The sequence below is a fragment of the Lynx canadensis genome, chromosome D1, assembly GCF_007474595.2.
Source record: "Lynx canadensis isolate LIC74 chromosome D1, mLynCan4.pri.v2, whole genome shotgun sequence".
NCBI classification, from domain to species: domain Eukaryota; kingdom Metazoa; phylum Chordata; class Mammalia; order Carnivora; family Felidae; genus Lynx; species Lynx canadensis.
The window spans coordinates 105201411-105268904 of record NC_044312.2 but is presented as its reverse complement, the minus strand read 5'-3'; the positions used below and the strand labels follow the sequence as shown (position 1 = coordinate 105268904).

At 57.5% G+C, this 67494-nt stretch overlaps 4 protein-coding genes across 9 annotated transcripts in view; 1 reads left to right on the top strand and 3 right to left on the bottom strand.

Moving 5' to 3' along the window:
- The window catches only part of PTGDR2 (prostaglandin D2 receptor 2), a 5137-nt gene extending 1422 nt beyond the window's left edge, over positions 1 to 3715 (top strand). For all 3 annotated transcript variants that reach the window (XM_030331973.1, XM_030331972.1, XM_030331971.1), the window contains one exon: positions 1077 to 3715. In XM_030331973.1, coding sequence (XP_030187833.1) covers positions 1085 to 2287 — 1203 coding nt within the window. In that variant the 5' untranslated portion in view covers positions 1077 to 1084 and the 3' untranslated portion in view covers positions 2288 to 3715. The remainder of the gene's footprint in view (positions 1 to 1076) is intronic.
- On the bottom strand, positions 3584 to 10093 carry CCDC86 (coiled-coil domain containing 86). Its single transcript, XM_030331974.2, has 4 exons — positions 9261 to 10093; positions 6328 to 6457; positions 4594 to 4668; positions 3584 to 4399 (listed from the first exon to the last, which is right to left on the bottom strand). Exons 1-4 carry the CDS (start codon positions 10019 to 10021, stop codon positions 4280 to 4282), a joined length of 1086 nt encoding a protein of 361 aa, XP_030187834.1. The 5' UTR covers positions 10022 to 10093; the 3' UTR covers positions 3584 to 4279.
- Positions 10094 to 39686: 29593 nt separating this feature from the next.
- MS4A10 (membrane spanning 4-domains A10) lies at positions 39687 to 52076 on the bottom strand. 3 transcript variants are annotated; one of them, XM_030333359.1, is made up of 8 exons: positions 52026 to 52076; positions 48390 to 48608; positions 47796 to 47915; positions 47225 to 47281; positions 45462 to 45593; positions 44204 to 44314; positions 42281 to 42408; positions 39687 to 39726 (listed from the first exon to the last, which is right to left on the bottom strand). In XM_030333359.1, exons 1-7 carry the CDS (start codon positions 52059 to 52061, stop codon positions 42298 to 42300), a joined length of 786 nt encoding a protein of 261 aa, XP_030189219.1. In that variant the 5' UTR covers positions 52062 to 52076; the 3' UTR covers positions 39687 to 39726; positions 42281 to 42297. The 3 variants fall into 3 exon arrangements, with proteins under 3 accessions (XP_030189219.1, XP_030189218.1, XP_030189217.1); XM_030333358.1 differs by lacking the exon at positions 39687 to 39726 and adding an exon at positions 39900 to 41454; XM_030333357.1 differs by lacking the exon at positions 39687 to 39726 and having other exon boundaries at positions 39900 to 42408.
- Positions 52077 to 56817: 4741 nt separating this feature from the next.
- MS4A15 (membrane spanning 4-domains A15) lies at positions 56818 to 64502 on the bottom strand. Of its 2 annotated transcripts, XM_030332588.1 has the most exons (6): positions 64272 to 64502; positions 61653 to 61775; positions 60610 to 60666; positions 58622 to 58714; positions 58141 to 58254; positions 56818 to 57231 (listed from the first exon to the last, which is right to left on the bottom strand). In XM_030332588.1, exons 1-6 carry the CDS (start codon positions 64500 to 64502, stop codon positions 57115 to 57117), a joined length of 735 nt encoding a protein of 244 aa, XP_030188448.1. In that variant the 3' UTR covers positions 56818 to 57114. The 2 variants fall into 2 exon arrangements, with proteins under 2 accessions (XP_030188448.1, XP_030188450.1); XM_030332590.1 differs by lacking the exon at positions 61653 to 61775.
- Between the last annotated feature and the right edge of the window lie 2992 nt (positions 64503 to 67494).

Genomic DNA, 67494 nt, shown 5'->3' with positions numbered 1-67494 from the left:
GAGCGCTTATGTAAAGGACCTACTGGAATCTCTGGCGCATAGTGGGGCCTCAGGAGAATCTGAATTCCCAATCCCTGCCAGCCATCCTATGCCTCCTGCCGGCAGCCTCCCCCACCACCCCCCTGCCCCCCTGCCCTTGTGGATCTCAACCAGCCTCACATCAGGAAGTCTTGGGGTTTTGATGAAGCTGTGGGTGTGCACATCTGGGGTGTCTGCACATCTGCCAGAGGCTGGCTTCCCCAGCGCTTACCTGAGTAGTTTCTCAATCACTACCTGCTGAATGAATGCGTGAGTCAGTAAAGGAATGGGTTTCCTGGGGCAGGAGGGCGGCCCAGCGCCCTTGGGCAGATGGCAGTCTTTCAGCCCCATTGGGCCTCCAGAGCCCCAGTCTGGTAGTTCTCATGCCTAGCTCTCTCCCTCCTCTTATCTTATTTCCTCTCCAACTATGAGAGGAGGGGCTGGCTCCACCGGTCAAAGTCAACATACCCCACACGCCACGGTTGTGGGAGCAAAGGGCTGCACAGAGAAGCTGCAGAGAGGCAAGCTCTGGGGGTGCTGTGGACAGGGAGGGCGCATGTCTTAAAGGCACAGCCTCTTCCTTCCACTCCCATCCCCCAGGCCGGCTGACTCACCCCAGTCCTTCAGGTGGGGCCTTGTTTGTGCCCCAGTGGCCCCGGGGGATTGGGAGTCCTGCATGGCCTGGCCTCGCATGTGACCTTAGGGGACCTGCTAACAACAGTCACAATACTGACGCAGTGCTTCCTGTGTGCCAGGCTCCGCTCTAAATGTTTATGTATATTAGCTCATTGAACACTCCCAACAGCCCTAGGAGCTAGGTCTTGTTATGACAGATGCCCGTGTCCCAGAGGAGAAAGCAGGCCCAGGAAGGTTAAATGGCTCGCCCAAGGGCGTGCAGCTGGGATGTTATTCCCCCACCTGACTGCCTTGGCTCAATGTCACTGGTGCCCGGTGGCCTCATCTATACCATTCACGGGTCAGGTTCCTATCCCCTGGGGAGGGGGGTCCCCTGCTGCCCTCGCTCTGCCTACCTCAGCACCCCCTCCTCTCCACCGCAGAGCCGGCCATGTCTGCCAACGTCACGCTGAAGCCGCTCTGCCCCATCCTGGAGCAGATGAGCCGCATCCAAAGCCACAGCAACTCCAGCATCCGCTACATGGACCACGTGTCGGTGCTGCTGCACGGGCTGGCCTCGCTGCTGGGCCTGGCGGAGAACGGACTCATCCTCTTCGTGGTGGGCTGCCGCATGCGCCAGACCGTGGTCACCACCTGGGTGCTGCACCTGGCGCTGTCCGACCTGCTGGCCACCGCCTCCCTGCCCTTCTTCACTTACTTCCTGGCCGTGGGCCACTCGTGGGAGCTGGGCACCACCTTCTGCAAGCTGCACTCCTCCGTCTTCTTCCTCAACATGTTCGCCAGCGGCTTCCTGCTCAGCGCCATCAGCCTGGACCGCTGCCTGCAGGTGGTGCGGCCCGTGTGGGCGCAGAACCACCGCACGGTGGCCGCGGCCCACAGGGTCTGCCTGGTGCTCTGGGCCCTGGCCGTCCTCAACACGGTGCCCTACTTCGTGTTCCGGGACACCATCCCGCGGCTGGACGGCCGCATCATGTGCTACTACAACGTGCTGCTCCTGAACCCGGGGCCCGACCGCGACGCCACGTGCAACTCGCGCCAGGCGGCCCTGGCCGTCAGCAAGTTCCTGCTGGCCTTCGTCGTGCCGCTGGCCATCATCGCCTCCAGCCACGCGGTCGTGAGCGTGCAGCTGCGCCACCGCGGCCGCCGGCGGCCCAGCCGCTTCGTGCGCCTGGTGGCGGCCGTGGTGGCGGCCTTCGCGCTCTGCTGGGGGCCCTACCACGTGTTCAGCCTGCTGGAGGCGCGCGCGCACGCCGACGCGACGCTGCGGCCGCTCGTGTGGCGCGGCCTGCCCTTCGTCACCAGCCTGGCCTTCATCAACAGCGTGGTCAACCCGCTGCTCTACGTGCTCACGTGCCCCGACGTGCTGCGCAAGCTGCGGCGCTCGCTGCGGAGCGTGCTGGAGAGCGTGCTGCTGGACGACAGCGAGCTGGGCGGCTTGGGGAGCAGCCGCCGCCGCCGCGCCTCCGGCCCCCGCCCCGCCCCCCGCCCCGCCCCCGGCCGCCCGGCCGCCGGGCCCCCGCGCCTGCTCGCCTGGCTGTGCGGCGGCCGCGTGGCGTCCGCGGAGAGGGCCCGGGCCCGGTCCCAGGACGAGAGCGGCCCCCTGAACCGGGCGCTGAGCACCACCTCGGGGTAAGAGGGCGGCCGGGGCTCGCCGGCCCGGGAGGCAAAGGAGGGCGGCGATGCTGAGCGAGAGCGAGAGCGTCCCGAGGGCGACGTCAGGCAGCGACCCAGGGATCTGCATTTTGCAGCGCCCGGCCTCCTCTGCCTCCTGGGTCTTTCTCAGAATCCTAGGCAGGCGGCAGGCGGGGCGGGACGCCCAGATTCTGCATTTCTAGCAAGCTCCCCGGAGACGAAGTCGGCGCAGGGGCAACACACAGTGAAAACCACAAGATTTCTCCGACTGGGCAATGGACTCCGGAGGCACGCAGGACACACTCCCCCTGAAGCTCAACTTTGTCAGATGGTGGGAGGGGGAGGGAGGGGAGTGTTTTCACATGAAACCAGTGATGGGTTTTGGGGTAGAAGACAGAGGGGAAAGGTTTGGGAAGCATTGGCCTGGTCTAACCTCTTCATTTAGTCCCTCAGTCACCGTGTACTGAGCTAGACGCTTTATCTCACAATCTGGACGGTAGGTTCCATGATCAGACTGAGGCACGTGGAGGTTCATCCACGTGCCCCAAGTGCAGGGTCTGCACGCTGACCATGAACCATCACACGTTCCACTGCCCCAGGTAGAAAAGCAAGGCCTTTTCTATAAGGCTTTTCTTATAAAGTAGCAAAAGCGAGGGCTGTCGTGGTCAACCGGGGCTAACCCAAATGCAATGGGCATCTTTGCTGAAGGTCTTCTCATTGTTTAGTATTTCAACGTGTACGGCAGCCTCGGAGACCCCAGCACGGGACATTTCCTTGCGAATCTGACACCTGTATAAACCTGGTATATTCCATGGGATGCCCTGTGGGCAATGCTGGTAATCCCCAAATCTTTGCAACCCACCTCCCGACTAGCAGCCACTGGGCAGCTGTGCCTTCCAATGTGCAGATATAAGGGGTAGCTCGTCCCTCCCTTGTAGCACATCCACTGTGCCGCGTGCTTCCTCTGCCACCATGGACTGGAGGACAAAGATCGCTGCGCTTAGGTCTGTCCCGAGGCCAGGCACAGAGTTTCTGCCAGTAACTGGTGGACGAAACGTCTGTGGGAGAGCAGAGAAACCCTCCTGGGCTCTCGGTCCAGTGCTGCCTGTGCCGCTCCTGGCTGGGGTCCTGGAGACTGGGCTGGCCAGCTTACTGTTTGCCACGGTGCTGGGCCTTGCCCACAGTAAGTGCTCAGCAAACGGATAGTAGATGCACAGCTGGCTGAACAGACACCCCTCTTAACACCTCGCCATGCGCCCTGCCAGCCTCCCCTCACTTGTCGCCGCCTGACGCACAATGCCGTTTCCTTGTTTATTAGATTTTCTCCGTCAGAATGAAAGCTCCTTGTGGGCAGGGGCCTTTATATTCCCCAATACCTAGAATTGAGCCTGTATACAGCAGTGTTTCAATAAATATCTTTGATGCAGACTGCGTGGCGTGAATCCAATCTCTGGGGCTTCTGCAGCGTCCGGTACAGGTGAGAGGGAGCTGGGGGAACCTGGCTCCCTGCAACCTCCCCGCCTTAATCCTTCAGTGTGGAAAAGGAAGGGGAGCTGGGTTCAGTCTGCCGGGCGACAGGGTCAGTGGGCTGCAGAGGGACCCAGAGCAGCCATTGGGATGGTGTGAGGGGAACCGGTTCCTGACTGCAGCCTCCTGGCCTGGGTTGGACCCATGACCTTGAGACAGAAACACACATTTGGGGAATCACCCTCCAGATGTTAGCTCCCCGAGGAACCAGAGAATTTACTCTTCTTGGTTGCAAGGCACTTGAAGAAGGAGGGGGAAGGAGGCGGGGGGTGCTGAACCTCTTCCCTCCTCTAGTCTCTGCCGGGCCCCAGACTCCTCAAAGGCTCAGAGCCCCTCTGGGGTGGGGTGGGGTGGAGTGGGGCTAGAGTTGCAGGGCCGAGACCCGCAGAGGCACGTGACCAGCGGCCGGAGAAGTGCGGTGTCTGACACAGTGGTGGGCCACAGACGGCCTCTAAGTGTCCCGGCCTCAGACCTTGGCCGCTGGTCCCTGGGGGGGCTGCTTCTGCAGCAGCGCCAGCGTGTCCCGCTTCTCGATGGAGCGAAGCTGCTTCTTCTTTGCCCGCTTGAGTTTGGCAGGGTTTCGGATCTGGGGGTGGGGTGAGGAGAAGGCGTCAGTGCGGTTGTAGTCTCTGCCCTGCGCCCCGGGAAGGGAGGCCTCCCCACAGGAGCCTGGGTCATACGCAGCAGGAGTGGAGGCCGCGAGGCAGGGCTGCCGAGGTCTCTCGAACACAGCGCCCAGCCTGGCCGTGCTTCAGGTCCCCCGAGCCAGACAACACTCACCACTTGGACGACCTCTGCCCTCCGCTCATTCTCCAGGCGGCGTTTCAGGTTCTCGGCCCGGCGCTGTTTCTTCTCCTGGAACACACAGAGGACGGGGATTTGGGTCTAGGAGCTGAGGCAGCCCCGGTCTCTTAGGCCCCAGAGTGAGAGCTGGCTGAGTTCCCAGGGAGGAGGAAAGGCCCTCTCACCCCGGCCTGACTGTCGCTGGTGGTGTGGCGGGGGGAGGGCCAGCGAAGAGGTATGCCCGTGGGACGAGAGGCCCACGACGGCGGGAAGTTCCTGACTGCAGCGGACAAGGCAGGTGCCTGGTTATGCGGCTTAGATAGGAGGATGGTCGGGGGAGGGAAGACACAGGTGGTTCCCTACCTGGAAACTCGGGCACGTGCACCACGGCCCCTGGCACCAGCCCCTCATCAAATGCCAGGGAAGAGGGGTGGCCTGGCCCTCTCCCTCACTCCCACCTCCTCAGGGTCTCCCCTAAGGTTCGTCCAGGCGTGGGGCTGGGAAGGGTGGAGGCTATGGAGAAGAGGCTCCTGAGCTATCTGGCCCCGGCTCAAATCTCGACTCTGCTACTTCCAGATGAGTGACCTTGGCCAACTTGTTTAACCTCTCTGTGCCTCAACGCCCCATCTTCAAAGTGAGGAGGGTTACATAGGATTGTCCTGAGGAATAAATGAATGAGTACATGCACCGGCCCTGGAATGGTACCCGGCCTCCTGGGAGCACTTCAAAGATGAATCTAGTTGGAGTCTGTATTGGGAATGGGGAGTCCAGTGTCTTCTGGCTGTGGTGACTGCTGTCCCTGGTGGGGCCCGAGGGGATGTCGGCCCCGAGGCCGCTGTATGGTCAGGAGCCTCGCCTGGCCTCTCAGCGGAACAGGGGTGGCCTGGGCCCCCGGGGAGAAAGGAGAAGTGAGACTTGGGCTCCCATCAGGGGACCGGCTGGGCAGGGGCGTTCCTGAGGGGCGGTGACAAGAAGGCCTGTGTTGCCCAAGAGGGAGTCAGGGCCACACAGGAAGTGAGACAAGGACTTGGCACACGGCAGCCGCTTCGGTATCTGCAGGGCCTCGGCCACGGGCCAAGCTGGGGCGGCTCGAAGCAGGCGACGGATGACGGAATGACTGGCTCAGCCCTTTCCCTCAGTGAGCGGACTCGGGGTGAGGTGCTTCACTCCTCCGGTGACCCTGGGTTCACTAGGCAAGTGACATTCCTCCAGTAATGCCGGTCCTGGTGTGATGGTCCCTGACCCATATTCTCTGTGTGCCACCCTGGGGCTTCCCGGAGATCGGGAACCTCTGAGAGGGCATTTCTGGCCTGGGGAAGAACGTCCGGGAGACAGCCGGAGGAACGTGTGGGGTATCCGCTTTGCTGATGCATGGTGGCTGCTTCTTGGAGAACGATGGCAATGATTCCGGGGATGAAGCTTTTCCACCTGAGCAAGGACCCTAAGCCCATCTCACCAAATGCTTCTATCATCAGTGAGGGCCACTGGGGGCGGGGCCTTGTCCCGGGCTCCTCCCCATCATCGAGTGTCATATGGAGCCCTGGGCAAAGCTGGACGTTCCACTGGGCTTCCCTACCTGGGGTCCCAGACCCCACTTCTGCTTCTAGCCTGGTGCCCTGCCTCCCTCTGGGCACAGGTGGGAGTCCCCCTCTCCCCCACCCAGGCCTATCACAGCAGTCACCGGATCAGGCCCCTGAGCTCCAGCCTCAGCCCGGCTGGCTGGCCCCTCACCTGCCGGCGTCTCTCCTTCTCCTCCTCCAGGTGCCGAGCAAAGTCCTTGGCCAGCTTCCTCTCTTGCCGGTCCTTCATCTTCCGCTGCCAGGATGTGCGCAGGGGCTTGTCCTGAACCATCTGGGAGAACCTGTGTGGGAGATGACGGGCACTCTTGTAGTCCGTGGGGGGCGCCAATGCCCACTCTCTTCTCGGCTCTGGACCTTCTACCCCAGAACCCAGGGAGAATGACATCCCTACCTGCCTGCTTGCCAGGCAGTCAGCCCTCCGGGTCTGCAGAAACTTGGGGCAGGAATGGGCCCCACTCATGCCGGCTGCCATTTCTTAAGCCCTAGTTATGGGTTTCTGGGACAGGTACTTTTGTCCTCTCCATTCAACAGAGGAGCAAACCAAGGCTCAAAGAGGTTGAATCATCGCCCAAGGTCACCTTGTACCTGAACGGCAGTCAAGACTGAAGGCTGTCTGTGACCATAGTCCAGACCACACAGCCTTTCTGTAAAGTTCTGCTGCTTCCACCAAGCAAAGTCAGCTTGGGCACTAATGCTTCTGGAGATAGGGCTCCCTCCCTCCGGGGCTGGCCTGTTCTGTTTCAGAACAGCGCGGGTGGTGAGGGGCCTCTGTAACGAACTCTTCAGAATCTCTCTCCCCAGTAGGGGGAATGTAAAAGGGGCAGTAGCATTAGAAGGTATCGGGGACGTCCTGGTGTTCCTGAGTGTGAGAGTGACATTACAGTCACAGGACAAACGGGATGGTCTCTGTTAGAATGCATACTGCAAGGATGTACACGTGGAATGATCCATCTAGGATGTGCTGGAAAATACTGCAGGAAGAAAAAGAAAGTTGAGCAGGTGATGAGACCATGGGGGTTCACTTAGCTATGCTCTCCCCTTTTCCATAGGTCTTTCTCCTTGAACTATCTAAAGTCTTCCTGGGTGTCCCGTGGGCCTTTTCTCCTTAGCAGATCCTCTCCTAGTGGCCTTTTTGCCTCCCCTACCCGTTTCTTGACTTCTGAAAGAGCTCTTTTTCATCCAAGAAGTGGATGAACTTCTTGGATGAAAAAGAGCTCTTTTTCATCCACTTTCATCCACTTCTTGGTCCTTTATATGGGACCCCAAGTGGTCACAGGAGGTCAGCGGGCCCGCCCCAGCCTCTGAAGGCTGTGGTGCACACAGGGCAGAGCCCATTCCCCACCGTGGGGAAAGGTCAATCAATTCTGCTCTCCCGGGTCATCTCCCCGCCTTCTTGCTCCGCAGGAGTCTGGTACGCACAGCCTGGACCTTGACCCCAGGCCTGTCCGCCTTCGGCCGAGTTCTGACCCGAGAACACCCCCCGCCCCTCCACACACACACACACACACACACACACACACACACACACACACGCTGCTCCTTCGCCCTCTCCCCAAGGACCCGGTGCTGAAGACCTGGCTTCCTAAGGCCAAAAGGACGGGGCTGAGCACAGACTTCCTCCCTACCCCAGTTGCGAGAAACCCAAAGGGACAAGGAAGTGGGGACTTGGACACACACAGAGCCCCAGGACACAATGCTGCATGTTTCTAGAGCAGCACAGCCGGCAGAACTGTCTGTAATGCTGCAAATGCTCTGTATTTACGTTGTCCTGTAAGGTGGCCTCCAGTCGCTGTCAGCTAAGCACGTGAAATGTGGTTGGTGTGACGGAGGAATTGGAATTTGGGGGTTCTTACATTTTAATCCACTTAAATTTAAATCGCCACACGTGCCCGGCGGCTTAGCTACTGGGGCGGTGCGGTTCCAGAGCACTGGCTTTACCTGGAGGTTGAAGGCAGGCAGGCAGGCCGGCCTGGGTTTCAGGGCCTGAATCCACTGCCTACTACTTGAGTGACCTTGGGCGAGGTAGCCTGGGTTTCGGCGACTTCCCACGTTATATGGAGACGAGAATGGCTCCTGTTCCGAAGGGTGTGGGATGATCAACGGAGACAAGGCTGGAGAAGCATTTAGCGCATGGTATGTACCCAATAAACGCCACCCTTCAGAGAAGGAAGACGGCACACCCAAGGAGTCCTGTGCAGGTGCCATTTGACATCAGTCTGGAAGGTGGGGCTGCGGCCAGGCCTTCCCAGCTGACTGCGTCCCTCCGCAGGCCTCCTTTCGGATACCTCCTGCTGCAGATACTACTTCGCCGGTCTCTGGGCCCACTCATCACCCGCCGAAGCTGCTTCCTCAAAGACCCCAGACATCAATTCAACGGCCCTCTGGCTCTTATCCACAAGCCCGGCCTGCAGCTTCTGAACCTGTTTTATTTCTACTACAACCGCCTCCTTACTGGTCTCTGGGCTTTCACTCCTGACCTATCGTCTGATATCCCCTCCCCCCCCCCCATTTCTCCCCACAGCCTTGATTTCCTCATATGTAAAACAAGCAGAATCTTAACACCAGCTGCTTCACGGTACTGATGTGCAGACTAAATGCCACGACGCATGCCGATCCCTCTCTTTGCAAGGCCTTTGCCCTGGCCAACCCTCACCAAGATGCTTAGCAGTATTCTATACACTCAGGGCTTGGTAATACTTCTTATCACAGAGACAAATAACTGTTAACAGATACAAGGTGGTGAAGGCCTCCGGGCTTTTTATCAAGTTATGGCTGCTTTACTCGCTTCTGCTTCCCTCGCTAGGCAGAGGGCAAAGATAATGCTTGCTGAAGGAAAACACAAATAAGGTGTTACAGGAGAGGTCCAGAGGTACTCTGAGGAGGAAAGCATCACATAACCTTCCAGGGCACGGTCTCACCCTCCCTGGGTTCCCGGGGCATTTTACCACATTCTGATTATAATTAGCTGTTTGTGTGAGACCCCCAAAATGTGAACTCTCTCCAACCCAGGGCACGTCTCCCGGCGGCACTGGCACCCCAACACCACAGAGAACCACACCCCTGCCCCGCGGTCTCCAACTTCACCTTTTCTTGGAGCGGTCCTTCCACACCCGCCCCGATTTGGGCTTTCCCTTAGGGATTACAGGAACCTCCTCCACCTCCTTCAACTTCTTGGACGCTGGGGCCTGGGCTGAAGAGCTCGTCCGCTTCTTTGCCCCGAGGCCGCTTCTCACCGTCTCGCCGGCCGGAGGTGGCTTGCTCGGCTCATGCTGACCCCGGGGGGAGCAGGGTGACTGCGCTGTCAGCTCCTGTAGTGGCCGCGAGGGCTCCGGACCCGGCGCTTGCTGACCCAGGTAAGGTTCTGGTGATGCTGGGCCCGGCTGCAGCTGATGTCGGGGAGACCCCGGGGTCAGCTCCTTCTTATTCAGGGCCAACTCCGAGTCCAGTTCTTCATGGGCCTGGGAGGACTCTGCGGACTCCCCACTTAGCTTTGGCTGAAATCCGGGGGATTCTGGACCCGACTCCGGAAGTATTGGGGGCGACTCCGGGCCTGGATCTTGCTGGCGCTGGAGGGACCCTGGGCCCGGCTCTGGCTCCCTTCGGGGGGACCCCAAGCCTGCACCCTGCGGTAGAATAGGCGATCCCGGGCTTGTCTCCGGCTGACGTCGGGGGGACTCCAGGCCGGGTTGCCGCGCACTCCGAGGTGACCCGGGTTCCCTCGTTTCTTCTGGGTCCGACCTGAACTCCACAAGGGCCCGTCTCGCCTGTAAAACTGAGGCGGGGGTGTCGGGGGACTCAGGGTTTAGGCCTTCCAGCCGCCGGCTGCGCCTGAGCGGTGTATCCATGGTGGGGCCTGTAAGTTGCCAAAATTCACCCACGTGCAGCCGCGACCGTCTCTGCGGCTACCGGCGCGGTCCTATGACGTCAGGGGCCGCCCTATCAGCGTGGGGCAGGAGGGGCTGTTGCCGGGGAGACCGGGTCGGTGTTGCGCGGAGAGGCGGGATCGACGGCCCGAGGGGGCTGGGCTTACAAGGCGCGTGCGCAAAGCGCTTTGGCGCATTTACCCCCGGGGGGGATGGCTCGTTCGTGGGCTGCGTTTGCCTTTCGTGCAATCTTACTCCCCCGGGGTGGAGGAAAAGAGTGTGCAGGCAGAGAAGGGAAGGGGGTGGGTGACCCGTTCCCGGGGGAGACGAGGATTGGGAAGAGGTCCAGGGCGCCTGTAGGCAAGGCTGGGTGGAAACTTTGCGGCGAACTCACTCCTGTGCCATTAAATTGGACAGGGGTCCCACTCTCGGGGCCTCAATTTTCTCATTTGTAATATGGGTGATTTTGCACGAGCTTAGGGTATCGAGAATCACCCTGACGGAGTACTCATAACCACCAGAGTTAATGCTCTGTAGCGAATCCCAGAAGCGGGAAATGTAAGTCTTGAGTTGCATGTTAAAGGTAACCCTTTCTTCCCTTCTCCCATCCCGTGCTTAAGTATCTATGGCTCTCCCTTTTCAACATTCATGCGTGAAGTTGAGGTGCTGGTAAGATGCACCACCTTTTGTCCTGTGGCCCAATTGCACCTTCAGCCCCAGTTCTGGAAACAGTGCTCAGATCATCACTGAGCTGCTTTTTAGCCAAGGCAGAGGTCCTTGCTGCAGGGTGTGAGCCTGCCTTCTCCCTTCTGCTGCATGAGGCCCAAGAGGAAGTTTTGATTCACTCACAGCGTGAGTCTGATGACGAACATCTTGGAAGCTGCCCAGCTGTATCCCAGATCTTCTTCAGTGTTTCCTTAGAACTGCCTGGGGATGGCCCGCAGGGATCCCAGGACCCCTGTCCGGCTGTCCCACTGGCTTCTTTTACAGACCACTCTTTCTCCAGCTGAGGGGTTATGAGAGGGCCTGGGAAGCTGTCCAGGGGTGCTCAGGGGACACAGAAGGGAGAGCAGAAGTCCAGGCCCTGAGCACTGCCCCTACCCGCTGAGTCACTCTGCTGACACTGGAGCGGGAGTGAGTGTCAGACTGGGCCCAGGGTGTCTTGAGTGCTGATGAAGGAGGAGGTGAGGAGGAGGAAAACCCAGACAAAGGTTTCTGGAGGATGGAAAAGTGGACTGAGAATCCCTTAATACCCGTTGCCCCTTGGCTGGTGCCCCATGACATCCAAGATGCATCCTGGTGAGTTCGGCCTGTTGAAACCCCCTCCCTAAGGGTTAGGGAGGCTTCTCCACCATCCCTTCATGTCATCAGAAATAGTTGCACTCCCGTGCGGTAATCACGCGTCAGCCTCTTACCTTCCTGGCCCTTCCATCTGTAGGCCCAGCACCCTCCTGTTCCCGGGCCATGGAAGGCCCTGCAGTGGCCCTGCCCAGCTCAGCTCCTCACTGCAGAAGCAGCTAGGACCCCTCCTCACCCAGCTCTCCTAGCCCCCGGCTCTTGGCTCCTTAAATTCTTTGCTCCAGCCTGGAGGCCAAATGACCCGCCATTCAGAATTGAGCCCAGTGTGCATGACCAGGGTGGCTGGTGGAGACTGGACCAGGCCTGCTCCAGGCCAGTTTCTGCTCCCTGCGTCCCGAACTCCTGTCCTCAGCTGGAGGGGTCACTCACAAACGCCAGTTGGATCGGATCCCCACAGGCCCTGCTTAAAATACTCCAGAGGGTGGCGTCAGATCCCTACTAGGGTGGTGTGGGAAAGGGAGATGTTTTACAGACATGTTTTGAATCCGCGTGGAGACCCTTCATCAACCTAGGCATCAAGCGAATTCTGGCCCAGAACCCTCCACTCCCTCCTGAGCTCGGTTTTGTCAGTGTCGTTATAAATGGTGCTCAGGGGCCCAGGGGAGAGGCCTGAAGTTTTCAGAGAAGCCTGATGCGGTGGTCACTGCTGGGACTCCCTTGCTTCCTACTGCAACCATCCCAGCCTCCTTGCCCTTGGGGGCGGGGAAAGGATGCTGAGGGGTTCTACCCCCCTCCGCAGAGGCCCCCAGCAGGACTGAGCCCCAGTGGTCTGCAGAGACACCCTCTTTTGGCTTTTTCCTGGTCCCTGCTTTCCCACTCCCTTATAGGTGTTGCTGGGGTCATTTTCTGTTCTTGTTTAGGGTTATTTATTTATCTGGGGGGGAGGGGCAGAGAGAGAGACAGAGAGAGAGAGAGAATCCCAAGCAGGCTCTGCACTATCAGCGCAGAGCCCGACGTGGGGCTCAAACCCACGAACCATGAGACCATGCGTGAGCTGAAGCCCACAGTCAGCTGCTTAACCGACTGAGCCACCCAGGTGCCCCTGCTGGGCTCATTTTCTGAGTAGACTATTTGCATGTAAGTCCTTGTCTCTGAGTCGCTGTGGAGGAACCCAGCCTAAAACACTGGGGTGAGCAATTATTGGGCCCAGCGTTCTTTCAAGGGCTTGCTCTATACAAACCTACTTAATCCTCACCCCTGCGAAGCAGGTGCTGTTGATATTATTCCAATTCCCAGAGATAAAGAAACTGAGGCACAGAGAGGGTGGGACACTTATAAAGGTCACACAGCAAATAAGTGGCAGAGGGGGATCCACACCAGCTGTCTGACCACAGAGCCACAACTCTTAAGAGTAAATCTCCATGGGGGGGTGGGGTGCCTGGGTGGCTCAGTTGATTAAGTGTCTGACTTCAGCTCAGGTCATGATCTTGTGGTTTGTGGGTTCAAGCCCCGCGTTAGGCTGTGTGCCGACAGCTCAGAGCCTGGAACCTGCTTCGGATGCTGTGCCTGCCTCTCTCCCTCTGACCTTCCCCTGCTTGTGCTCTCTCTCAAAAAATGAATAAACCATTAAAAAAAAATTTTTTTTAAAAGGAGTGAATCTCCCCATTATCTGGCTAAGGAAATCGAGGCACAGGAAGGCCAAGGTGCTTGCCTGAAGTCACACAGCTACACACTGAGGTGCTAGGATTACAGTTCCAGCGCTGGGATGCTGAGCTGCCTTGCTTGCCTCTTCACGCTGATCCTGGTCCGTGCACCATGGTGCTGGGCGCCTGGTTGCCCCGCGGGCCAGCTGTGGCTCTGTGCGCCTCGCACAGTGGGCAGAGCGTGCTATATCGGCACTATTCGCCTTACTTATGTAACCCGAGATCTGCTGACTGCAGAAAACCGTGCACCCACAGAGATATGGATCGGGTGTTCTCCTCTGAGCCATCGGTCCCCAGCCAGCCACAGGCGCTGCAGTGAGAGGACTCGGCCGTCTCCAGATGTCAGGGACCCGTATCTGTACGGTCCTCTGCTCGGCATCGAGATCAGAGGTGGCCAGGGAACGGGTCCTGTGGTCACCAGCAGCACTAACCGGGCAGTCCCCAAGTGCCAGGCTTCTCCTGGGTGCTTGCTCGGTCCCGTGGGATGTCAGTGCAAGCGGGTGACTGCTAGGACCAGACGAGCACTTGCCAAATGAGGGAACAAAGGGAGAAGCTCACGGCCGCCCTGTGGGGGGTGGGCTGGGACCGGACACCTGCGTCAGGTGGGAGGTGAATCCAAGGCTGGGAGGGGTTGTGATTTGGCAGAGGGTGACACTTGGGGAGAGTGACACGGAGGGAAGGATAGGACTGGAGCTTGGGGCTTCCTGATGCCACACCCACACTCTTACTGTCCCATCGCTGAGCCAGGAGTGGAGGCAGGGGGAGCTGAGGACGTAGAAGGGGTTCCTTAGTCGGGGGAGGTGGGTGGGCGGCTGGCCGTGGGACGTGGCCCACTGTGGCTGGAGTGAGGACAGGTGGAGGTGTTGCGGGGCTGGGCCGCCCTTCCACTCAGCGGTCTGTCATGCATTTGAAGGCAGCTTTCCTGTAGTTTCCCCAGGGTTGTCATCTTCCAGGCCAAATGTCTCCCTCTCCTCCAGCTGTCCTCAGACAACACAGTAAACCTCCGGGAGAGACAGCAGTGCTCTACAACCTTCCAGAATGTGGCGTCCAGTGCTCCCGCAGGCCCCCAGGGTTGACTGCCCCATGGAGAGCTGAGTGCATTTGTCACCTCCCTGCTCCACAACTCCCATCAGGGTGGCTGGGTCCCCATCCTCTTCCTGATGGCCAGCCATCAACGGAGACCCTCAGTCTCGTTCCAGCTGCCGTCCCCTGGATCCTGGACGTGAGCCGTTGGCTCTCCTGGACAGGTGCGGGCTTTGTCACTTGGCCTGGCTGCATTTGGCTTTGACCTGCTGGAGATCCAGCTCTCCCCCTCCTTCAGTGTCTGCTCCCCTCCCCCTTTGCGTGTGTGAACTGCTGCTTCTAGAAACCTTGAATCAGACCCTACTGAGAACGTGCGACAGGACAAGGGTTATGGTGTCAGTTCTTATCAGGGGTGCTTATCTCAGTGCTCATCTCCTGTGTGTTCCCAGAAGCTCGCACTGACTCTCAGGGCCTCAGGAGGAGCAGGGCAGAGACCTCAGCAGAGGGGCCGGGGAAGAGGGTGTTGGTGGGGGTTGGGGGGAGTCGCACCTGGGGCCCTTGGTGTGAGGCCTCCCAGCTGTCCCACGGGGCATTGCTGGGGGACAGAGAAGCTGACTGGATGGGGAAGGGGCCACTTTGCAAAGTTCTTGGGTACCTTCAAAGCTTATCTCCTCACCCCCCCACGGCAGCTGCAGGTTCTGCTAAAACAGGAAGGGGCAGACCTACCCCCCCCACCCCCCCAGAAGACAAGACCTCCTCCCTGCGCCAGCCACCACAGCATGTCCCCCTGTCTCCAGGAAGGTCCAAGAAGGGGTGGGGGTGGGCTGGGGAATGAACACCTGTGCCAGGTGGGAGGGAGAGTCCCCGGGGAGGGGGCCACGGCAGCTCGTACCCCACCTTGAGCTCTCCCCGGCAAGCATTGCAAACAGCAAACAAATGTCGGGGAGCATCGGAACCCTAGGGAGGTGTTGAAATCCAGTCTGGGCCCTGGCCCCAGAAATTGTGATTCGGTTGGTCTGGAGTAGGCCTGAGAGGCCGCATTTCTCTAAGCTCAGTGGTGCAAGAAGAGCTTTCCCGCTTCACTTTCCCAGACGGGGTGGGGCCGGGCTCACCACCACCTCGTCATTTAGTGATCCACCAAATATTTATTGAGTGTTTGCTCTGTGGCCGGAGCTCTGCGTATGGCAGCGAGCAGGGCAGTTGTGGCCTCTCCCGGGAGGGCGCCTGCATTGTCTTGGGGGCGCAGGTATTCAACCCTCGAATCTTGAAACTTTCCTCGGAGGAAGGCGGAGCGGGAATCATTTTCCCAAGTGTCCAGGTGAGGAAATAGCATCGCGGAGAGGTCACGTGACCTGCCAGCCCACGCGCAAATGGAAGGTGGCAGAACCTGAACTCAGGACGTGTAAGTCGAAATCTGGCTGCCCGGCCCTGGCCAGGAGCCATCTCTGCTCCTGAAGGTTGTGTCTAGGAGGCAGGGCTACAGGCCTTGGACACGCATCAGCGGGTGACAGCTGGGGGCTTCATCCTTGTGTGGGGATGGAGAACTTGGCGGAGAGATGTTCCCATGTCCCCACCCACGACTCTCAGTTCCGAGATCTGCCTGAGTGCAGAGTTTCACAGTGAGTCACCTCCCCTCCCTTCCTCCCCGATCGCGAATTCTTCTCCTTTCATTTCCCCTAATGTTTTATTTGTCTTTCTAGGCTCTGGCCTTTCCTTGGCGGGATATCTGCTCCAGGGAGGGATGCCTCCCCCAACCAAGATGGCAGCCCTCATCTCCATGGCAACCCCTGGACACCTGGCCTTGGTGACCAAGGAGCAAAGTATGAGGCTCCTTTCCTGAAGCACAGACCAGCGAGGTGGTCCCTGTTTGAAGGTGGGGTCTGCAGGCCCCGTGGCCAGGAAATCTCAGTTCTCCCCACCTCTGCACCCTCCAGCTGTGCGCTGCGACCAGCCCGAATCAGACTGAGCTGGCTCACTCAGTGTCAGATTAGTGAGATGAGGTGTCCCCCGAGCCAACGGTCTTGCTTCTTTGTTCTTCTCACGCGCCTTCCAGAACCTCTAACTCCCCAGGTGCAAGATGGAGTCGCTGCCCCTGACGCCCGCCCCCCCCCCCCCCCCCCCCCCCCCCCCGCTGGATCCGCCAGGCTCGTTTTTCTGGATCTCCCACCCCAAGGCTTGTTCTGCGGAACAGCCATTGTAGAAACAAACAGGTCTGTTTGTTTACAGACGTTTACAGCTTTTAAAAGCGTATCGTTTACGGTGACTTTTCAGGACATAAAGATTGTAGCAATTTACGAGAAGGTATTTTATTGCAGTGGATGGAAAATACACAAAACCATACCAATGTCCCTGGAAGTTTATTTTTTTTTTTAAAACGTTTTATGTTTTTATTTGAGAGAGAGAGGAAGCATGGGTGGGGGAGGGGTAGAGAGAGAGGGAGAGAATTCCAAGCAGGCTCTGTGCCGACAGATGTAGGGCTCGACCCCACCGACTGAGACTGTGATGTGAGCCAAAATCAAGAGTTGGATGCTTAACCGACTGAGCCACCCAGGCGCCCCTGGAAATTCAGATGACCGAGATCCTGTCAGAGTGGTTACCAAGCATGGAGGGTGTGGCAACAGCCCCCTCGGGAAGTTGCTCCCACCACCCGGGTTTTTAGAGAAGGAACTTGTCCAGGAACAGGCAGCTGGCAAAAGGCGCAGAGAGGATTTGAACGCAGCGCTCTGCCCCCAAAGCGTGTGCGCCTTCACCCGTACCTCCCTGCTCTTGTGTTTTAGCCATTGGACCTACATCAAGAATAAGCCCGGAGGCAGACGTTTTAGGTCATTAAGAAATTGCACACCTTGCATAGAGAGCAGGCTCTGGTACTTTCAGCTCAAAATAAAATATCACACAATGCTCAGATATTATCACTCTCTGCCCGAGTGGTTTTAGCCCTCTACCTGCGAGATGGCTCTGGGCAGATTCGGATACCCCGCTTTTTTTTTTTTCCTTTTGAGATTAGAGACAGAAGGGGTGGGAGACCGCATTTTCTAAAGTTGGCAGCAACGGTATCTGCTATCCACGTCCTCTTCTTCCAGTGTGACCTCGACACCCCTTCCCTTGAGTAGCGGGGCCTTCGTCTCTCCTACATCCAAACCTAGAAGGACCTTTGTGATTGCTTTGGCCAAAAGAGTATGGTGTGTGACTTCTTTTTTTTTTTATTTTTTTTTATTTTTGAGACAGAGAGAGACAGAGCTTGAATGGGGGAGGGGCAGAGAGAGAGGGAGACACAGAATCGGAAGCAGGCTCCAGGCTCTGAGCCATCAGCACAGAGCCCGATGCAGGGCTCGAACTCACAGACCGTGAGATCATGACCTGAGCCAAAGTCGAATGCTTAACCGACTGAGCCACCCCGGCGCCCCTGGTGTGTGACTTCTGAGGCCAGATCGTAAGAATGTCATGCGCGTCTGCCTGGCTCTCGTGGCACGCTCACTCTGGGAACTCAGCTGCCATGTTGTGAGGAAGCCCCCATCGTCCTATGCGCCAACCGCATGGAGAGGCCAGTGAAGGTGTTCCAGCTGACAACTGCATCGTCTGCCAGGCAGGAGCCAAGATGCTTCCAGATCATCCTAGCCCCCACCTGTCAGGTGACTCCCGATTTTGCATCTTTCCAGCAGAGGTCCCCGAAATCATGGAGCAGAGGCCACTCTCCCCGCTATGCCAGGTTCTGCACCACAGGACCTATGAGCGTAATCAAATGGATGTTTTACATCACTGGGTTTGGGGGTTGTTTGTCACGAAGCAATGGTAACTGCAACAGAAAGTATTTGCTTACAATCAGGTGTCTACCTCAAGGGGCAACGTCTTGTGCCCTCTCTTGGAGCAGATGTGATTGGCAGAGATGGTGCCTAATCAGCCTCATGACTTTATTGGAAGCAGATTGGGTGGGCAAGCTTCCCTTGTTCTTTAGTTACAATAAATTAGTATGTATTACACGCTTACTTGTTTATTATTTCCCACCGGCTAGCATGTTGATGCCCTATGGATGGGATTTTTTTCCTATCATGTTTGTTACCGTATTCCCAGAGTACTTAGTAGTTCCCCAAAAAATAATTATTGAATGAGTGAGTCGATAAAGATGACACATCAAGCCGGCACAATTTTGGATGATGGTTTCTCAAGAGAGATTTATTAACTTTACCTGGGATACTTGTTATGATAATGTACCATTATTTTCTGGACAAAGGCCAGCTCACACTGTGGTGGGGATTTCTTGAGAATCATAGTGGAGAATAGAATAGAGAATGATGAGAATCGGGAACATTTAAAATAATTAAGGGCTGGAGCGCCTGGGTGGCTCAGTCAGTTAAGCGCCAGACTTTGGCTTAGGTCATGATCTCCCAGTTCGTGGGTTCGAGTCCCGTGTCGGGCTCTGTGCTGACAGCTCAGAGCCTGGAGCCTGCTTCAGATTCTGTCTTGCTCTCTCTCTGCCCTATCCCCACTCGTGCTCTCTCTCTGTCTTTCAAAAATAAATAAAAGGTTAAAAAACTAAAGTAAATAAATAAATAAAAGAATTAAGAGTGAATAGTTAAGAGTCCCAACCTTTTCTCAAAATTAAAAAAAAAATTGTTAAATGTATGATGAGTGATAGGGGGTCTTTAGGTGCATACGAAAGGGGTTTGTTCAAGGACTTTGTTCCTGGATGCTCTCTAGAGGGATTTAGAATCAGTCAACACATAAGAGATCGATTCCAGCAAACTGTCTTTGCTGCCTGGCATGTTCTGGATGTCACGGGTGCACAAACCAGTGAAAGACGGGGACGCTGTCCTCTAGCTGAGAACAACTGAAGCCTGTGAGGCAGCCAACCCAAGTAGGCAAGTGAGGCCCAGGGGCAAAACCGATCAGGTTTCACCAGCTGAGGTTCCTGAGGATGAGGGGCTATCAGGGAGGACTTCTTGGAGGAGGCAGGTCCAGGCGGGCAGCTTCCCCAGGCACTGACTCAGAGGAACACTGAAACCTCATAGGGATTTACCAGAAATCTGCTGCCTGTTGACTCAGGTTTCCACCTAGGTCCTCATGGAGCTGGTGGAAAGGAAATCCGTGTCCCTTTTGCCAAAATACTCTTAAACAGATAAGTAAGCACATAAGTGGATAATACCCTTAAATAGAAAGCTTTCTCCTCCCTAGCACTGGCACATGTCAGTGGGGGTAGGGGGATATTTTTTGATGTGCATCGCAAATTACTGTGTCCTCTGGTCTGTCCAGCCATGAGACCAGCCCGCTGGCAGCCCCCGGGGGTTGGGGTGGGCATTGCCAGGCAGCCCAGATTCCGAAACCAATTAATGCACAGCAAAGAGGTGTTTACCAAGATCGCATCCGCGAGACTTTAAATGTCTCCACAAAAGTTTTTGGTTGCAAAGAAACTACAGACAGAATAACTATAGAGAGCAAACCAAGAACACCTGCAGACAAGTGGAGGCTATTTTCGTATTTGAACAACAATTCTTAATGTTTATTTATTTTTGAGAGAGAGAGAGAGATGGAGAGAGAGAGAGCGTAAGCAGGGGAGGGGCAGAGAGGGAAGGAGACACAGAATCTGCAGCAGGCTCCAGGCTCCGAGCTGTCAGCACAGAGCCCAACGCAGGGCTCGAACCCACAAACCGCAAGATCATGACCTGAGCCGAAGCTGGACGCTTAACCCACTGAGCCACCCAGGCGCCCCCTGGAGACTCTATGTAGAAAGAGACATGTTTGCTCCCCCGGAAAGTCACTCTGCCGTTGGCAACCGAGTGATGCGCTCCATCCAGCTTTGTGTTACATGCGGGAGAGGAGAACCAGGAAAGACAATTCCAAATAAACCGGAGTTCTGGTCGGTGCATACAACTCCATTTGGACCATGAAGAAAGAGCGTTACAATTTTTATCTACGGGAAAATGATTTTTTCCCACCCCAAGTTAACGTTGCACAAATATTGGAAGGTTATTAATTTGAAGGGTACCAAGTATTTCTGATCTGCACGGCAGGCAGGACTATTGAGAGAGAGCAGGGGAGGGGCAGAGAGAGAGAGAGAGGGAGAGAGAGAGAATCCCAAGCAGGCTCTGCACAGTGTGGAGCCTGATGTGGGGCTTGAACCCACAAACTGTGAGATCACGAGCTGAGCCGAAATCAAGAGTTGGATGCTCGACCGACTGAGCCACCCAGGCGCCCCAAATAAATATCTGAGTGCAGCCTTGAGCAGAGCCGATCCACTGGGACAGCAGCCTCAGTGGCTGCCCACGTTCGGTACCTGATTCCACACCACCTCCTGGTGGCCTGTCATCATATGTCTCTGGGGCTGAGGGTTGAGAGCAACTTTCTCAGGGGCTCCTGTGCCCTGAGAATTTATCACCCAGATGGGAGCCTTGGTCTGGGTGGCACATCACGAAGACAGGTGTAACTAGACCTGTACTAAGGACACATGGGCGCTCTACCTTGCACGTCCCAGGTACTGGCGCGTGCATTCTGCAACCTGCTGTCACCTCTGACGGAGGTGGGCACCAGGAAGCGGCGGGCATCTGAATGTCTATCAGCAGGTCGACAGTACCTTCTCTGCCAGGGTGAGGCCTCTGGTTCACGCCGGTTCGCCACCGGTGTCGGGTCCTCTGGAATCAGCGACACACGGAGCGTTCGCGCAGCTGGCTGCTGAGTCCGACCGTCTCAGCCGTGGGCAACCAGGCTGTGTGATGGGGGGAGCAGTTACTTTACCTTACCCAGCCTCCGTTTCCTCTGGTGTGAAATGGGGTGCAGGTTGGCACCCATGTCCCATAGTGGGAGGAGGGACTGAGGTACGCGTGTAGAGACCGGGGGTAGGGCCCTGGCGCCCGGTCGTTGCTGGTGAGTGACGCCCGCTAACCTTACGGAAGCCATCATTGGCATCACTGGACCTGTCAGAGTCCCTGACATCAGACACACGCTCTTTCCCTCGCACTGTTTTCAGACGTCAACCAGGTGAGCCGAACAAACCTGGGTCTGTTTTCTGGAAGGATCGGGGGTGTGAATATTTGGGGCAAGAGCTAGCCTCCACCTCTCCCACGTTACCCTCTGATTTGACTGTGCGATCTCCTGTGGGTCCTCAGCACGTGTTCCTCTCCTTCTGAAGGACCCCCGTTTCGCTTTGCCCGGCCAGTTTCCCTTCCTTCCCCAGATGCCAGCTTTAGCATAGTTTCCTCTGCACTCCTGTTCCACTCTGGAGTCCCCCGAGGGCCGGGAATGGCTTTCCTGGCGGTCTCAGCTAGGTGTCGAGATGTGTGGTGGGGAGACCACTCTGCCTGGCCCTTTCCTGCCTCCCTAGCACCTGCATTGGGGTCTGGCCCAGAGCGGGTGCACATGCATTTTGTCCATGAGAATTTGCCCCACAAGGATTCTTCCCCAGCAAATCTGTCAGAGAGCACAGAGTATACCTCCCAAGACTTCTATCGGCTTCTTCTGGGGAGACTGGGGTTTCACCATAGAAGGTGGGTTGCCTTGGCCTGGGGTAAGTGGGGGTTGTGATGATTAATTTTGTGTGTCAGTTGGGCTGGGCCACGGTGCCCAGATATTTGGTCAAACACTTTTCTGGATGTTTCTTTGGAGGTGGTTTTTTTGGGAGGGGGGAGAGATTAACATTTAATCAGTGGACTTTGAGTAAAGCAAATTGCCCTCCATGATGTGGTGGGCCTTGTCTAATCGGTTGCAGGCCTGAACAGAACAAAGACTGATTTGCCTCTGGCTAGAAGGCACGGATGGGAGCTGCAACTCTTTCTGAATCTCCAGCCTGCTGGTCTACCCCATCAGAGTTTTAGACTCACCAAACTTCCATAATCACATGAAATTGGTAAAGATGTTGAAGAAGAAATCTCAGGAGGGACTTTCTCCTCCTCCACCTGCCATCTATCTACAACGCTTTCCTTCCTTGGGGTGGGGGGTGGGGATAATGAAACAATTATACTTTTTTTTTTTATAAGTGTGTTTACATTCAGGGCTTGCTACCTGTACGCTTGTCTTTACTGAGCGTTTTTCTGAGAGTTGCCTGATTTCCTTGGGTGGGAATGGATGGAAGTATCGTAACTTCTCCACTCGTGTTCACGAAAATATTTTCCTTTCATGGCTTCTCATTTAGCATCGGGGTCTTGGGAACCAAAATGGGGTCGCCACATGAGGAACGGACAGATAATCCTGCCTGCTTGTCTACCCACCCGTGTGGACATGAGATGCCCGGGGTCCCCAGACTTGCACACACAGGTAAGCTATGCAACGTTAGGCACTGCGTCCAGACAGATGTGATCCCAGCTGAGTGCCAACCTTTTATTGATGACAAAGAAGCCACGTGGGGGGATGTTTCCAAGACACCACGAGCAGGTCTGTCTCCATGCTGGTGTGTGTGTGTGCAACTGGGGGACTGATCTATGAAGCTGGGAGTTCCAAACCCCAGAGGAAGGAATGGAGAGACCACAGAGCCTCAGAGAGGCCGGGTGCCGGAGAAGAGTCCTCACAGGCCATATTGAGCTCAGCTCCCGGGAACAGCAGGTGCTTTGTGCTCACGCAGCAGCTGGGGGCTCCTGCACCTGGTGAGGTGGGCTTTCAGGAGGTGCTGCTATAGCCATGGCCTGGGCATGGCCTGGGTCCAGGTGCTAGAGTCGGGAGAGGAAGGAAGAGCCAGGCTAGTTGCCTTTAGCTCGCCCTGAAGCCCCCGCAATCCCATGATCCCTTAAGATCCTTTTGTGTCTGCTCCCCTGCGACCCAGGCCTCCCCGCTTGCCGGCCAGGCAGCACTTGCCTGACCCCCAGACCACGGGCTCGGGGCCGAGTTCCTCTTATAGCCCTGGTATCCCCTGGAAAGAAGGTTGCCCACGAGTTATATCTGGGTTCCGGAGCTGGCTGTGACCTCAGCCAGGTTACGTCAACTCCCTGAGCCTCACTTTCTTCTGTGACATGGTACAGAATCTCTTTCCTGCGCCCTGGAAGGCCGGTCGCGAGGGGCCAGGGCAACGAGCTTATCACCAGCCTTTACAGGGCAGGCTCAGCTTCAGGCACCAGCCAGGACCCGGAGGTGTCACCCCTCTGCCCTTTCTCCCCGTCGCATCTGCTGCCCCAATCTGTCTGGCCTTGCCACACGCTGTCGCCCCTCTACCTACCCCTGTCAGTTTTACAGTGGCCCTGGCCTTTAAGCTCCTGTAGACATCTTCTTCCCCATCCCTCTTCTCCGTTCTCAGGGACTCCCCAGAGCAGCATCCCCGAGCATGGACCCAGAGGGGCTCACCCTGGCCGCTGCACAGGAGCCCCCCAGTGTAGACCAGTGGGGCTCACCCTGGCCACTGCACGTTGGGTGTAGGGGAGAGGCTTCTGTCCCCTCCCCCCACCCCAATGTTCTTGTTGTCCCTCCTCCCTTCTGCACCCCTGCTCGGGTCCTGGGAGTCAGTCCAGCAGATCTGACCGGGAGGGCACGCACTGGGTACTGGGCTGAAGACTGGTACGGGGACGGGGAAAGGAAGACAAGCTTCCAAGGAGGTGGCAGTCATCAGCCATCCGTTGAGCACCTGCTAATCCCTTTATCAGGTCGGTAATATTATTAGCCCCATTTCACAGAGGATGAAACTGAGGTTCAGAAAAACATAGCCACACAGTGGGGGAGCTAAAGCCATCCAGTTCCAAATTCCACAAGATCAGCCACTCAGACAGACCTCCCACAGCAAAAAGTATAGAGAGGTCAAGTAAGAAAATACACAGGAGAGCGTCTAGGATTATTTGGCGTTGGAGCACAGGAGAGCTGGGGGGCGGGTGGGAGGTGAGGAGGTAGAGACGGGAAGAGATGCCTGGCCGTGAAAGGGGAGAGAGGGAGGACCATGGTCTCAGCACTCAGGAAGACGGAAGGCGGGAGCAGTGAACAAGGGTCGGGGTGGGAGGTAGGAGGAACAATTTGGGCTCTACTGGTAAGGACAGCTCGGAGGGGGGCCATGTGAAGATTCAGGTGCACGTGACGTCACGGGCAGGAAGTGGAGTCTTGGGGGTTTGGGGGAAGGTCTGGAGTCACGGGCAGTAGGGCTGCTGAGGTGGTCAGGACAGAGCGGCAGTGGACGGGACGGTGTGTGTCCGCCCTCCCGTGCCCACGTGGGGTGTTGGACCCCATTGGGAAGAGTGGCACTGGCCCCTCCTGGCCTTCCCCCGGGACGTAAGCAGAAAGGACTCCGACCAGTGTCCTCGCTCCCTATTCTTGTCACATCGGGGGCCACGGTAGTGACCGCACGATGTGTTTGTGCGTCCTCCTGCAGATCAGACCTGGACCCCAGTCGGGAGAGGGTGACACTCACTGGTGAAGCCCAGTTACCTTCAGCCTCACCGTCTTCCCAGCTCTGTATGCTCTCTGGAGGGCGCCCTGCGTAGGAGGTGACGGGCTGGAGCCTCTCGCTCCGTGCAAGGATTCTTTGTACCACTCGAAGCAAAAGAGCAGGTCTAGCGGTAAGTCTGGAGCAGGCAGATCTGGGGTCCGGTTCCGCCGCAGTCCCTCCGTAGGTACGTGACCTCGAGCTCATTGAGAAAGCAATTCAGTCGCATCCCCTGGCTCCCACTTCGGTAAGTGCGGAATAAGAAGACAGCTCCGGGGAGTCGTTTCCGGGGTTTGAAGGTGTGCAAAAGGGCAGGTGCTGGTTCCCTGGCCTGTGTACTTGCTCTACCTTTTGGGCCCGGGGCACTCGCCCGGGGGTACCTGCTCCTGGCAGCCAGCTGCACCACCAAGGCGCACATCCCGAGGCTGGCGCACGGCAAGCTGACCAGGTTCAGCCCTGTGCTGACCTTCACCCGCCCAGGAGATCAGAGAGCATCTGTCACGGCCCAGCCAGCAAGGGAGTGTGCTGGCCTCACACGCTTCGGGAGTCACAGGCTTCCTCCATGGGCTCTTGATTCAGGGGGAGAATTGTTGACCATCCCCGGGGGACTAGGAGCTGATTACCGGAGGTAGGAAAGACATTTCTGCTTTGAGCGTGGACCCCACGGGCCACAGACCCCAAGAGCTGCTGCTGGTCCTGACTGCTCTGGTGTCAATGGCACAGGTGACGCACATATGGTCCCTCCTTCCTGTGCCACGGCAGACAGCACGCATCAATCCTGGTAATCCACCAGAGCAGGCGTCAGTATAAGAGCCGCCCGCCGTCCGTCTGCTGTGGGTTTGTGTCCTCCAAAAAGATAGGTTGAATTCCTATGGATGTGAATGGGACCCGTTTGGAAATAGGGCCTTTGCAGCCGTCATCAGGTTAAAATGAGGTCTTCCTAGATTGGGGTTGACCCTTAGTCCAATATGACTAATGTCCTTATCAGAAAGGAAGAGACGTACGTCATGCGATGAAGGGGGCAGGGGGCGAAGGGTTGCAGCCGTAAGCGGGGGAAGGGCAGGGACTGCCAACAACCCCCAGAAGCTCAGGAGAAGCAAGGAAGGATTCTCCCCCAGAGCCTTCAGAGAGAACGTGATCCTGCCGCCATCTTGATTTGGGGGTTCTGGCCTCCAGAATGGTGAGGCTATGAATTTCTGTTGTTTGAAGCACCCCTGGTCTGTGCTATTACATTCTGGCAGCCGGAGATGAACACATCATCTCGCTTCCCTCGATTCGAAATCATCGTTGTGGTGTCCTCTGAAGTTCTGGCCCAGCAGGGGCAACATGGCGGCCGCGGGAGGGGCTCTGCTGTACGGAAGGCGTGGAGGACTGGGGCATTTACTGACAGGCACAGATGCGGGAGGCCCCCACAGGGGAGGAGGGTAATCAGGTGTCCCACGGCAGGCAGGCAGCTATGAGAACCAAGCCCCCTCTGCACCCTCCCCGCCATCCTGTGGAAAGGTTCCCACAAGGATCCTGTGAGCTTTCCCAGGATGCCTTGTACCCGGAGGTAGAGACGGTGGCTGAGAAACTCACCCTAGGAGTCGTGCAATTTGCCGTGGCCATCAGGGTGGCCGCTCCTGTGATAAAGACCTGCAGAGAGGGACGGGAAGATTCACGGTCCCAGGGAATCCCGGTGGCTCTGCCTCCCGGTAAAACCCCTGCTCTGGAAAATTCGCTGGAAACTTTGCCATCTGTGAAGGATTTAGCCTGGGGGTGGAGGTCTATGGCTCATCACGATGTGGCCAATTAACAGGGAGGAACAGGGCTATGGCTACAGAGAAGGGCAGGAGGTCTCCCACCGGGCTCTGCAGAACTTGGTAGGACAGAATTCTAGAAGGTGACCACTAAAGACTCCTAGGTGCCTCGCCCACTACTTCTCCAACTATATGAGCATACAAGTAGCCTAGGCACTCGTTAAAATGCAGACTGATTCAGTTGGTCGTGGGGGGGGGGGTGGGGGCTGAAATTCTGCATCTCTAACACCCTCCCAAGGGGATGGCCAGCGCTGCTGGTCTGTAGATCACACTTTAAGGAAGGACCAGTCTCTTAATAGGAAGATGAAGAGACCAGGGCGGATTGTTCCCTTGTCTCCGCCTAAGTCACAGGGCTGGCAAGTGATAGACCTGGGTCTAGAAATCAGGTGTCTGACTCTACGTCCTGGGGAGGGGGAGGGTTTCCACCGCAGAGGCTGTATTTCTTGACTTGTGTGCCAAATGTGGGACCCCCACCCCACCCCACCTCAGGAACCTCACCTTCCTTCTTCCTTGGGCCGAACCTACTGGGCCAGGAGACCCTTGTCCCCTGCTCCCTCCCCTGCCACCCCACGTGCAAGGGAACGGCAGCCTCTGGCTGACCACCCAGAAGCCCAGCTCCCAACCTGGAAGCATCCAGCCCTAAAGCGGGGGTGTGAGGTGGGGTGAATGAGATCTTCCTCTGGAGCTCAGGACGGCTCCGCACCCTGAATCCTTACCCCCATTTCAGACTCAAACTCTCTCCCTCGAGGGCCCAGGGAGGGAGGAGGATTCCCAGGTCCCCGTAACCCTCCCTGGTTCGGCAGAAAGCCTGCCTCTGGCCACCACCGGGCAGCATCTCCAGGGTACTTACCACCAGTCCGCCGGCCAGCAGGTGCCAGTAAGTGGTGGGAGACGCCACGAGGTTTGGGGCCGCAGCCAGGATAACCCCACAGCTGACGTGAAGAAAGCCAGTAAGGATCTGCAGGGCCTGTGGGGTGGGGGAGGGGGTGAGCTAAACCCCGGTGGTCTCTGGGGGGGCTTCGTCTTTCAAGCACTTAAGTGGCTGGAGCTGAGCAGACGTCTGTCCGGATGTCACTTGCCAAAAGGGATCTTAGGCAAACCTCTTCATCCACCTCCTGACTTGGCAGTGAGGGAAACCAAGGCCTGGAATGCCTGGCCAAGGGTCACACAGCCAGTTAGAGGCAGACCCAGGGCCTCCCACCCCCAGCTGGGCACCACTGGTCTGTAGAACTCTTGGAAGCCTTGGGGTAGGTCCATTTTGGGCATTCAGCCCGGTCCTCCTTCGCGGGAGATTAGCAGTTAGTAAGTGGGTTGCCTCCAAGGGACCAGGCTCCGAGCGTGCTAAGCACTCTGTGTGTGTCAACTCACTGAGCTGTCAGAACCCGGGGAGACAGGCACCCTTGTCTGTGCCCAAGCACAAAGCCTGTGTTCCTTGCGCGCTGTGTCCCTCATTCCATGTAAGCATCCTGATAGTTTCGACCTCGCCTTCCAGAATGCTGGGTTGCCTCGGCTGATTGCCCCAAATTTGTGGTCATTTGTTCCAAGCTGTGACCTTGTTCTTGGCTTCTTTGACCCCGGGAGCAGCACCGTGACCTTGCCCTTGACATGCTGCATCCCTGAGTGTCACCCAAGAGACGTAGCTTCTCCCAGGCTCTCTCCGCTCTTTCTATCCTTCTCTGCCCACGGACAAGGTGAGGGAGCCTCCATTCTGGAAAGAGGCTCAGAGCTCCCGGCTGCTGACCGGATGATGTAGGATTCAAACGTGCGGTTCAACTGCTACTGTGACCTCAGTGCCGGACAAACATCCTCAGCCCACACTTGCTGACCACGGGCCAAGACCCACTCAGGCCTGGTGGGGAGAACGGCCTGCAGGTGTGGGACATCAGCAAAGGACAGTCAAGGGGAACCAGAGGGAAGCTGACTGCTTACCCCAGAGTGGCCCCAGGAGCAGGTCACCCCGCTGGCTCTGGGTTCAAGCAGCCACCCTCCGGGATGCGGTGGCAGCCCCCGGCTTCCTGTTATTTTCCCAAGCTGGAGGCCATGCAGGGAAAGCCTTGCAGCTTTGGCTTGTTCTCCGGCTGCTCTAACTTTCCTGCTGGAACGTGCCCTTGGCCCTGCAACTCCTGCCCACTCCGTAGCTGCTGGGACTGGCAGTGGCTGTTTCGTGTCTACCTTGGAGGGAGGAGGGTCTGTGGGGACTGAGTGGTCCACTTACCCCCGAGGTGGCTGGCCGTCCCCGGAAGAAGAGGTCCTTCCTGCCGGGGTGGGGGGGGTCTCCTGGGTCTGAGGCTGCAGGGGAGGCTCCTCCGGGCTCTGCCTTGACACCCTTGGGGTTTCGGGAGGAGGGGGCATCACTGGCTGTTGCTCCTGGCTTGTCACCCCTGATGCGCTGACTTCCAAGGGCAGCTGGGCCAGGGGGCCGGGCTGCCTCAAGCTCGTGGGAGGGAGCTAGAGCTGGGGTCTCGGAGCCTGCCGCCTCAGACATCCTCTCCGTGGAGCTCCTGGGCACACCCCTATGTCATCCAAGGAAGGGGCAAAACATTCCCAAGCGGATCCCCATGTCCCAGGTCCCAGTTTCCCCATCTGCATTGCCAGGAGAGGACATTGGTAAGACATGGGTGTTTACGCGTGTGCAACCTGCAGCCGTTAAAAGCAGAGGTCTGGCTGTCTGCAGAGAGCGATACGTATGCATCTTAAACAGGGCTGAGTAGGAAATTAAAGCCAGAAACCGAGCGAGACGTCACAATGCCGTTTGTGTCAATTAAATCCTTGCACACCGGACGGTTCCCCGGACAAACACACGCGGGCGCCAAAACATACCGAGGGCGCTGCCTGGGGCCGGAGGATGAGAGCCGGGAGGGCGGGTACAGGGACCAGTTGAAGCAGGTGGGGGCCGGGTTGGGACCACCTGCCTTAGGCTCAGGCTTACCAACGAGCATTTACAATTCCGTAACCCCCATCTCCGTCGCACTCACGGGAAACAGTACTAGCTTGCCTGGGTCACACCGTTCATAGGGACCGGAGCTGGCCTCCGAGGCAGGACAGCGGGCCACGGAACCCGAGTTGTTCCTGCTTTGGGGCTTCCCTCCCACCCCCACCCCTCCCCCTCCCCCTCCCCCTCCCTCTTCCCCTCCTGCTCTGCCAGGCTAGTTAATAACCCCACCGACTCCGCAGCTCACGCCTGTCTCTGCGGCTCGTTAACCACGTCTCTAGTTCCCTCAAGTGGGTGCCCCTGCTTAATTACTACCCATCCCCACCCCCCCCCCCCAGTTGTGAAGGGCTGTATCACAGGTCAGACGGACGGAAATGGGTGGGCCCACGCTAGCACCCATGCTTTCTGACCCCCACATCCTGTGTTCAGTCCACTGGCTCACGCTGCCTCCCTTTGCAAAAATGGGGGACCTTAAAAATAAACAACAGAAACCCCAAACACCTCAAATTATGAGTGAGCTCAGGAACGGAGAGCTGGGAGGCCCCCAGAGTCAGAGGCCTGAGACTTTGAGCCTTCCCCTGACCGTGGGGGCCTCCATCGGCAGCCTGGGCGCCTCCTCCCCTCCCGCCGCATGGCTCCTTCTCTTACCGAGCCCTGCAGCCTCTCCCTGCTCCAAAAAGGGCCCCGCTCCGTCCCGCTGCCCGGCCCCTGCTCCGACCGCATCCACAACCTGCCACCTTCTCCCTTCTCCCATCCCCTGTGGCCCAGTCTTGCTTGATCGCCACCCTCGGCTGGGTGCCTGCTAAAAGTAACCAACACTTGGGCCTCAGCATCTCCAGGTGAGGCGCCTGGGAATCCCGGCTTTGAGCACCCCCTCGGGTGATCCTTCCACTCAGGCCAGCTTGCGGGTCGCAACCACGCATCCACCCCTCGGGCCCTCGGCCCCTGCCGTGTCTCTGCGGCACCAGTGAGGTCTGGCTGCGTATGTGTTAGCTGCTTTTTTTCTGCTAGACGCAAACCATGTGCAGGAAGCATGGACCAGGGGGGCCTTCCTGAGGCTTGAAAGTGTGGTCCCCACTTGGGTCCTGTAGACCTGCCTCAGGGGGCCTCCTTTTATAAACGGGTGCCTCCTTTTGGGATGAGCACTGGGTGTTGTATGGAAACCAATTTGACAATAAATTTCATATACTGAAAAAAATAATGATAAAAATAAAAATATAAATGGGTGCCTGCCGATCGCTCGCCAGTCTCACATCAGCTCAGGGCCATGTCTGGACCTAGGCAGGTGCTGGTCAGGCCGGCATCCCCACCCCTCCTTCTGCTGGAAGCATCCAGAGCCCCACGTTCACTGCCTCCCCAAGCTTACCGTGGGCGCCGCTGTTGCCCCTCAAAGGTCAGGCCTGGGTTCTCCTTCCTCCAAGCTCATGGCCACCTTCACTCTTTTATTTTCGCAACGATTATTTTCCTAGACTTCCTTCGCCACTTCTGGGGGCCGTGACCGTGGAGGAGCTGTGGGCGGTGCCAGCGTCGGGTGGAAGGCAGGCGTTGGAGCTGGCGGAAGGGAATGTCTCCTGAGTTCAGTGGGAGTTGGCTGGTGACGGTAGAAGGAACAGTTTGGAGGGCGGGGGGTGGGGGGAAACGTAGCTTTTTCCTGTAAAGGTACTGACTTGCTGTGTGACTTTGGCAAGACCCTTCCCCTCATGGGCCTCAGTTTTCTCATCTGTAAAATGGAGATGTTGGACCAGCTCACGAGCCCCAAGGCCACTTCCAACTCTAACTGACATTCTTAGTCTCAGGTTGAGATCAAGTAGACATTCCTAGCATAATTGTTAGTGACGCAGGGAAAAAAAATGCATCCATCGTCCAGGTGGGTGTGACTTCCATGCCTGACATTTGTGGGGTCCTGCCTGGACTCTGCCTGTATTTCTGCAGAATTTACCTTCCATCGACTGTATCCCAAAATTCGTATGTTGAACCCTGACCCCCAACGTGATGCTATTTGGGAGTGGGGTCTTTGAGAGGTGGTCTGCCCTCACGAATGGGCTTAGTGTCCTTACGAAAGAGGCCCCAGAAAACTCCCTTATTCCTTCTGCCATGGGAGGACACAGTGAGAAGACAGTCTGTGAACCTGGGAGGGGGCTCTCACAGGACACCAAATTTGCCAGCGCCTTGATCTTGGACTTCCAGCCTCCAGAACTGTGAGAAATGTCTGTAGTTTAAGCCACTCAGTCTACAGTGTTTTTGACGCAGCAGCTGAATTAAGACGGAAGCTTTTAGCCAGGCTCCGGGGCTCGCCTGAGTTAAGCAGTGATTGTTGTAAGGGCTGCACTGGGGTTCCATTAAATATGCTGCTTTGTGACCGGGAATGTCACCCCTCTGATGCTCGGCCTCCTCATCTATGTATGGGGCGGTGGAGGGGGGGGCGGTGTATCCTCATGCCCGGGGCCCCGTGGGTGCCAAATCAATTCCTTCTGTCTCCCCTCTGCCCATCCAAGCTGGGGAGGGGTCTGAGCCGAACCCCAGCCACGTAGCTCTGCCCTCCTTCAGCCTTCCCCAGACACATCCGGAGAGGAGGACAAAGTCAGCACATGCCCGGGGATACAAAGCTGGAAAAATCCCAGCAGCCTCCCCCGTCTGGCCGGGCTAACACCTACGGAAGATCAGCTGACCAGATTCAGTTTAAAAGGGAGAGATTGGCCAAGCACGGACATCTTAGGAAAGGATTAGCTCCCGAAGGTAGTTCATAAATGGGGTAGAGGATGTGGGAGGGTCTCAGGGCAGGAGAAGCCACCGTGTGAGGGCCACGCATCCCCCATGAGGAAATGGACAAAGACAGAGTGTTTGGAACCTGAGGGAGGGGGACAAAGGCTCACAAGGAATAGGAATTTGTTGGGAATTCCTTCCTGGGTCATCTCAGGAAGAAACACGGACGCATAAGCCCCAGTGTCTGGGCCCCAAGAGCTTGTTGGAGGAACAATAATGGGTTCAAGTCTAATCACAAAGTTCAAGTCAGCTGTGCCACTAATGTTCTGTGGGGTGACGACGGGTCAGTTAATCCCTTCCCCGGGACTCAGTTTCCCCATTTGGAAGATAATGGGGATGAGCTGGAGTGATTAGTATCGTCAGAGTTCTGAGTGAGGCTGTCAACCCCATGCATGTTTCTTGTGGGGGTGGTGGGGGGGGGAGCGAGCACCTCGCTGGCTCCTGTTGCCATGGAAACAGAGGAGAATAAAGTCCTCCTGCCCGTGCGGTTTGAGATGCGGCTGGGGACACCCAGGGAGCAGGGAGCCCGGGCAAGTCGCTGCAGGGCACGGGACCCTGGTGCCCAGGAAGGCCGTGGAGCAGAGACTCCCGGGAGAGCTGAGACGCCAGTTTGGAAATTCGCTAACTCTGCCGACCACGCTCTGTCACCCTCTAGGGCTTCTAATTTGTACCCAGAGCACGGCGGAGACCCACTGTGGGTTGCCCACTGTTGTTCTCATCATCTGCGTTGTTATACAGACGATGAAAGACACCGTGCGAGGCAGGAGCTCGTGGGCGGGCGGGGAAGACGTGCACGGACCCAGGGCAAGTATTTGGGGCCCTGGACGGAACTCCCTGATTCCTGGGCCTTGTGTCACCGACAGGGTATGAAGTGCTTGGAAATAAGTGGCTTTAGGAGGGAAGCCTTCTTGCTGGCGGCCAGTTCCTCGTGACTTAACACTCACTTTCTTTATTCGTTTATGTGGCTTACTTGGCTCCTGGAGGGCTGGGACTTTGAGACCCTTAACCATGAAGGGCCCACCGTGAGAGCCAGCGTGCGGTGGCGGGCGAGGAGTGTGTTGGTGGGGAGGAGGGAGGGTTGGCTCCATGGAGGAGTAGGTGAGCCCGGGAACTTTCCAGGCAAAAGAGCCAGGTGGGGGAGTGGAGACGCCACCTGATGGGGTTGGAGAAAGACGGTTCTGGAGAAAGACAGTTCTGGAAAGGAGAAGAGGCTGGAGGGATTCTCTAACGGCCACGGCCACGGCCACAAAGACAACCAGTGAGGGTAGGGTGGGTGAGACATACTCCTCCAGGCTTTCCCCCTCCAGAAAGCAGCCCCTGGGGCTGTTCACCTGTCCTCTGGAATCACAGGTGAGAGGGTCCCAGATAAGGGTGGCTGTTGGGGAGCCCTCTGTTCCCACCCTCCTCCCTTCCCTCTCCTCAGAGCCCCCTCAGCCACGTTCTTCCAGATGAGAGAAAGGGTCCGGCCCTGGGAACTCCTCAGAAAGAGTCTTTTCCAGGATTTGGAGTGGAAGCGGGAGGCCGGGACAGAAAGGGAGCAGCGGTGGCCACAGGACACAGAGCAGGGACAGCAGGGGGGGAGGAGTGTGGGGTTGGGGCCGGATGGTGTCGCTCTGCCCTATGCCCGCCAGACGGGGACCTGGTGCAGGCCCCTCACACTCGTGGGCCTCGGTTTCTGCTCTGTAGCAGTGGAACAATGGCTAAATGCAGGGCTGTCTGCCCTGACCCTGCAGGGCTGTCTGTCCACCCTGACCCTGCACCTCTGCTGGTTAAAGGCCAGGAGCTGGAGCCTGGACTTCCCCCCAGCCAGCAAGGGGACTGCTTCTCATGCTGGGTGGAGGGGGGCAGAAGGACCTGCTGGAGAAATGAACCGTGCCTTTCCCCTCCTCTCCTCCAGTCTGTAGCCTCATTTGTTCTGCCTCCTGGGAAGGGTAGACACGTCTTCTGAGGTCTATCTGAGGTCCAGAGAGAACAGGGGACAGTAAGAGCATCTTTGTTTGCGTTAATTTATATATTTATTTATTATGAATTAATTTATTTATTTTGAGAGAGAGCAAGACAGCGTGAGCAGGGGAGGGGCAGAGAAAGAGGGAAACACAGAATCCGAAGCAGGCTCCGGGCTCCGAGCTGTCGGCACAGAGCCGGACGCGGGGCTCGAACACGAGAACCGCGAGATCATGACCTGAGCCGAAGTCAGACGCTTCACCCACTGAGCCACCAGGTGCCCCAGTGCTTTCAACATCACGTCACATCTGGTGGCTGTGTCCTTGGAGCAGCCTCTGGGAGTGGGAAAGTCAGAGGGAAGCCACATTCCAAGGATGGGGAGGGGCGGTGAGGAGCCTCCGAGTGCCCGGGTCTAGCTCACAGGGCAATTGGCGGTCATGTCTTTTTTGATCATGGTCCCCCAGCGCTTGTCCACGTTTCCCTGAAATCCTTCTCCGAGAAAGTCACTGTGTTTGAGCGGGCGCTGCACCCACATCACTGGGATACGGAGGGGAGGTAGTGAGGCCAGACGCCCACACCCGCACCCGTGCGCACATGTGTGCACACACACACACACACACACACACACACACATTCTTGGGCCACTTTCACCTTCCCGATGTTGGAATCTTTGCCCCATGGCTGCTTTTGCTTCCCTCGGGTGCACCTTCCCCCTCTGTGCACTTCGTACGCCCCGCCCCCACCCCCCTGCATCGCTGTTCTTTTCTCGGCCCTCCCTTCACCATGTCCGTCACCTTCCTGTGTCCTCACGAAGCCCCAGGCTCCCACCTGTTGAGGTGGGCTGGCCCAGCTTTGCTGGCCAATGGAGCTCCGGGGCAGAGAGGGGCCCTGTGCTGTGTCTGAGGTCTCACCCTCTTCAGGGCCACACGCGGCCCCGGCCCCACCCTGCCTCACACCTGCTGTGTCACCTTGGACAAGTCACTTAACCTCTCTGAGGGCTTGAGGTACCGGCCAGAGCAGGGCGGGAGACTGACTGTGAAGAGGGTCTTTACTTACCCTTCTGCAGGATTAAACAGGCAAGAAACTCCTGATTACCAAGCCTTGAGTGCCGGGCACAGGGGCTTGCCCCTGAGCCGATGAGCCAGAGGTTAAGTGCTGGCCCCCACTGAGGTGAGAAATTCTCCTGACTTTTGCACACCACGGTCTCAGAGAGATCTCTCCAGAACATAAATCGATGGCTCCCTGTGGCCGACAGCACACTCTCGAAGTGCTGGCCTCGTTCTAACACGGTTTCCCAGCTTTGGCAATATTGGCCTAGGGGGCTGGTCCTTGCTGGGGGAGGTGGGGCTGTCCCGGGCATTACCCCCGCCTCCGCTCACCAGAGCTGGTAGCATCCTCCACAACCAAAAATGTCTCCAGACGTTGCCCATGAGAACCACTGCTCTGGCCCAGTTAAGCCTGAGTCGCTGGAGGTAGGGCGTGGCGGGGTGGGGGGGAGAGGTCTGCACAATTAAAAGGCTCCCAGGTGGTTCTGATCCAGGTGGTTCTGGGGAGGGCCCTCTTCCTGGCCTGCCGGTGGCCGCTTCTCACCGAATCTTCTCGTGGCAGAGAGCAGAGACGGGAGCGAGCGCTCCCCTGCCTCTTCCGAGGGCACGAATCCCAGTCACGAGGACCCCACCCTCGTGACCTAACTTCCTCCCGAAGGCCCCGCCTCCTAACACCGCCACACGGGAGACTGGGGTTTCCACATAGGAGTCTGGGGCGGCGTGGGTGGGGGGGGGGGCGCAGACCTTCAGGCCACTGCAACGCTTTTTATCTTACCTGCTGTCTGTGGATGCTTAACTCCCGTGTGGAGAGGTTCTTTTCTGTATTTGGAAATTCCATTTGTAATTTCTTTTTCTTTTTTTCAAGTTTATTTATTTATTTTGAGAGAGACAGAGGCAGCACGAGTAGGGCAGAACAGAGAGAGAGGGAAAGAGAGAGAGAACCCCAGGCAGGCTCCGTGTTGCCAGCGCAGAGCCTGACTCGGGGCTTGAACTCACGAAACCTAGAGATCACGACCTGAGTGGAAACCGAGAGTCAGACGTTTGACTGGCTGAGCTACCCAGGCACCCCCTCCATTTGTAAAAAAAAAATTTTTTAATGTTTATTTATTTTTGAGACAGAGAGAGATAGAGCATGAATGGGGGAGGGTCAGAGAGAGAGGGAGACACAGAATCGGAAGCAGGCTCCAGGCTCTGGGCCATCATCAGCCCAGAACCCGACGCGGGGCTTGAACTCACGGACCGTGAGATCACGACCTGAACCGAAGTCGGACGCTCAACCGACTGAGCCACCCAGGCGCCCCAACCCCCCTCCATTTGCAATTTTATAACTGTTTCCTGCTTCCCTCATCCCGTGCCTTTGCCCATGCTGTTCCCCATATTAGGGCACTGTTCCTGCCTTGGAGGCCCACCTCAGGCACCCAACCCTCCTGCAGGGATTCCCTGAGCACCCCGTCCCCACGTTCCCCTGACACCCTGTCCTGCTGGTCCTGTGTTTACTTCCATTCCCGGGAGCCACCCGGCAGAGGGGCCTTTTTGCCTCTCTTTTAAATTCCCACGTATTCAAACACCAGTCTAGGGGTTTCTGTGAAAGTATTTTGTAGATGTGATTGGATCCATAATCAATCAACTGGCTTTATGTGAGGGAGAGTTTCCTAGATAACCTGGGTGGGCCTGATTCAATCAGTGGAAGGCTCAGAGAATAGAAGTGGAGCTTCCTTTACGAAGGAGAGACTCTCGTGGTGGAGGGCGGCTTCGGGCGGGGCCCCCCGAGATCCAGCACGACCCCCCCCCACCCCGTGTCTGCTGCGCCCAGGATACACCTGCCTGCCCGGCCCCCACAACCACGGCAGCCGATGCCTTGCAGCAAATCTCAGTGTGTGACTCCCCCTGGTTCTGACTCTGGCGGAGCGCTGACAGGTCCGGGTGGGCAGGGGCCTGGCGCACAGTAGGCCGTTTGCTACTGAATGCATGCAAGGCAGCAGGAGGGCGGGAAGCAGTGGGGAGGCAGGGGGGCAGGTGGTCTGGTCGCAGCCCTGGGGGCGGGGCGGGGGGTGGAGCCCAGCGGGTAAGCTCCAGGCTGTGGCCTGGAAGAAAGGCAGGTCTGCTCATGCCTTCTCTGCCTCACCCCGGAGGTGTTCCGGATCGGGTCCCTAGCACAGACCTCACCACACCTGTTTCCCTTACAGCAGCTGCACATTTCTTTGTGTGATCGTTCGTGCCCATCTCCACCCCAGAGAGGCCGGGGGCTGTCGTTGCTGGACTCATTCCCCAGACTCCCAGGGAAGGTGGGGGCTGGGGGTGGGGGTGGGGGGCACGTCATGGGTAGTGGGGCGACGGCACCAGACCCGGGCTCCAGCCCCATCTTAGTCTAGGGCCTGCTAGGTCACCTTTCAGACACCCGGGCCTCAGTTTCTCCACGCGAGGGGTTAGGGAGATCACCCATGAAGAATCTTCCAGTGCAAAAGTTCCACGAGACCAGGAGGTCGAATCAGGTTCGAGGGTCCGAGTAAGCGTCTCAGCTCGGCCGCAGGGTGCAAACCCGCTTCCTTCTTGTGAACGGGGTGGGGAGGGCAGGTCCGCTTTCCTTGCTTCTCAGACGTCGGTCATTCAAGCTCTACTTTCGCAATTTTTATGGATCTCTCTGTGCCTTGTACCATTATTTAACGGGCCTCTTCGGGTGGACTTCCTTTTTATAATTTTTTTTTTCCAATGCGATGATGCTCGCTGCCCGAGGTCTGCTGTCTCCCCGTGAAGGGACATTAGCTGGTGTTAGTTAACGACACAGCAGTCCCAAAACGGAGACTTTCTCCCAAAAGAAATCCAAGAGATTGAAGGAGATTGAAAAGGGGACTCCTCCCTCCACACGCACACTGACGTTCTTTATCACCATGTTCTTGTCTCCCACACCGTTCCCCACCGTGTCTCACGCTTCGGGGAACACTGAGTTGGTACTTTCCCATCCACAGTCTTCTCTGACCCTCACTACCACTCGGTGGGGGGAGGAAGCGCCATTCCCATTCTACAGATGAGAAAATGGAGGCTCAGTTCCATGAGGAGTCAGTGGTACAGGAAGTTCTTACCGCAGTGACTTTCTATCCCCCCCGAGCGTCGTGATGTCCCCTGCCCTGACCAGGACACGCACGACTCTGTGTGTGCTCATTTCTCAGGAACCCACCGCTCACAAAGCTGGTCCCTCCCCAGGCTCAGGGGTGGTCGGCGGTGTCCTCACTGGGGAGGGGAAGGCCGCACTCCCCATGGGGACCCGGGGGACAGAGCACTCTGGTTTATTTGCCCCAAGACCACTGAACTGACATCTCTAAGCAGCGGCATCTTGAGGCCAGCTGTGGGCCGTGACACCTTTTCTGCTGGCTCACTGTCGCGGAGATCTAAAGTGTTAGAGCTCGCTGAGGCCCTGAGGGTCATCGAGGCCACTGTCCACCCCCCCCCCCCCACCGGCCGCTAGGCTCATGAATCCCTTTCGGGGTTTGGTAATCGTATGAGCCCTGGGAGCATTTCCAATATCCCTTCATTTACACATGGTATATATGATAATGAAGAAATTTTAAGAAGAAAGAATGAGTTTACATCACTGTACTCGATATAAGACTGTCGAGTTAGTGTTTGCGACATTTGAGAGTTTCGTATACTAGACATTCAGCTCTTACAGAAAGACCAACGTCGACATTTTCCCCTCTGATAAGTGATGTGACCTGTTTTGCTTTCTTAAAAACAACAACAACTCTGTAGGAAAAGCAGGTATAGAAAATGACAGTGGTTGGGGCGCCTGGGTGGCTCTGTCAGTTAAGCGTCCGACTTCGGCTCAGGTCATGATCTCACGGTTCGTGGGTTCGAGCCCCGCCTCAGGCTCTGGGCTGGCAGCTCGGAGCCTGAAGCCTGCTTCGGATTCTGTGTCTCCCTCTCTCTCTCTGCTCCTACCCTGCTCATACTCTGTCTCTGTCTCTCAAAAAGTGAATAAACGTTAAAAAAAAATTAAAAAAAAAATGACAGTGGCAGTGGCAAGCTATGACAGTGACCCCCATGCCCGGGATTACTAACCGAGGGACAAGCAGGTTCCCGGGTTTGGGACATGACGCAGCGAGAAGGCCCCGCACCACCCCTGCGGAGTTCTCCCCAACGTTCAACGTTCACCCTGCATCGACCCAGGCCTCCGGGTCACTGCCAGGTGACAAGAAAGGGGAGGATGGGGGGCAAGGGAAGGACACCGTGAGGAAAAAAACAGACGCTCCACAGACAGCTGTTCTTTTCAAAAAGCCCCTGTCATGAGAAAAACGTGGGAGGATTGTTCTAGATGAAAAAAAAAACACAAAGTGATGTGACAAATATAGTGCATGAAACTTGACTGGGTCCAGGTTTAACCTGAAGTACAGTAAAGGACATTTTTGGCACCATGGGGGGAATTCAAATATGGACAGGGTCTCCATAAAAAAAAATTAAAAAAATTTTTTTTAACATTTATTTATTATTGAGAGACAGAGAAAGACAGAACACGAGCAGGGGAGGGGCAGAGAGAGAGGGAGGCACAGAATCCGAAGCAGGCTCCAGGCTCTGAGCTGTCAGCACGGAGCCCGACGCGGGGCTCGAACCCACGAACCGCGAGATCATGACCTGAGCCAAAGTCAGACGCTTAACCGACGGAGCCACCCAGGCGCCCCCCCAATTTTTTTTAATGTTTATTTATTTTTGAGAGGGGGAGGGGCAGGGGAGGGGGGCACAGAGGATCTGAAGCAGGCTCTGAGCTGACAGCAGAGAGCCTGATGCGGGGTTTGAACCCACAAACCGTGAGATCACGACCTGGCCTGAAGTCAGATGCTCAACTGACTGAGCCATGTAGGCGCCCTGGAATTAAAAAAAAAAAAAATTATGTTTATTTATTCATTTTGAGAAAGGGAGTGAGAGAGAGAGAGAGAGGGAGGGAGAGAGAGAGAGAGGGAGGGAGAGAGAGACAGAACAAGAGGGGGAAGGGCAGAGAGAAGGAGAGACAGAATTCCAAGCAGGCTCCTCGCCACCAGTGCAGAGCCCGATGTGGTGTCTGAAGTCACGAGCTGCGAGGCCGCGACGTGGGCCGAGGTCAAGAGTCGGATGCTTAACTGACTGAGCCAGCCAGGCGCCCCACCCTGGAATCGTCTTTAATTTTCTTACTGTGATAATACTATTGTGATTATGCAGAATGCTCACATTCTCAGGAAGAAATGCAGGCAGAAGAATCTGGGGACGGAGGGTCCTGGTGTCTGCCACTTCCGGATGGTTCCACACAAAGGCTCACACGGAGGTGCAAGGGTGCCTGGGTGTGGACGTGCATGCACGAGACGGATACACATGGAGAAAGAGGAAGCAAGCGTGCTAACCTGACACCCCAGTTGAGTCGCTCTACTCTCCTTTTCATAGATTGGTTGAAACGAAACCGCCGGTCCAGTACAACATCCCATTTTACAGACGAGGAAACTGAGGCCCTGTAAGGGGATGGGGCCGGGTCAAGGTCACAGAGGAAGCGACCGCCCGAGCGGAAATTTGCACCCGGGATCTCCAGACAGCCAGGCTTTGAGGTTCTTTTCTTCGGATTCTTCGTCCTAACCGTTTGTCCCACACATCGGCCCTCTGATGCTCCGTCCAAGGCCAGGGACTTACGCTTGACATTCTGCTCCAAAGCCAGCTGTGACCCGCAGACGCAGCAGAACAGAAGCAGAGACCAGAGGTTACCGGCAAGTCACTAACTGAGACCAGAGGTGACAGGCAGGAGTGGCAACAAGGGAAGTGACGACAGAATTCAGACAACCTTGAACCCCGGGAATATTCAGTGCAGTGACGACAGAATTCAGACAACCTTGAACCCTGGGAGTATTCAGTGCGAGGCTTGGGAACCCCGAGGGCATCGCTGCACCCTGGGGTTTTGTAGGACTGCGATCCCGGACAGCTGAAAACCCGGGCTACCACACGGCAAACGACCCATCTGGGAAGACGGGGTTCCCGTGAACTTTGAGGGCTGACTTTGCCGTGTGCACTGTGGTGGCTGTCGTACGGGCACGTCTCATCTGACCAGTGAGAGTAGCGCTCCTGGAGAGCGGGGGCCATCCTGTCGCCACGTCTGGGTGCCGTCAGCGTGGAGTCAGGGTGCTCGGGTCTGAATCTGGGCTCTACTGCTTACCAGCTGGGTGCCTTCGGGAAGCTTGCTTAACATCTCTGAGCCTGCGTGTCACGGGGATAGTGACAGAACCTACACCACAGATTGATGGGAGGGGCAAATGACACGAGCTGTGGCCCAGAGTCAGAAGCCCCGTCTCTACTGGGCGGAGTGAGTGCCGTGATTCTCCAGGGAAGAGAGTCCAGGCAGAGGAAGGGCAAGGCGGTGGCTCAGTGTCTGTGGAGCCTCAGGGAAGCCGGGGTGGCGAGAGGCAGAGAAGCAGGTGCTGAGATCACCGCGTGGGGTGGCAAGCGAGTTTCGTCTTATGTTTGCAGCGTTTCCATCATTTTTGTGCTTTGCTTCTTTTCGTGGAAAGGTATCGGCTTCCTGTGTGTTGCTGACACAAAGTTCCCCTCGACGATAATGCGCGGCAAGAAGGAAAATCACTTTATGGAAACGAGGGGAACAGAATACAGTCCGGAAATCGCAGGAATCACAGACTGTCCCGGGAAGGCTACATTCAGGAACGGAGAAGGCGGTTCTCCCTCGCTTGGCCTACTCCGCGGCGCCAGCCGGTGTGGACCTGGGACCTGAAGCCTCACTCACGGTCTTGGATATCACAGCTGGAATCCCGAACCTGACTCCTATCTCTGAGCTTTCCAGCTGCGAGGCCCAGGTCCCATCATCTACCTCTCCCTCAGAGTACAGGTGGAGACACTGAGGCCCAGGGAGGCAGGGAGATGCGTTAACCGTTTGTGGGGGAGAACTGGGCCCCGTTTCCATCCGACTCGAGGCCCCGGCTGCGCCCACCCCCGATCCAGGGATTCAGACCCACGCTCCCCCAGAGACCTCACGGTGGGTTGAGTCTGGAGGCCAGGCCTCCCTGGGCTCTGAGGCTCCCTTCTGTGACTCGCCCCACGCCCCCCCGTGGACGAGCTCCCCGTGTGTCCGCCAGTGACTGGAGGGCAGCGGACAGGGAGGGTAGAGGGGTGGAGTGGGGGCTGGGGTCTGTTCCTGGGTGGGTAGGACCTGGCCGTGCTCTGGTCCAGCTGAGAAGCTGACATGTTGCAGGGGGTGGGGCCCGGGGGTCCCTTCTGGGCCTGCGGGCATGGGGGCCGGCCTCTACCTCGGCCATCAGCACGGGGCAGACATTTCTAGCAAAAGCCCCGTTTGCCCCTTTCTGGCAACCGCCTCTTCGGAACTGTGCAGGGAGAAGGGACCCGGGGGGAGGCGGTGAATTCTGACAGTTTGGGGAGCCCGGGGCCTCCTCACCTCTGCTCTGGCTCGTCTTACATGTCACCCCAAGTCATAGTCACATCCCCATAGGCTGGTGGAGGACTCATCGGTGGCCCCCGGAGCCCCCACGACGATGTGTCCGGAGCAAAGGATAAGTCACCTTCCTGCAAAAGAGAAGCCACCGTCCCTGCTGCTACAGTTGGGGAGTGAGTGGCCATTCGCAAAGCACTTATCCACGGGCTTACGTGCTCAAGGTTCCCCCAAAGATGGGGAAACCGAGGCTTGAGAGACGACGGAGGGACTTCCAGAAGGCCAGTGTGTGCCTCTCTCTCCGCCTTCTTGTGGTCGAGGAGGGAGCAGGGAGAGGGGGACTGGCCCCTGGTTCTGAGCCTGTTACTAGTGTGCAGGTGACCTTGGGCAAATCACTTGCCCCATCGGCTTCCCTGATGGGGCTGAGCCAGCTGATTTGCCAGGGTCCCTCCTCGCCAGAACACCTTCCAGGGGCCACGCTGGCAGTGTCCCCGGTGACTGCTGTCGTGTCCTCACCACTCGTTTGTGACAAGCGTGCTGCAAAGCCTGTGCCCGGAGCCATTCTCTCAGACAGAGGGGGGCACGGAGGCGTGTGGGGGAGGGCCAGCTTGGCCACTCACCGCGTGTGACAGTGGGGAGTCACTTAACCCTGCTGAGCCTCCTGCTTCCTCTTCCATATGCGTAAGCAGAATTAGTGATAATTTGTGGCCACGGCAATGGGCAACCAAGAGAGTCGCCTGCAGTGTTTAGCACAGTGCCCAGCACACGGCAGATGCTGATATCCGGGAGCGGTGACTGTGAATTCCCCCAGCCGGGGAGGGGGCCTCGGTGTCCCCATCCTGTAGGGCGGGGTTGGCCTCAGTGACTCAAGGCCCCTTCCAGCTCTCTGATGTCTTAACGAGAAGACTTCCTGCCAGCCAGCCAGCCAGGCAGTAACTGGGACAACCAGAGGGGGTTTGGTAAAGCTCAGGGCCACACGATCCTATCTGTGCCAGGTGAAAACCCCAAAAACGGATGGCACTAATGAGAAAACGCTCCGAGTGTCGAACTCGAAGGATCGCCGGGATCACATGTTTTTAGTGTTCGGAAAGTTCAGATTATAATGGGAACTTTTTTCCTTTAAAGAAATGAGCCTAGGAAAATCACCTCTGGTCAGAGTCAGGGTCATCGGCATGGGGCGAAGCTAATCTATTCCAGAATGTACCTGGCCCCAGCCTGCCATTCTGCCGTCCCCGCCCCAGGCGGACCAGCACTTGGCCATGGGGTGGACACACCTCGGACTGATTCCTGGATTTCCTTACAGGCTGACTGACCTTAGGAAGTGAAGGAAACTCTCTAAGCCTCAGTTTATTGATCTTAAGAATGGGGAAGTAACTACCTACCTCCAAGGGCTGTTGAGAAGATTAAGCTAAATCACGGTATGGGTTTTGGTTGTGTGTGTGTGTGTGTGTGTGTGTGTGTTAATCTTCAAGTCATGTTTTTCTAAAGTGCTCATAACGGGATTGCCTGTAGCTCGAAATGCTCAGTCTCCTAGGACCCCCCCCCCCCCGATCCCGCCTCAGTTACTCCCTCCACAGCCAAACCCCACAACATGCTATAGCTCTCCTGGCCTTCCCCTTCCTGGCCCCAAGCCAGTGTCCATGACTTTCTCTCTGCTGGAGGTCCCTGCTCCCACCCTGCCTGCAAGTCGGGATCCCGCCCAGCCTCCAGCCATCTCCCTGTGACAGCTCCCTGGCCCGCAGATGTTTTCTCCTCAGTGACTCTGCAATTTTCACCTTCAATCAGCCTTTGCTCCCCCCTGACTTGTCTCCCCGGCTGGACTGTGGTCCCGCCTCTGTCTGTGGCCCCCACTAAGTGCTCAGCGACACCCCTGCCTGCCCCCTCCCCTTCCCGAACCTCGTGTCCCCACCCGTCTCAGGAGGGCCTCACCTCTGCAGACCGGCGGCCAGCCCTGCAGACTGTGACGGCCGTGAAGCTCAGCAGGAAGAACTCCAGGAAGGAGAAACAGAGCAGAGCCAGCTCCAGCCTCTGGATGTAGACCTGCAGGGGAGGGGGGGAGAGGGAGACGGAGAGAGGCCTCCTGGGTATCTGCACCCCTCAGGCTGGCGCAGGCGGGGTCAGACCCAGCCAACAGGGGGCAGCAAGGGCTTCCGCCGCCAGGTGTGCCTGGGCGGGGCCGGGACCGGGTCCTTCTTAGGCGCTGCTCTACGCCCACCTCCCGGCATCTGTGGGTCCTCAGCGAGCATTTATTTGTCTGATGTTGGAGGGCTGGAGAATCTTGTGGGCCTCTGGTGGCACCGCAGGTGGCCTTAAGTGCCATCTCACCCAGCCCCACTTAGATGGGGACACTGAGGCTCAGAGAGAAGGAGCGCCTTTTATTGTTGGGGCGGGGGGAGCTGGGCTTAGGACCACCAAGCAGCTGGGACATCTCACAGGGCACGAGCGTGTGGATGGGGAGTGTGTGTGTGTGTGAGTAGGCCTGCCTGTGTGCCTGCACATGCGTGTGCATGGGGGAGCTCGATAAGGACCAGCCCCCCACCACCGTGGTCAGGGACCTGGCCCAGAGGCCGGCAGCCACCACGTGGAGTGTCGGGCCCACCTTCTGCTCCAGGGGCCCCACGCTGTGCTGAAAGGGCCCTGGGCTCCGAGTTGTAGGCCCAGCTTTGAGGCCTCGCTGCACCCCTGACACTTGCTGTGTGGCCTCGGTCTACGAATTTAACCTCTCTGGACCTCAGTGTTCACTCCCCTAAAACGGGGGTAATGAAGTAGACTCAGCCTGCTCTGCGGGGCTGCTGAGAGGCTCACCCATAGTGGGGTCACTGGGGCTATGTCGTTTACAGAGCCTTGACCAGGGAATTGGCCGTTCTAGAAGGGGGTCCTGAATTTGCTGCTCAGCCGTACACGGGCCCCTCTCCCTTCTGGGCCTCAGGTCCCCTACCTGCAACAGTGGGCTCGGACTCAGTGACCCGAGGCCTCCCGCAGCTCCCTGCCTCTGACCAGTGAGAAGCCAGCATCCCCCCTTTGCCCCGTGCCTCAGGAGGGACGGGGTGGGAACAGATTGGCTGAGGGCTTTAGCTCCGGTGCCTGGGCTCTGGAAGGTTTCCTGAGAGCCAGAAGCGTCCTCCTGGCCAAGCCCAAGGCCGTACCTTCCTGGGAGTCAGGGGACCCTCGGGGCTGGGGCACTCACTGTGCTGTTGGGGTACGGGGTCCAGATCGGGAAATCAAACGTCCTCTCCAGAAAGAGATCTTTGGCAATGACAAAGAGGCCCGCTAGCACGCAGAAGAAGCTGACGCCGTGTGCTGTCAGGCAAAGTATCTTCTACAAGCAAAAGTCACAACCGTCGCCCAAAAGTTAGAGACCCAGATCTAGGCCCCGTGTCTAGGCCTGCCAGGTGCTTGCTCCGTGGCCTCAGGAAAGACTCTGCCTGTCTCTGGACCCGAGGCTCCTCATTTAAATGTGACTTTCTGAGATAGCTGACCACCGGGGAGGCCCCAGGTGGCTTTCACCTTCTATGGGACAGGGTTGGGGGAACGCAAGGGCTGCTTCCCGACCCACAGACTTTGTACCCAAGAGGGATGTTCCCACCACTGTCTCCCTCTCCAAGCTGGTTTTGACCGACCATCCTGGCGTCAAATATGTCACCTGGTCAGGGCACTGGACGTCCAAATGGCCCCTTACCCATCCCCCCCTCTCCATAGGCTAGAGCAGGAGGAGCCCCAAAGGTGCCCCACGCTCACACACTCTGGGTCTGCCTCCGTCCCCACCCGCCACGGTCCCTGAAACGTCCCCATTCCTCACCGTCTTGGGTTAAACACGATTCCAAGAGCCTCTTATCAAGAGCAAACCCTTGTAATGGACAGAGTGTGAACATATGGAAACTCCAACTTGTACCAGGACGGACGTCCCTGCAGTAAAGCCTCCCTCTGCCCAGGCGTAGGAAGGGGGAGCCTTCTGGTTCCGAAAGGGGCCCAGCCCAGGAGGAATGGCAGGTTTTTGCCATGCATCCCCTGCCTCTGTGGGTAAATGGCAGCACACTGCCCTGTTATCTATGCCTCTTGAGAAGGCAGGGGGATAGCCCCAGCCCAGCCCGGCCGGAAGGGCACAAATGTGGGCCAGGCCAGGGCTTGTGGGGCAGAAGGTGGGCTGAGGCCATGAAGTAGGAGGGGGTAGGAAGGGTCCTTCTGTCACCGATGTCCGTCCATCCGGCCAGTCTTGTGTCGGTGTTTACTCTGGGCCCACTCGGGCCACCCCGGGCTGTTCCAGCCCACCTGTGCCTAGGAAGGTGCTCAGACACCCCACGGCTTAGTGTACCGCAGAGAGATGAGAAGACAGGTAAGTCCAACAAGCTGTGGGGATACAGAAGCCAGCCATAGCAGGTGGGGAAAGACTACCAGGAGGACGGGGCACGGAGGCTGAGTTTTGAAGAATGATCAGGAGTGAGCCAAAGCGGGGTGAGAATGTGCCACCCGGAGCGGGCAAAGTTCTCAGGCCGCGGACAGGGTGGCACAGAGGAGGACAGAGTCCTGTCTGGCCGGTGGTGTCTCTGGAGATGAGAAGCAGATAGAAGGCGGGCCAGGGCCCGCAGGCCTCGTGGACTTGCTGCTATTGGAGGCAAGCAGGGGCTCCTGGGCACCAAGGAGGTGGACGGCCACGGAGGGGTGGGGTCAGACTTGCACTGAGGAACAACGGGTCGGGCTGCGGTGTGCAGACATGAGGCCAGACGGCCCGGACGTGAGGACAGAACTGGGGCCCAGGAAGGGCAGTGGGGGAGGGGCAGACCTCGGGGCCCCGGGGACCCTTCTGCTGTCGGGAAGACTCGTGCCTGCTCCCAGAGAATCCCAGAGAACGGCTTCCCGAATCTGTACTCCACACGGACGCCCTTCACAGAGCTGACCCGGGGAGGACTGGGGACTGGGACGGGAGGGAGTGACCTCACTGTTTCCACTCACCAGATAAGTCTTCAAGACCATGTCCGTCGTTATCACCAAGATCCCTGAAATGAGAAACTGCAGGCCAGATTGGCAACAGTCATGAGGGAGGTCGGGGTCCCCTGAAACCCAAAAATTTGCTCTCTTCTGGCTACTGTCTCAGAAAGCCGAGCTCTGGTGGCAAGGAGCTCCCCCTGCCCACCACGTGGCCCATCCTGGACCTGCCCTGGCCGTGCTGGTCTCCCCTGGGCACCCGAGCCCCCACACCGGGGATGCAGCTGTGCCCGGCGCCTCCCGACCCCTCCCAAGTCCCCAGCTCGTGCTTGCCCTCCTGCCGATGCGCGTGTTGGGTTAGGGGAGTGTGCAGACAGCCCGGGAGTGCTCCCCTGGGATGCAGGCCTGAAGGGGCCTCCTGGGAGGGGCCGAGAGGACAGAAGCAGCGGCAGGGAGGCTGGAGAAAGGGGTGGGCACACGCTTCCCCCCCCCCCCCAGTAGCTCATTCTGACCCACCTACATCCAGCCCCCAATGCCGGGGTCCCCCAGGCCTGCCCACGGACCCCCACATCCGGCCCGTGTTTTGGTACCTACTCACAGAGGCAGCCCCCCAGAACGGATACCAAGACTTCAGCACCACCAGGTGAAGATCCGTGACAGTAGAGACCAGGTAAGTCCCAAAGAACAAGTGCAGCAGAGCGATGACAACATGGAAGGCCTGGGGGCGGGAGGGAACAGGCAGCCACTGCTGGGGGGACCCGCTGGTGCCCTGCGCCAGCTGGCTGGTCCCAGCCCACTGCCCACCTTCTAAGGGATCCTGGCGGGTCTACGGGGAAGGACTGGCCCCTTGGAGAGGCGGCTGGGAATCCAGTAATTGTCCCTCCGCCTGTGGTGCTGCTGGGGCCTCCCAGGGCGGGGGGGGGGGGGGGGGGGGGGAGGGGGGGGACGGGGGAGGGGACGGAAGAGAAGGGAAGGGGAGAGACTTCTGTTGAGGACTTGCTGTGAGTGACACGGAGCCAGTGCTGGTGCAGGTGTAGACAGCCTCTCCCACCCCTCGGTGGCGTTTTCAGTTTTCAACCCGAGCAGGAGTGTGAAGCAGGGCAGCTGGAGGCTCTCCTCTCTCCCTCCCTCCTTGGGGCTCCCCGGGTGTCCCCCTCCCCCACTTCCAGGGCCCCAGGAAGTGGGCACTCACGCCCAGCTCCTTGAGAAGGCTGCTCCTCTTCCTGGGCTTCTGCTGGTGCCAGGCTGGAGGCAGGAAGCCCGGTGGGCTCGGCTCCTGGGGCAGGTATCTCTGGCCGGGCTGTGTTGGGCTGGGGGTCTGCCATGGCGGGAGCTCCCTCACTTCCGGTCTGGGAATAATTGTGGCCACTCCATAGCCTTCTGCTGCCAGGACTTGGGCCAAGGACCTTAGCTGCGGATGAGGGAGAGAGGCTGGGGCAGAACGCATCTCATTTCTGGGGCTTATGTCTGGTCAGACTCAGTGTCACCTCTGTTCTCCGGGCCAGGGCCTTCCAGAACAGTCTGCCCTGCTCAGTAACCCCTGAACTTGGTTTGACCTGGAATAACCTGGCTTCTGGGGATGGGGAGGACCGGCCGCTTATAGCCTCTGTGGCACTGCAGGGACACCGCTCCTTCTGGGGCAGAAGAAAGGGTCAAATTCCCAGCCATTGCAAGACAGAACACATCCAAACTGGCGATGGTGGTTCCTCTTGATGGGAAAGAGGATGGAAGGAAACTTCTGCTGAGGACCTGCTATAGGTCAACGCTGAGCCAGGAAGTCAATATTTAACAGTGAGTCAACATTTACAAACATTTCCTCCATTCTTGGCAGTGGGATAAGCACTTTACATGCATTATCCGATGTCATCCTTGTCCCAAACCTCTGGGGAAGTCCTGTGGCTTGTTTCCATGTTGCAGATGAGGCCCAGAGAGGTTAAGCCACTTGCCCAAGGTCACACAGTCAGGAAATGACTGGGCTGGGACTCAAAGCCTGGCAGACTGGCTCCCGAGTGCGTGCGCTTAAATCGGTTACACACTGTTGCCTCAGTGAATGAAAGGAAACGTTCTGGATGTTTCAAGAGGCGTGAGAGAGAGGTTGAGGGAAAACCTTGCGGGGGACTGGAATCACCACTTGCTGAGGGTCCCGGTCACGATGTTGTATACTGATGGATGCTGGGGCACGTGGGGCTTGGGGGCTGCCTGGGGACTTAGTGAGAAAAGCTGGTCTTTCCCAGGAGAACGGGAGTGAGGTGGGGTGCGGAGGGGAGGGGAGCCAGTTTATGGAAATCGAGGTAGGAGACAGTTGTCCACGGGGATGGGACTCACAAGTAATGGAAGTGGACCGTTCTTACTCTTTTTTGGTAAAAAGAAATTGGGGGGTGCCTTCCCCTCAATCTTAATTCTCAACTTTAATCCCAACTGAATGCGTTCAGGAGGTGCTGCTTGAGCACCCCCATTTTTGCAGGTTTCCTGCCGTGGGGGTGCGGAAAGCAGGAGGGGGAAAGAGCTTTGGGGAGGCTGGGACAGACAAGGGGCCCAGATAGCTAAATTCCAGACGGGGAGGAAAGGAAGGGACCGTGTCCAAGGGCCAAAGGGCCAGACAGGGGGCACGGCTCCATGCTACGTGACGTGCCTCAGTCCCCGGGAAGTTGGCTCCATTCTGTAAACGAAGACACGAAGCCTCAGGGAGGTCCGAGGCCTTGGCCGAAGTCACACAGCAAGAAAGCGCCTGAGGTTTGGGTCTCTGTGTGGTTGGATGCCACTGCTCTGCCCTGGCTGCTGGGCCCTCTGACAAATGTCTCCGTTGGCCTGGTTCCCGATTCAGCGGAGAAGCTGGGGGTCCCAGCAGCTGAGCCCAGATTCACCATGATGCACGACATCATGATGTGACTCTTCGGTGACCTGACCCAGCTACGTCTGGGGATTTGTTCTCTCGATTGCCAGCATTTCGGGCAGAGCCCCTCCGACAGAGCCAGCTGGACCGGTGGGGGCGCGGGGTGGGGGGCGCAGCTGGTGGCAGAGGCCTATCCAGTCAGCCACCCACTGCGACTAGACTTCTCTGGTGTACCAGGGGAAGGCGGGACTTAGAGCTGAGCCTGGACGCCACTGGGGAGCACGAAAGAAGGAAGATGCCCCGGCCGGACTGGGTCGTCCGGGGAGATCGTGAGACCTCGGTCCCCGGAGGTGCGCCTCGTACCTGGGCTTTCGCTTTCCAGAATGTGGCAGTGGGAAGGGTTCAAATATCCACTTGGGGGTTGTGTTCAGGGAAGCAGAGTAACCCTTCTCAAGATGTATTCCATGGAACACAGTTAAGGACAGAAAAGGAGCAGAAGGGAAATTCTGGGAAATCCTGGTTATCGACTTCGCCCTCTTTAGCAGAGTGGAGGGCCTGAGAATTCTTGTAGGGGAGCACCCGATTTTAACACTAAGGACATTTCCCACACTGAATTGGCCATGGAACCTTTTTTCTCGTAGTCCACGGACCCTACAGTTGTTGTGTGTGGAACGCTTTTGGGCCGAGAGGCCTTAAACTGGCAAACATTTGGTTCTAGGGGATTTTGGCCTTCTTTGCCCCCTCTTTGGTTTTCTCCTGCACATATCGTGTGTGGTCGGGGTGGGGATTGGACTGCGATCCCTAGGTGCCACTTCCAATTTCAAACAACTCTGTCTCGGGACAGGGGTCTGCTGCGGGGATGTCCTGCCACCGGGAGGGAGGGGTGCTGAGGGCGGGACTTCGGGGAACCAGAGGGACAGTCTGTCTGCTGTGAGGTTCCCACTTTCTGAGGAGGGCGTGGGCTATGAGCCCTTAGAGGGCTTACACACTATTGCCCCCCCCCCTCCGCGCCCCCGCCCCCCGCCCCGTGTCCCATTCCTCCAGAACCTGGTACAGAGCTGCTTGGGTGGAGATGGGCTGATTGGGGTGGGGGTGGGGGGCAGCCAGAGACCCAGGGGGGCGATGGCCTTGGTCCCTCCCCTGTCCCGCAGCCAGCTGAGGCCTTGAAGGCCCAGCCAACCTGGCGTTCCCAGGAAAGCCAGCCAGGGCCCAGGTACCCTTTATTCCTTCAGCTCCTGGAAGCCGGCTTCCCCCGGTGTTTCAGGACAGCATGCTGGTATAAGGGGACAGTCCCCAGCAAGGAGCCCAGGGGCCAGCAGGAAATGGAGGCCTCCACTCTAGGGTGGAGTCAGGAGGCCTGGATTCTAGCACTGGCCCTGTGTGGTCTTGGGCAAATCCATTCCCCTCTTTGGAGCTCTGTTTTCTCATAATTTGTGTGTGTGTGTGTGTGTGAGAGAGAGAGAGAGAGAGAGAGAGAGTTTCTGGGAGTGGAATGGAAACAGCTACAGCCCTTCCCACCTCTAATGGTCAATGACTGGTGGCAGATGGGTTCTAGGCAGTGGGTTCCTCCTTGGGGCAAATGCTGTTGGTGCCCCCCGCTCCCCATTTACCGGGGGGTGGGGCACCCATTGCCAGCTGCTGTAATCGCTGGTGCTAAGGGCTCCTAACTGCTCCCCTCTGGGAGTTTAGTTACACCCTTCCCCCAATCTGCAGTCAATGACTGGCACGGGGTACAAGAGGACAGTCCCTTTGCCTCAGGGCAGGACCAAGCCTGTGCTCCCAAGCACCCCTGGCGTGGGATCAGGCTGAAGCCAGTGGTCAGCTGAAACCGCATCTGTCCTTGGATTGTTTCACCTGCCCGTCCTGCTTTTTGCTCTTCTCCCCAGAGCACTCCCTCATAAACCAGTCGCACAAAATCCTTGTCTCAGGCTCTGCTTCTATAGAATCTGACTGAAGACACTCCCCTCCTTATTCCTGCTGTAGGGGACCACTTACCTGGCCCTGGGACCTCAACTGGGAGCTTCCGGCCATGCTCTGCCCTCTGGATCCGACTCAGCCCCACAGAGACAATGGCAGAAGATCAGAACATCTTTATGACATTAGACTTTGGATCTTTTCCCTCCTGGCCCCGCCTTCTGCTTCATGCCCAGCAGCCTGTGAGCTGTCAGGATCTTCCCCACCCCCCAAACCCAGGCAGGTAGAAATCCTTGCACCCTCTTTACAGCTGCAAATTTCCTTCGGCAAATCAACCTGTTTACAATGCGGGACAGATGGGGTGAAGAAGGTTGTAAATCTTCATAGAGTCGCGGTTGAGCCTTTTAAAATATCTTTCTGGGGGCCTGGGTGGCTCAGTCGGTTAGGTGCCTGACTCTTGATTTCGGCTCAGGTCATGATCTCACGGCTGGTGCATTCGAGTCCCTCGTTCGGCTGTGTGCTGACCGTGCAGAACCTGCTTGGGATTCTTTTCTCTCCCTCTCTCTCTGCCCCACCCCAATAAATAAATAAAGTTAAAAAAAAACTTTCCAGCTTTGGAAAATTTCAGACATTTCCAAAAGTAGAGAAAATGGTCTAGTGAACGCCCTCATACCATTGCCTGGGTTGCAGCGGTCATGGGCTTGTAGCTGACCTTGTCCATCTGCCCCCACTCCTCCCCACGGGGAAGCAGTGCTCTGGGGTCCCACAGCTGCATGTGTAAACATGGCAGGATTTATCTCTGAAAGATAAGGACTCTTTAAAAAGACTATGATCCCGGGGCGCCAGGCTCTGAGCTGTCAGCACAGAGCCTGACGCGGGACTCGAACTCACGAAACGTGAGCTCATGACCTGAGCCGAAGTCGGACGCCCAACTGACTGAGGCACCCAGGCACCCTCCCCTGTTTTTTTTTTTTAAATATATATATATTTTTAACATTTATTCGCTTTTTGAGAGACAGAGACAGAATGCGAGCAGGGCAGGAGCAGAGAGAGAGGGAGACACAGAATCCGCAACATTAAAAAATATTTAAAAAGACGACGATCCTGTGTCACAACTAAACAGTTAAGGCATGTGAGGTTTTGGTGCCCACTGGGCTGCACTGAAGCTCAGCGCGGTGACCCTGTGGAGCCCTGGGCAGTACAGTTTTGCGACGACTCCCGTGCGGCACAGAGAGAGCTGCTCTGGCCTAGCCCTTGCTACCTACTGAGCGTCAAACGTCTGGTCAGTGTTCCGGTTCCTCCGATCGTGTCAGGAGCGTCTTGTTACCTCTGATTCTACCACTTTGTAGCCGTGAGAGCTCGGGTGAATTATCTGACCTCTCTGGGCCTCAGTTTTTCCCTCTGCAAAGCGGGGATCACCATACCTCTGGAAGGCGTTGCTAGAGGGTTCAACGAGTTAGAATATTAAAATGCTTCCAGCCGTGCCTGCCCCGTGTCAGGGGCTGTGTATGAGTATTAGAGTCACTGTGCGCTCCCAGGGGTCCCTCACACCCAGCCGTCACGCCCGCTGCAAGGTCGCTCGCCTGTCAGACCTGCCAGATTGGACAGCCTTTCTGCGAGAGGCGAGGCCGGGCCATCAGCGGCTCGGGAAGGTCCATTTCTCCTGTCGGGACACCCACCCACCACCGTCTGCAGGCTGGTTGGTGCCCCCTGACCTCCTGTGTTGTGCGTCCCCGCTTTGCACCGATTCGTCACCCACACCTTTAGTCCCTTGATCGTGGGATGAATGTTTTTCTGGAAGCTGTGGTTTTTCACTGGGTTAGAGGTTTCTGCTTCGCCACATAGTCACAAACAACACGCGACGCACACGCACACAGGCACACCCGTCCCCCCCCTCCCCGCACCCTCGTGCGTTAACCGACTCACTCTCAGAAGCGTTAAGGAGCGCTTAGGATGGGCCGGCCACACTGCTATGGGCTGGAGGTCCCGCAGGGGCGGGGAATCTGCCCTGCCCTTGAGGAGCTTGGGGGCTGTGACAGGCAGGATAGGGACCCCCCCCCCCCCCCCCCGCCTGGCAGTGTACACATCCTGATCCTGGAACCTATGACTTGGTTACCTGCTGCCGTAGACTTTGCAGATGCCATTGAGTTAAGGGTCCTGAGAAGGGGGCATCATTCTGGCCTAGCGGGTGGACCCCATATAATCACAGGGGCCCTCCATGAGGGAGGCAGGAGGAGCTGAGTCGGTGAGAGCGACCGGAAGCGCTGCTGGCTTTGAAGGTGGAGGCCAGGGTCACCCGCCGAGGGTTGCCGCAGGGCCCTGAAAGCTGGAAAAAGCAAGCAAAACGGATTCTCCCCTAGAGCTTCCACAAGGCACTTGGCCTTGCCAATTACCTTGACCTCAGGACTCCTGACCTCCGGAGGATGAATGTGTTGTTGAAAACACTGAGTTTGTAGAAATTAGTTACAGCAGCTGCAGGAAACTGATAGAGCCCAGCGGGGAAGAGGGTCAGGGAGGCAGGCAGCTGCCTGGCGGGGGCGAGATGTGACCCTGGATGTGTGGCTGTGTGAACAGCCCAGCAGAGGCCATCTCACCTAGACGGGGGAGAGAAGGATGGGGATAGGGAAGGCTTCCTGGAGGAAGTGGCGTGTACACGGAGGTCTGAAGGAGGGTGGGAGTTCAGTGGGACAGATGGGAGAATGGGGGGCCAGCAGGGACTGCTCTCCAGGCAGAAGGGTCTCCCAGGTTCAGTACGGCTGCGGGTCACGCGCCGGGGGAGGATGGGGAGAGACAAGAGAGGGGAGCAGGCTCTGTCTCCAGGGCTTTGTAAACCTCCCTGGGACTCTTGGACTTTAGCTTCAGGGCAAAGGAGAGCCCCAAGTGGCAGGGCAGTAACCCCATGGCTTTTGTGCCTTAGAAAATTCCCCCTGGTTATTATCTAGCCTAGAGATGGGCAGAGCCAGCTGAGAGCTGGGGACACAGGCTATAAGGTCAGCTGATGGATGTCACAACGTGGGTGAGAGATGACAGTGGTCCAAAGGTGCTGGGAGGAGGCTGGAGGGAGGGGTCCGAGTTGGAAAGAGCCAGGAGAATCGCGTGGGTGATCATATGTGGGGATGAGTGTGTGGGGACCAAGATGGCTCTCAGATTCTGCCTTGGGCACTGACTGACACAGGGGACCCAGGAGGGAAAATGGTTTGAGCTGGAACAGAGGCTGCAAATTCCTTGTCGGTGGGAGGAAAGCCAATGCTGGAGCTGGCTCACAGGAGAGGTCTGGGTGGGAGGCAGATTTGGAAGCCAACGTAAGCGCCACGAGGACAGAGACGTTGGCCAACTCCCAGTGTCCCCAGAGCCCGGACACACAGCAGGTGCTCAAGAAGCACTTGCCGAAGAGCGTGCAGTGCCCAGAGGAGTCCAGGGGAGGTGAATTTTAAGGGATGGATGGAGCGGTCGTTATTAAAACAAGGCTTTTTAAAAGCCCATTGATCTTGGTGACAAGGAGGTCACCAAGCATGGCAGCAGCCTTGGAGAGAACAATTTCAGCAGAGCGAGTGGGAAGGGAGGAAGCAGACTCCATCAAAAAGAGAGAAAGGAAGCCTGTAGTCGAAGGCTTTTGGGGTGGGTGGCTTTCAAGCTGGGAGAGAAGGGACACGCTGCAATTTTCACGCTGGGAAAATTAAACCGCACAAAACTCCCCGCTGTGAGTCCCCCGATCTGGTCTAGGGATTTTGAAAGCCAGAGCTGGTTGTAACCCCACCCCAACTCTGCCCTCGCAGCACCTGGGGGCTGGGGCTTCCTGAAAGGGCTGAACGGCACCAGCCAACTGCCTGCCTTTGGGAAGACCTCACGGAAGGGGCAACAGTCAAATAGGGTCTTGAGGCAGGAGTAGGAGCTTGTTAGATGAAGTGTGGGTGCTGAGAAACGCAGCCAACCCGTCTTTGGGATGAAAAAGCAGGAGGGGCAGGGGTTGGTGGAAAGCACTTGGTTTTGGACCTGGAGAGCCGTGGTGGTGACACGCGGACTAGCGGGAGCTAGGTTCAAATCCCAGCATTGCCTCTCGCTGGCCCAGTGGCCTTGGGCACTTGATTCGATCTCTAAGCTCAGTTGTAGAACGGGGATATGGATGCCTGCTCGTCTGGGCTCAGGTGGGGCCAGACCAAGTGCCGGGATCGTACCACCCAGACCCCAGCTCCCACAGAAGCCCCCTTTCTGTGACAGGGGGACCCAGATCTTCTGATAAATATGGGACAAGCCTTCGAAGCCCCTGTGGTTAAAAAGAAAAAGTCATTGCAGTGAGACCAGTTCAAATTGTAAGCCACACTGTTTATTTCCCTCTGTGGTATGGATGAGATGAGCCACCCACCGGGACCTCTGACATCTGGTAGGGGTGTGTCCTCTGCCTCAGACCCCAGCTCAGCTCACAGTGACCTTCAGGGGAAGCTCTGGTCCCCGGGGGGGAGGGGCTGCCATGGCTGTGCACCTGTGGATGCTGACTGGGGTGCAGTGGGCTGGCCTCAGCCCTCCCCTGCACCCTCCCCAAACCTGACTCCATTTAATACATAAGGAAAATGAGCTTCTCCAGGGGGCGTGGGGGGAGATCGCCTGACTTAGACCAGGACTTCGGGGAGCCCTGGGAAGGGCCTTGGATGCCATGTAGTTAACGCGTTAGTTTCCAGGTGGGAAAACTGAGGCTCATGACATTGCCATGATTGCAAAGCAGAGAGCTGGTCCTGGAGCCTGGAGCCCTGAGGTCAGGCCACGGCCAGCTGTGTGGCCTCAGCACTTGGACTCTTTTCTGGAGGATTCTGGGCTCCTGAGCTTAACGGTCTTCCCAAGACCCGAGGGCAGCCTTGAACCTGTCTGCCAGTGAGGCCAGGGATTCCCCGGAGGAAACCGAGAGAAATGCAGAGCAGCACATGGGGACAGTTCCAGAAGGGTGACAGGGCCCAGGGAGCTGAGTGAGGGACACTCACCCTTGACATCAACTAGCTCTTTTAGGAAAGAAGCCACTGAGGGAGATGTGTGGGACAGACGTCCCTGGGGAACACTTCACCTGGGTGCCGCGATGTGTGAGGATGGGGGTGGGGGGATGGGCTGCCCCCAGATTAACGCGGTGGGGGTGGGGGAAAGGCTGGGCCCACGGGCTGGACTCCAACCGGCGGAGTGACCTCTACTCGGATGACTCCTTGGGCACATATGCCACATTGTCGTAGGCGGGGGGCGGAGAGGCTGCGGGGCTGGGGATGTTGAAGTCAGCGCTGAAGGCGTTGGGCAGGAAAAGCACAGGCTGCAAAGAAAGAACCCGCGACAGTCCTGGAGGGCTCTGGTGCCTCCGGGCGGTGTTGCAACAGTGCCCCCCTGTGGTCATTCTGAGAACAGCGCCCTAGTAATGAATTCCGTAAGGGAATAAATAATAGGCTGACTCACCGGCTCCACTAGTATTTCAAAAATATTTACGGGGGCCGATTAGGCGTTGGGAGTGCAGCAGTGAACAAAAGAGACAAGAGTCGCCTTTCTCTAGGAGCTAAAGTTCGGGCGTTCTTTCTCCCTGGGCGGCCCCTGCCCCGGCTCCCTCCCTTGGGTGTTCAAGGTTCAAGGCCGACCCTCCGGATTAGTTTCCCTCCCTGTGAGCGCGCACTCCTCCGCGCAAAGCCTTTCAGTGGCCTCACCTCCCAGTTTGCACAAAGCCACCTCCCAAGCAGCACCCCCGACCCTACGGCCTGCCTTTCCCGCCTGAGGCCGCCTTTACTCCACCAACGCCCTACCCGCCCCCCTTCTTGTCTTCACTGTCCTCCAGATTTGGGGAAGCTAAGCTAATTTCCCCCTGAAGTGCGCTGCCCTCTGTGATGCCCCTGTCTGTGCCTCACGACCTGCGAACTGCCTCTGTGCACAGTACTGCCCTCCAGGACCTCCCCGGGCTCTGCAACCACGCTCCCAGAGCCGCTGGTCCCTTGGTCCTGGCGCCCCCTTGTGGTCGCGAGGAGAATAGTTCCATCCTCCCCAAAGACTTCGCTGGGTCCCCAGATGTGCAAGAGTGGGGTGGCGGGGAGGCGCAGAGGGGAGGAAGAGGGACTCGTTGCCGCTCCCAATTGCTTTCCCGAAGGAAGAAGGAAGAGGCTGGAAGCAGAGCCTTCCCAGCCAACAGCCCTCCTCAGAGGCCCCGGGTGGGGTGGGCGGATGGGGGTGGGGTGCTCACCGTGTTGGCTTGAGCGCGGGTGGCTTGACACCCGAAGTGGGTGGCAATGACCGCAATGAAGAACTCCAGGATGGTGAAGATGGTAAGCACGGCCAGATAGCCCCTGCCCACATCCTGGGGACCACACCCACAGTCAAGGCAAGCCCGGGGCTCTGTGGGAGGAAGGGGCCCCAGGGGGACGGTAACTTGCCCGAGGTCCCACAGCCGGCTGGCAGAGCTGGAGCTGGAGCCAGGCCTCCTGCCGTGCGTCCTGTGCCCTCCCCTTCCCTCCGCGGGGCTGCCCCTCCGTGTCCCCAGGCCTGTTCTTGGGAATGGGGTCACGGGGCTATGCCTCCATGGGGTCTGTGGGGACTGACAAACTCCGCCCAGGCCCAGGGCCCTGGGGCTCCGGGTGCCGCTCACTCTCGCCTCCCCCCACCTCCTAGATGTGGCTCTCCCATGCTCTCCACTCCGGGGGGGGGGGGGGCGTCTGACAACACACCCAGTTAGTGACACCGAAATCCATGAGCAGAATGGCTGTCCCCGCAAAGGCCGCCACGGCGCTGAGAATGTTTGTCCCCAGGCTGCTTCTCACCTGCAGGAGGGAGAGGAGCAGAGGGAAGAGGCCAGGAGGAGAAGGGACAGAGGAAGGGGCAACAGCCCTCCCGCCCCCTCCTCCCTGGGCCAGGGCTCAGTGGCCACCCTGCGACGCATGCGTTTCTGACCCCTCCCCCTTCTCTGGTGCTCCTCCCACGCCTCAGGGTCGCCCTGCCGCTTTCACTGTGGGCGGGGTCTCCAGCAGGGTCCCTGCCTACCCTCGCGGTGCCCGCCCCCCAGGCCTGTGCCCTGCGGGTGCAGCTGCCCCGGAGCAAGAGTCAGGGAGGCCCTCTGCTGTGGACACCGAGGCCCAGCTGGGAGGGTGATGGGGTCCCTTCCATGAGGTTCCACACTGCAGACCCCAGGGCGCAGGGGGCAGGGGAGAGTCTAGGGGCAGGTGCTGAGGTGAGGGTAGGCCAACCCCTCACGGGGAGGCCCCGGGCTTCGGGTCAAGGGGATGTCTGGGTGGTCCAGACGGTCACGCAGGGCTCACCCTCCCTCGGCAGCCGAAACCTGATGCTCTTTTGACCCAGCAGCTGGAACCTTCTGGCTGCATTGCCCTGGCCTTACATCGGGGGATTGGGACTGTGGGACCCACTCAGGTTCAAAGATCCCTGACTCTTCTTCTGCTTTTCTTTTCTTTTTTTATGCCATCGAGGAGGTCATGGGGCCCTGAGTGGCCTCACGGGAAATCAACTAATTGGTCAATTAATCCAACCAAGCGCTGTTGAGTGTGTGCTGCAGCCAGATGCTGTCAGAGGCGCTGTGAGCGCGGAGACAAGTCAGGTCCCTGAGCTCCTGGACTTCACAGCCTGAGGGTCCCCGAGTCCAGTCCTGCCCGGTTGTGACCCATTCTCCACCTGGCCCAGCACCGGACGGCCCCCGAGAGTCCACATAGGACAATGGGTCCCTGCTTCTGCTCGCAGTGGCCTCCCTTAAATAAAGGCCCTTAAAATAAATCCCACAGTCTCCTTTAGGCCCTGATTCGTCTCCCTCCCCTCACCCTCTCTGTTGTGTCCTACCTCTCTGCCTCCTTCATCTCTTATAATCTGCCCTGGCTTCCGTCCCCACGGCCAGCCTCTTCCCCATGGGATACTGGTCCCCGGGCTCTTCTGTGGCTGTCTCCCTCTGAACAGCGAGCTCGGTGGCACCTGCCCCAGGACCCTAGACTGTCCGGGCTGAGCGGAATGACACCCGTTATTCCTCCCCCTTCTCCCCCCGCCCCCCTGCCCCTGCTTCTTTGTGGCACTTTTCACGATCTGTAACTACTTACAGATCTGTAACTGTTACCAGACTGTCTATAACTGTTACCAGACACTGGAGTGTAAGCCCCAGGAGGGCAGGGCCTTGGCCTTCCCTGCTGTGCTAAGCCTGGAGCCTGCTGGCTGGATGCGCTCCCCTGCGAAGCCCACATCGCCTCCCATTGCCCGCAGAGGGGTCCCAGCCACTACCCATGACGACCAAGCGCGTCTCTCCGTCTGATTTCTTTCCACTTGTCTCCCCAGACCTCTGCCCCGGTCTCGTGGAGCCACACATGGTTTCCATAGCAACCCTGCCCAGGCCTTCTCCTTGTCTTCTCATGCTTTTCCCGCCACCGGATTTCTAAATCCTCCCAGCCCACCAAGGCCTCGCTTAGCCTCCTCCTCTTCCAAGAGACCTTTTCTCTGAAGGGCCATGAGCACTCCGTCTGTGGACCCTCACTTGCTGCCCTGTATTGTATGTCGAAAGTGTATTTGCTTGGTTCCTCCTGTCCTGTGTCCGTGCTGTCTGGCTGTCCTCGGGCACCGGGCACTCAGCAGGCCCCCAGGGAATGTTTGTTGAGTGAGTGAATGGACGGGAGGGGCAGAGTGGAGAGGACCCAGCCGTGGCCCTGGGTCCCCCATTCAGACTTACGAGGCAGCTGGTGTGGTTCTTCTCGGCTGCCACGGAGAGGGACCCTGAGATGACGAACTGTGTGGAGACGAGGGGACCCCGGTGAGGCTTCGGCCGGCACACGGGGCAGGTCACACCATGCCTGGGCTCTGTCAAGGCCGTGGGCACCAGGGCGAGGGCAGTGGCCCCTTGGCTGTCACCTTCCCTGCCTCTCGGCCAGCAACCTTGGGATCTCTCTGTAAGGGTGTCCCCTGGTTACCAGGGGCCTGTCCCGGGAACTAGGGCGGTAGCTGGCGAGGTGCATGTTTTCGAGGGACATCATTCACATCTCATGCAAATCTGGCTCTCTCTAAAGGGGGAATTGTTGCAAAGTGATGGTCACCATTTGATGGTAATTAGCTCCTACGCGCATTAGTTTTTGATTTCCTCAAACTAGAGGACAGGCAGGGCCAGGACTATGCTTTTCAGACGAGGACGCCAGGCCTGGAGACTGAGTGACTCCATGGTGACCCACAGTGGTGCTGGGATTCAGACCCCACTGACCTCATTCCCAAGTCTGCACGCCCACACCGCCTCCCCGGGGCAGCTGGGAGACTCCGGTCTCGGATGGGGCTATGTAAACCCCGAAGTGCTCTCTTGACGTTCGAGATTGCCCACTGGCCACGTGCTCCCCGATTCTGCTGCGGGAGTGGACGGCCAGGCGGGCGGGGTGGGATGTGAGCACAGGAGTGGGCTGGGGTGGGGGGGGGGGTTCGGAGCTGATCAGACTCCCAGGGGACGGAGCTCTTGCAGGGCTGGGACCCATGGGGGGAGTAGAAGGGTTTCTGGGGGGGTGAGGCTTGGCATCCAGGTGGTTAGTGCCCTTTAGCCCTGCGTCCCATCCTCTTGGCTCTTGGCTGGGAGCTTTTCCTAGGCAGGAGTGGCGCCTGGAGTAGGGTTTGCAGTTAGGAGCTGGATGTAGATTCAGGCCCCTTCCTCCCGGGGCAGCTGTGCGCCGCAGGGAATGTGGGAGGGGGCGGGTGCGGAGGTGAAAGGCGAGCCCCAGATGGCCCCCCGGCACTCACGCAGGCTCCTCCCCAGAAGGGGACGCCGCCTTCGATGAAGAGCATCCCCACGGGGCCGCGGCGGACCACGAGCAGCACGCCGCCGAAGCCCAGGTGGATGAGGCCGATGAGGATCTGCACGGTCTGCGGGAGCAGGCGCGGCTCAGCCGGGCGGGCTCCACACCGCCCCCTGCCGGCCGCGGGGAGAACCTGCGCCCCCCCCCCCCCCCCCCCCCCCCCGCCACGGTGATGCTTGGAACTAAACTCCCATTCTGCTCTTTTGAGGAGACATCCTTATAGCAACCATCAAGGACTGTCTTAAGGAGGAAAGCCAGCTCCCACATCTGAGGGCCCCCCCACCCCTCGCCTGTTGCCGCGTTTCTACAGATCTGCATCTGCTTTGTGCTCTGACCCGTGGATGCACGGCACCGCTGGGTTGCTACCTGGTTTTCTGAGCTCTCGTTTCAATGGCACAACATTCCCTGCACCGGATGCCTCACCCTTTCCCTCCTCGTCGCCCTGCAGCCTGCAGAGAATATCTCCTCGAGCATCTCTCTCATTTCAGTGCCTGTCACCGATCCATTCCAGCTGTGTGCTGGGAGCTGACATCTGGACTCGGATTTGGGTTTTTCGAAGCTGATCCATTCCCAGAAGTAGGACGGTTTTCCCAAGGAAGGGGACATGTGGGCTTCTGGTAAGTTCCGCCACGTTTTTTTCCCCCCATACGTTTTCGGTAACGATTGAGTTCTAGAACGGAGCAGGGACGTTGAAGGCCACCCCCCCCCCATTTCAACCTCTGCCTAACTCAGGAGCCCTTTCCAGCTCCTGACTTGTTAATAGCACCCCCCAACCCTCAGTGGGGAGGTGCCCACCACCACGCAAACCACTGTGGTCCGTTTACGGGCAGTTCTGACTGGGAGCAGATGACTGGGGAACGTTTTCTTGGGATCACGTGGCATAGGCATGTCTTTCCGCGTGCCAAGGATTTGGATATTTATAGGCACCCCCCCCCCCCTTGGATATTCTCTCCTGTTCTCTCTTCAGCTGCGCATCTTTCGTCTTTGCGGTTTCCTTATGTGGCACGGGGTCCCCGCCGCCAGCCCGGCTGTCCTCTGCGGGCTCTTCTCCTGCTCCTGGACACTCCCACCCCTGCCATTACTGCTCACAGAACACCAGCTACCTCCAGCCCCGTGCCCGTCCTCACTAAGCAACGTGCTGCGTGTTTTATAGACGTGGCCTCCTCGAATCCCAACACGGTGAGGTCGGTGTTATCATCCTAATTTGGAGATGAGGACACTGAGGCTCAGAGATGTCCAGCGACTTGCCTGGGGTCTCCCAGCGCTGAAGTGGCTGGCCAGCCACCTCGAAAGCTGGTGTTCGTCTACTGGTGACACTCCCAAACACCCATGCGTAGTTTCCACTCTCTGGGTTCTCCGGCAATGTGGATTTGTCTTGTTGGATTGCTTTGGAGGTCATGGCTTCCCAGGTCTCTCTGAGGCTTCGGGATTCCAGGGGCTGATGACCCCGTCTCCGTGCACGGTGTCTGGTCCCTTTGCACACCAGTGGACGTGGTGCAGCCTTTAGCGTAGAATCTCGAATTCCAGCTTGTTCAAGCCAGAGCTCCTGCGTGCTACAGAGCGGTGGGGTTGAAAACAGAACTGTACGGTCAGGCCATCCTGGGGTACAGGATGCCACTTAGCAGCTGGGTGGCCTCAGGCCAGTGACTTAGCCTTGATAAGCCTCTGTTTCCTAACCTGTCCGACGGGAGCCATCGTCACCTTCTCACAAGGTGGTGATGGGAATCTAAGGAGCCAGGGCCTGCAAATTCCATGCTCAGTGCGTGCCCGGGAGACGACAACTGTCATCACCGCCGTCATCACCACCGCCATTGCCTCAGCTATGTTTACATCTTCCATTTGGGGAAACTGAGGCCAAGGGACAAACTGAAGACACTATATATGTATGTATGAGGATGAATATGTCTGCCTCTCTGCCTGTCCGTCTATCTACCTATTTGATATTTTCTTCCCGCCCGGAGACCAACAACTCAAGGCCATCTGAGATTGGCAAAGACCTCATGGGACATCTCTCATGGACCCGCAGGAGCTGCCCCCTGCCCACCTCTCCAGCTTCCATCTCCTCTCCCTTCTTCCTCTCCCTCTTCTCATTCCAGCATGTTAACCTTCTATTTCATCTTGAACAAGCCGCGTGCGTTCCCACCTCAGGGTCTTTGCACCTGCTGCCCCCTCCACCTGATGAGCCCTTCCCCTTGCTCCCCGTGTTCCCGTGGCTTCGGCCTCCAGGTTGTAGCCTCCTTGCCATCTCCCCACGGAGACCTGGCTGTCCCCCATCACTAGCGTCGTCCCTCCCACATCCGTCATTTTTGACCGAATGACCCTATTTGGAGTCATGTTCGCCATTTCTTGGCTGGTGGGGTCTCTGCGCGCTCCAGGGGGGATGGGTCTGTCTGTCTGGTGCACAGGGGAATCTTCAAGTCCTCACTAAGTATAGACGGACTGCCTGCCCCTTTCCGAGGTGTCCGTGAGCGCTCCGGTGCTGGGACGCTCCCTCCCGGCACCTGTGCGCACAGGCCTCAGGTGGCCTGGGAGGGGGGTGGGGGGCGGGGGGGTGTCTTCTTACCCCTAAAGCTTTGGGCTCTCCCGTCAGGAACGTCTCCGTCTCCGTGGGCCGCAGGTCGGGCGGCTGGGTGGCCCTTGGGGTCTGTGCCCCCAGCGGCGGCTCCTCAAACTGCATCACCCCGGGAGGCTGGCACAAGGGGCTGGGCAGGATGGCTGGAGGCGGGCGGAGGCCGCCGGCGTCGCTGGGCGGGATGACGACGAACACGCCGTTGCTGGCGGGAGCTGCGGACATGGTGCTGGACGGCCTGGGCGACGAGGGCTCGGGAGAGAATGACGATGCTGCTGGTTACACGTTTGCAGAGAGCCTTTTCGTGTATAAACACCGTGCCTGCTCACTGCGGTCCCTGACGATGGCACCCGAGTCACCGACTGTCCTTGGCGAAGCTTCGCCCCCCAAGAAGTGAAGGGATGTCCTAGATCAAGGCCTCTAGGAGAGGCAGGGCCAAGACTTGAATTCCCGTCTCTGACCCCAGAGGCCCCGCTCTCAGTCTCTGTGCTGTATTACAGGGAAAGGACCTTTAGGAGGACCATGTACTTAAACCGCCTCTCTTCTCCAGAGAGGGCAAGTGACTTGCCCAAGGACACACAGCTAGTATGAGGCAGAGCTGATCTACCCACCTGCCATTTCCCGTCCCTCAGCCCGGGCTCATGAGCTTGTGTAAGTAATGCCCCTGGGTCATTTCTGGCCATGGACCCTTTCTCTCTGGCCACCCAAACAACTGCTATTAATGTAGCTGAGAAACGCATGCCTTATGGAAGCGCTGTGTGTGGTTGACCCGAGTGAACACTTTGGGGGGAAGCACCCAGCTGTCAGAAGGTGATCTTACTCGGGCACAGAAGAGCGACCAACGAATCTGCCAGATCACACGGAGACGTTAAAAAGTCAGCCTTCTCATTGGCATCGGTTGGTTCAGTGCAGGCTGAGGAGACAGAAGTCAGCGTTTGAATCCTGGCTGCCCTTGTTACTTGAGACATGGGACAAGACGGCCACCTCCCCTTGCCTCGTTTCCTTATCTATAAAGTGGGGATAATACCACTATGACCAATCTCATAGGGTTTGGCATGAATTAGATGAGATAATGCACACCAACTTGATTAAAGCCGTCTTTTAGACTGATGTGTTATAATGCTGTTTGCATAAAATGTTTTTTTTTTTTTTAATATTATGTATGGGGGCACCTGGGTGGCTTCATTAGTTAAGCATCTGACCTTGGGTCAGGTCATGATCTCACTGTTCAGGGGTTCGAGCCCCATGTCAGGCTCTGTGTTGACAGCTCAGAGTCTGCTTGGGATCCTCTGTCTCCCTCCCTCTCTGTTTCTTGCCCCTCCAACCCCTCAAAAAAAATACATTAAAAAAATAGATGTAAACAGGTCACAATGAACAGTTAATTTTTTTTTTACCTCTTAAAAAATGTTTTAAAAATGTTTATTCATTTATTTTTGAGAGAGAGAGAGAGAGCGAGCAGGGGAGGGGCAGAGAGAGAGGGAGAGAGAGAGAATCCCAAGCAAAGCAGGATGCATGCTGTCAGCACAGAGCCCGAGGCAGGGCTCGATCCCACGAACTGTGAGATCATGACCTGAGCCGATATCAACAGTTGGATGCTTAATTGACTGAGCCACCCAGACGCCCTGAAAAGTTACTTTTAGTGCCTTATTTTCCTCTGCTCTGAGTGCTATCACACCCGTTTCTCTGGGGGAGAGCCAGCACATAGACCAAGCAGCAAATTCTCTGTGGTTCTGCAAAGGCTCAGCTGACGAGGCCTCGAGCCTCCCTGTCCTGGGGTGACCGTGCTCGAAACATGTGTGTGTCTCCTGGGGAGCCTCTGAGCCACTTATTTGCGATGCGTCCGACCTACATCGGTGGACGGTGTAGGGCCTGCTGCACAGAAAACAGAGTGACGAGCACCCACAGGCTGTTACGCAAAGTTTTCCACGGCTGGAGGCACCCCGCCAAGGACTCAGATGCGGGAACACAGGGCAAACGTCTGCCGGTGTTTAGGGGGTGACGGAAGTCATCTGTCATTTCGAAAGGGCTTCCAAACATGGCTCCCCGCACCCTGGGAGGAGTGACAATGTGCGGTGGCAAGGACCGAGCTGCACACCGGTTATGCTATGACTTCCCCATAAAGCGCCCACTCTCCTGGGGCTCTCGTTCCTAGAAACTCACACTGAAATGATCATTACTAGATACGAAAACTGCTTAGAACGGGGCTGGCAAATGTCTGTAAGGAGTCAGACCGTAAATATTTTGGGCTCCTTGGGGCCCCAGGGCCTCTGTTGCAATCTCGAGGCTTCCACAGTAGCTCTAAGCGGACACAGGCCACACATGCCCGGACCACATTTACCAAGACAAACGGGGCCGGATCTCATCTGTGGGCTCCAGGTTGCCAACCCTTTCTCAGAACACTGCCTGGCATGGTGCCGGGCATTAGAAATGCTCAGTAAATTTTGGCTACTGCTTCAACTATTGTTGATATTGATTATTTGCTGTGCGTTGGGGCAGGATGTTGAACTGCTCCCAGCCAGTCTACGAGCCTACGAAACAGGCATAATGATGGGTGTGCACCTGCCTCAGAGTTTCACGGTGAGTTTCATGGATGGATAAGAGAGTCTTGGAAATTGGCAAAGTGCTGTGGGGGTGTCAGGGGCCCCTTCCGGGTTCCCGTTTCAAAGCAATGTTGGTACGATCCCATCTCATCGTGAATGTCTCTGGAACTTTCTAAACCAATTCACAGTGATGGAGCTCTATCCTGCTTCACGCTGCTGGCTACAAGGTTAACAAGAGCTTATAATAGATATATTTTTTAATAAAGTTTTTTTTTATGTTTATTTGAGAGAGAGAGAGAGAGAGAGAGAGAGAGCATGAGCAGGGAGGGGCAGAGAGAGAGAGGGAGAGAGAGAATCCCAAGCAGGCTCCATGCTGTCAGCACAGAGCCCAGTGTGGGACTCGATCTCACGAACTGTGAGATCATAATCTGAGCAGAAATCACAAGTCGGATGCTTAAGCAACTGAACCACTCAGGTGCCCTTAGATATATTTTTTTTTTTGAGGGCTTACTCTTTTCTAGGCACTTCATAAGTGGTATTTCTTATCCTCAGAAGGATGCTTCGGTAATTGTTGGAGGCTTATTCTACAGATGAGACAACAGGGGCTCTGAGCAGTAGAGGGATTGCCCCAGGTGACAAGGTTGCTAAATGGCAAAGCCAGCGTTCAAGTCCAAGTT

Bases quoted from the DNA above. Each gene is read 5' to 3' on its own strand.
- CCDC86 (XM_030331974.2), bottom strand. From the start codon at position 10,021: ATGGATACACCGCTCAGGCGCAGCCGGCGGCTGGAAGGCCTAAACCCT. The intron at 6,458-9,260 runs GTGAAGTTGGAG...TCTCCCACACAG, and splicing joins AAGGACCGCTCCAAGAAAAG to GTTCTCCCAGATGGTTCAGG. The intron at 4,400-4,593 runs GTGAGTGTTGTC...CCCCACCCCCAG, and splicing joins GGGCAGAGGTCGTCCAAGTG to ATCCGAAACCCTGCCAAACT.
- MS4A10 (XM_030333359.1), bottom strand. From the start codon at position 52,061: ATGGCCGGAAGCTCCCAGTTGAGGTCCCAGGGCCAG. The intron at 47,916-48,389 runs GTGAGTGCCCAC...TCCCGCCCCCAG, and splicing joins GCCTTCTCAAGGAGCTGGGC to GCCTTCCATGTTGTCATCGC. The intron at 47,282-47,795 runs GTGAGTAGGTAC...TCTGGCCTGCAG, and splicing joins CGTTCTGGGGGGCTGCCTCT to TTTCTCATTTCAGGGATCTT.
- MS4A15 (XM_030332588.1), bottom strand. From the start codon at position 64,502: ATGTCCGCAGCTCCCGCCAGCAACGGCGTGTTCGTCGTCATCCCGCCC. The intron at 58,255-58,621 runs GTGTGTTGTCAG...TGTGGTCCCCAG, and splicing joins ATTTCGGTGTCACTAACTGG to GATGTGGGCAGGGGCTATCT. The intron at 57,232-58,140 runs GTGAGCACCCCA...CTTTCTTTGCAG, and splicing joins CCCGCGCTCAAGCCAACACG to CCTGTGCTTTTCCTGCCCAA.